The sequence below is a fragment of the Onychostoma macrolepis genome, chromosome 08 (genome assembly GCF_012432095.1).
Source record: "Onychostoma macrolepis isolate SWU-2019 chromosome 08, ASM1243209v1, whole genome shotgun sequence".
NCBI lineage: Eukaryota > Metazoa > Chordata > Actinopteri > Cypriniformes > Cyprinidae > Onychostoma > Onychostoma macrolepis.
Window position 1 is genome coordinate 4,002,892 of NC_081162.1, and position 72,089 is coordinate 4,074,980.

Genomic DNA, 72,089 nt, shown 5'->3' on the forward strand with positions numbered 1-72,089 from the left:
ACAGCTGTTTTTAAAGCATTTTGCTGCATGGATTAAAAAATAGGCTAATAAATAATTCACACATCATGCAGACAAAATTACGTTGCAGAAAACCCTTTAAATGTAAAGGAATTAAGAGCAGAGCAACGTAAAAATCAGAAAAAATATAATCGGGCCTGTTTTAGGCTTTTCCTTATTTTTATATTTTAGACGGTGATGAAAAATGACTCGCCATCTCCTCATTGAACGTGCCTTTAGAGAGAAATGCATCTTTACGGATTACATAATGAAAGAGTTTTTGTTTTCGTTTTAAAGTAGTAATTTAAAGCTTTCTATAGATATATTTATCATATTTGTAACTCAATTCGTTGAGTTTCAGTTCATCATTGTGAAGCGCTCCTTTTCAAGACGACATCCTCTGTTTTCCTATTTATTTTAATAAAAGCACAACGTTTTTTTATATATTGTGAATGCACACAAATAAAAGTAGACCCTTTACAGTTCCGAATGATGTATTACTCTTACCTTTATGAGCAAACATTATTGCGTATTTTAAGTTGTTTCCACTATTTTAAGTTATTTTCACGTGTGTGTGTGTGTGTGTGTTTGAGTGTGTGCGTGAGAGAGAGAGAGAGGGAGAGAGAAATAAATTCAAATGAACAATCAAACTTGTTTCTTTATTAAAATATAAAATTCATTCATTTATCAATATGCCATAGCCTACCATACGTCTTTGTTAAAGAGCATAATACAAAGTCTTTTAGCATGAAAGCACGTATTTTTCAATGTGTGACAGCGTCCTGTATCATAACTAAATCTCTGCAGATTGTAACAAACCAAACCGTGTGAAAATCCGGTAAAAATTCGGGGAGTTATGATTATTGTAGTTGGTGATACACATTCCTCAGTAGAAATTAATGCAGGATGGGTGCATTGGAGACCCATCCAAGATGGCGGCCGCGCTGTTCGTCAGCTCCAATAGGCAGCGCCAGTCTATGAGGCGTCTACGTATATTATGTCTATGCGCACTCCTCTGTTTTTATGGTACCAGCAATTATTTCTGTGGACGGTCGCTGCGTCATCAGTGCGCGACTGCAAAACAGCACTCACGAACCCACGTGTTCAACTGAACCGTACAGTTTATATTTTCATTTCTGAAAACTGTACATAGATACATAAAATTATAACAATTTATGATTGCGAGATTGAAATAAAGGTCTACGTGGCGCTGACACGAGCCAGGAGTCACTATAATGGCACTGTTTACGATAAACCGGTATGTATTCTTTACATCGAAAGTATATAGTGCTCGCTGCATATTTAGTTCATAGCTGTTCTTATAGTAAATTATTTTACCAGTTTAATCATAAGTAATGGCTCTCATTCTCATTGCAGACTACATCGCATTTCTGGTTGGTTTTCTAGTCTGGCATAGGACGCTTCATCTTAAATTAACTTTAATTTTCTAATTATTGTATAATTATTATACATGGGACTTGAAACTTGATGTATCATTATATTTCAAATTAATGTCACATTGCTGTAAACTGCAACAATATCATAAGAAGAATGACCAACATATACATTCAATTGAACCTATAATCTACAGGTTAAAATATGTGTGTTATTTCTTAACATGGTGTCCCATTTGACACCGTGTGTGTTGATGTGTTACATGTTGTGATCAGGTATTTAGGGGAGGAGGAGGACAGTGAATCCAGCAGAGAGTCTCGCTCCAGAGCTTTACTGGCTAAACTTCAGGAGCAGGTCAAAGCCAGAGAACAGCAGAGCGTCTCAAACAGAGCTGATGCAGATGAGGACCACCAGGGTGATAAAGAACAGAAGAAAAGAAAATGTGAAGAACCAGAGATGGAGGGAGTGCAGCGTAAAACAAAGAAGAGTGAAAATGAGAGAAAAACTGACCTCACTGATGAAGTTGCCAGTTCGGCTAAAAAGAAGAAAAAACAGAAAACATTGTCCACTGAAAAGGAGAGCGTGAATACAGGTGATGCTGCCTTACTACTGTGTTTGTTTGTTTTTAAATTAATCTAGACAAGCATGGTGATTTTGGTGGGCTTAAAACATTTTGGCATGTTTTAGAACAAATAGGATGCAAGGTTGTATCCCATAACATTTCTTTAAATAATAAAGGCGTAAATCCCATATTCTTTGGAGAGAGAGAATGATTGGATAAGTGAGAGAAACTATTATCTAGCATAAAATTTACATAAAAGTTAAACTATGAAAATGACATTTAAAAATCCGGCATATAACATTATGGCAAAAGTAGAATATTTAAAATGTTTGTGGTGCCCTGTTACGGCATTAACTTTCCTCAGTTGAAATGTAACATTTAAAAAAACAAAATTATAATATTGAAATGATCAAGAAGTGAAATCTTTTTTCTTTATTTGGCGGTATAACAATAAGACAAATATAATATTATTACACTTTCTTAGTTTTTACATAACATTTTTGTCTTTGCTGCATTTATCAAGCTCAAGCATTCAACCCTGTTACCAGAGTTATTAAAAAAATAAATTCATATAATGCATAATAACTACAAATCAGCATTTACAAAATTAGTTAGCAAGTAAAGTTGCAACCCTGTCACCAATCCTATTGTGGGTTTATTTTGATATTTATTGAACATTTATTTTTAACAATCAAAATAAGATCAAGGTCAAATAACCCTTTTTGAAAGTTAATCACCTTCTTTAACTGAGCATTTTTTGAAGGAAAAACAGAAGACTTTATCTCCCTTTACTGTTTTTGTGGAAGGTGCTTTTTCTTTTTTTTCTTTTTTACAGAAATGTATTATTTATTTTAGGAGATAAAGAAACTGATAATGAGAAGTCTGTAGAAATCACAGAAACAAGTGAAAGTGGCCTAGAGGAAAGTAAGAAGACTGAAGAGTCTGTGGACCCTCAGATCAGTCAGGAGCCAAAGGCAGAAAACGGCTCCTCCCAGACCTCCTTCCACATCCTGGGGGGCTTCCAAGAGAAGACCGTGCAAAAGGTAGCTGGGAAAATATCTCTAAGTTCTGAATTAAACTGTATCGAGTGTTGTGTCTCGTAAAAAAATGTTTTTTGCACAATTACAGGTTAAAAGAGTTTTGCCTCAATGGTTGGCACAGCCTGACGTCATTCAAAGAGACATTAAGAACAACCTCATTCCCATGAGTGAGGTGCCAGGCATCTGCCCCACACTGCTGAAGAAATTAGAAACCAACGGGATACAGAACTTCTTTCCAGGTAAAAGAGAGCGATAATTCATTGGCATTGTATTAAACACAGAGCAGTAATATGTGACCCTGGACCACAAAACCAGTCTTAAGTCGCTGGGGTATATTTGTAGCAATAGCCAAAAATACATTGCATGGGTCAAAATTATCCATTTTTCTTTTATGCCAAAAATCATTAGGATATTAAGTAACAGGGTTCCCGCGGGTCCTTAAAAAGTCTTAAATTGTACAAGAAAGTCTTAATTATGATTTAAAGAGGTCTTAAATTTACAGACCAGAATCGCGATACAGCTTAATGAGACAATTAAACTTCAAAAGGCTATAAATAAATATGAGCACTGCACGTTTCAAAGTCCAGTGCTGCGATGCTTTGTGTTCTGCTGTTACCACGGAAACAGGTCCGAAAGCACCTCCTAGCAGAGAATGAATGTGCATGTTTAATAAGGCTGTTGTTGTGAGTAGGGTGTTCCTGCAATACCGGAGGCTGTAGTTTCAGAACATGATTTCTAGAGCCCTATATTTTTTGTTTGTTGTTTTTTAATTATTTTATTTTATTTATCTATTTTTTGTATGTATTATGTCAGGTCTTCCAGCCAGTCCTATCAAACCTTTACAATTAATCCAGAACGCGGCAGCAAGATTAATTTTTAATGAGCCAAAAAGAATGTAAGAGAGAATGAAGAACGTCACACCTCTCTCTATTCTAATTCTATTCTTTAAAAAAAAAAAAAAAAAACTTGTCCCTTTTAGACTTGCACACTAGCTTTTCTAATCTTTTTTTTATTCTATCTGTTTTCTTTTTATTTATTATACAATTAACAAAAGCAAAAAAGGCCTCTAACACTAGCTTGCTCTATTCTTTTTCTATTCTATGTTTTCTTTTTCTTTTTTTATATAATTAAAAATATATATATATCTTGCTAGGTGTACTGCGTTAGGCTAAATGAGACTTGTTATAGCACTTGCATATCGTTGCTCTTTTGTTGATTTTGATTGCTTCCATTGTCCTCATTTATAAGTCGCTTTGGATAAAAGCGTCTGCTAAATGACTAAATATTAGTGGCTCATACTATTTTATAGCACTTTCTGTTCAATTCTGTATATTATTATTTTTAAGGAATTATGCAGTTATTTAATTTTATACACTTAATTATTGTCCTAACCAACTCCTAACCCTAAACATACCCGTTGGTAACCCTCTTGAAATATTTAACCTAATTTATTTCAATATATTTAATATATTCTGGTTTAAAATTCAGTTTTCTTGGAAAGAAGACTTGTGTCTGTGTGAGACTTCAGTTAATTAGCTGCAGCGCTTCAAGTCTGATGTGCTGTTTGTTTGCATCTGTTTGTTTGATGTTTGAATCAGGTCTCCTCTGTTGGAATAGATATAGCACTGTCCCAAAAAATAGGGCCCTATGCAGTCCTAGAACTGCAGCCTCCAGTATTGCAGGAACATTGGGTTGTTTTTGTTCAGACCAATGCAAAACTCGACCCATGTTTTTACCCTGCAAACACGCAGAGCTGTAAATGTGAACTGGTGGATCGATAAGGAGATAATCCATTATAAAAATCTGAACAGGAAAATGTGTTTGTATGTTATTTAATTAATATAATAATTTATTGAGAATTGTTTAAATTAATATAATACTTTTGAAAAAATGGTTTAAAGGCTGAAATGTGAAGTGTATAATTTTATACAACTTTTTGTTTTGTGAAAACGTCTATCTGAACTGTAAATCATGCTTTTTACATTCATTTTACAGTTTACCATAGACATTGCCCTACCCTGCTCATATGGTATTAATTTTATTTGTGCAGGTCTTAAAAAAGGTCTTAAAAAGTCTTAAATTTGAGCTTAAAAATCCTGCAGCAACCCTGAAGATCATGTTCCATGAAGATATTTTTGGAAATTTCCTACCACAAATATATCAAAACCTACATTTTGATTAGTAATATGCATTGCTAAGAACTTCATTTGGACAACTTTAAAGGTGATTTTCTCAATATTTAGATTTTTTTGCACCCTCAGATTCCAGATTTTCAGTTGTATCTCGGCCAAACATTGTCTTATCCGAACAAACCATGCATCAGCTTTCAGATGATGTATAAATCTCAGTTTCACAAAATTGACCCTTATGACTGGTTTTGTGGTCCAGGGTCACACATGATTATACGGCAACTTACAATGGGGCCTAAAGGACCAAATCTTGACCCCTATTAGTGGAGAGTCTGGTGTACATCAGCACTGTCAAGAAGTCAGTTTTAACTTAGTTTTTCTTTTTTCTGTCAATTTACATGTCTGTATTTGACTTTTATTTCCAAAGTATGTTAGATTGCATTTGCATTTTACCAAGAACCCATGGCTTTGTCGTTGCTAGTGTCATGCTCTTCTGTTTGAGCTGCAGGAAGGTATATGAAGGTTGCAAAGCATCATTTGTGTTTGTGTTTTCAGTTCAAGCTGAGGTCATCCCTGCCATCCTAGAGAGCGTGAGCTCAGGGCTGCTGCTCGGTCCAGGTGGCTACAGACCCAGAGACATCTGTGTTTCTGCACCTACAGGAAGTGGAAAAACATTGGCATTTGTCATACCTGTTGTACAGGTATATGCACAAACAGTGAATTGCATTCATGCTTATATTTGCATTGGAACTTTCCAGTGCTTATGTGCTCTGACAAATTGAGCTATGGAATTAATTTGGATGATGTAAATTTAAATCCAGCTCATGGCATTTCCTAGTTTTTTTAATGAAATCTGTTATGCTCATCAAGGCAAAATACAGTAAAACGTTAATTATTAACGCAGGCGTTGTCCAAGCGTGTGGTGCGTGAGGTCCGTGCGCTCGCTGTACTTCCCACCAAGGAGTTAGCGCAACAGGTAATGATTATTATTAATCACTGATTATTTGTCAGTTAGTTGTCTACATGTCCAATTATGTACATATCCATCAGCATTCAACATTCATCCTTGATTTCAAACCCACAGGTGTCAAAGGTGTTTAGCACATACACTGAGGGCACCAGTCTTAAGGTGGTGATGATCACAGGCCAAAAATCATTTGATGCAGAGCAAACAGCACTCTCTGAAATCAGGTGAGTATTTTGCAGACTCATGGGACAAATAGGATAACATTGTATGTGTGCTTGATGGACTATAGTAGGAACTTAAATATTCTTCATTTACACGTTGTGTCTTTATGTAGAGGAGGTGTTAGCCACAGTTTGGCTGATATTGTCGTGGCCACACCAGGCCGACTGGTGGATCACATCAACAAAAACAGCAACTTCAGTCTACAACATCTACGATTCCTGGTGAGCATCAGTACAAATCAAATGGACACCTGTAACAAAGTCTTCGGTGAACTACTGTGAACCAACAAAGAACAAAAATGACAGTTATATTTATGCCTAATATTTTGACCCTAGTAAATCAAAATGGGGGTTTTGTGGCCTTAGGTCTTCAGACATTCCTCTTTAAAAGAAAAGTAGTATCATATTTTTGCAAAGTGAAAAATATCTCTGGAACTGAACAATATAGGGCCTTAAAAATTTAGCTAAGACCCAATATCTCAAAGGGCATTTAGATATCTTCAGTGCTTCTTGAGTTATAGGCCTGCAAACTTTGGAGAAAAAACTTGAAAATTGCTGTTTCCCCATTTTTGAATAGTCACCATTGGCACATAATGCAAAAAGGTTTGCTAAAGTCAACAGATTTTACTAACAGACCTACCAATCTATGTGTAAAAGTAACATTACGATGCTGCCCTCTTTCTGAAATCATTTTTACTTCCCTGTAATTTGGCTCTGAATCTCAGGTGAAGGTTGCCATTTTGCTCCCTCTACAAAATAGTGGATTACTCAGTAAATATTCATCCATGACATCTAATATTTTGGCTTTCATCTCTATACATGTTTATCTTTCGTCATAAAAAAATATTAGCAAAATCAAAAATTTGAGCCGGGAAGTTTCTGAAATTTGGTTGATTTGACACGGAATGACCCAATTGCAGTTTACACAAAATTCAGCAAATTAGAATGATTTCTGAAGGATCATGTGATACTGAAGAATCTAATGGCTGCAAATTCAGTTTTGCATCACAGGATTGAATTCCATTTTAAAATATATTAAAATAGAAATTCATTATTACTGTTTTGAATGCATTTCTGATTAAATAAACGCAGCCTTGGTCAGCAGAAGAGACTTCATTTAAATACATTTGAAAAATTGCACTGACCACAGTGCGATGGTAGTCTACACTTAAAGGAATAATTCACCCAAAAATGAAAATTTGCTACAAATGTATCCACCCTCAAACCATCCAAGTTGTAGATAAGTTTGTTTCTTCACAGGAACAGATTTGGAGAAATTTGGTGCCATCAGGATGAGAGTCCAAACAATTGACCTTTTGCTTTGTGAAGCAAAAAGTGTGTTTGTAAGAAACAAATTCATCATTAAGATAAGATTCTATCCATAAAATCGGTTCCTCCAGTAAAAAAAAGTCATCTGGTCTGAATCAGGAGAGAAATATGCAAATATCAAGCACCATTTACAAGCGGAACATTTTTCATTGGAGGAAGCATTATTATGCATTATGGACTCATATTTTGGCCAGAAGCAACGGTTTAAAGTTAAACGCCTTAATGATGGATTAATTTATTTATTTTTGAGTGAACTATTCCTTTAGGATTGAAATGACATTTAACACAAAGGAATTAAATGGCAGAAAAGTCAGATGTACATGTCTCTATTATGGTATCTTTTGTATTTTCTGTATAGAAAATGGGAAGACAGCTTTACGATACCATGTGTATGTTGTAGATTATTGACGAGGCAGACAGGATGATTGACGGCATGCATCAGTCGTGGCTCACTCAGGTGACTAAAGCAGTGTACAGAAGTCCAGGTGACACACAGACATCTGTCTTCAGGAGAGTCCTGCCTGGACCGATCACAGTGGCAAGGTAGGATGTCATCTTTATCCATTATTTAGCACAAGGGTTTTCAACTCCACCCAGAATATCAGCCGACCCAATGACCCTCAGTTTGACGGTGTTTATGCCCACCTTTAAACTTTAGAGTAACCTTGGATAAAGTGTCTTGCTCGCCTCCCAAAACAAGAACCTGTGACTGCATTACTAGTCTAAAACAAGCAGCTCAGTGTTTATGTCTGTTTGTTTGTGTGCCAGTTTGTCCCCGCCTCAGATTCCTCTGCAGAAGTTGCTGTTTTCCGCCACTCTCACCCAAAACCCTGAGAAACTGCAGCTGCTGGATCTGCACCAGCCTCGACTCTTCAGTTCCACACACAGAAGTACAGAGACCAGCACGCAAAGCCAGGACACTTTTAACTTCCCTCAGGGTCTCGCTGTGAGTTTAACATTTCTTGTTAAACTCGTTGTAATCAGACACCATATGATCTAAACTAGGAACAGATCTTCTTTGCACATCTTTAACATATGGGAATGTCTTACGCAGGAGTATTATGTCCCCTGCACCTTAAGCAAGAAACCGCTCATCATCCTTCACTTCCTGCTTCGGCTCAAGTTCAGTCCTGCTTTGTGCTTCACAAACTCCAGAGAAGCAGCACACCGGTAATGATGGATTTTTAAGCTTCAGCATGATGCAGATGAAGAGCTACTGTTTTTATATTTACATCCAGGGCTCCAGGCCATGACTAAATTAGTCAAATTGAAAAAATAAGCTACTGCAACAATTAATTAAACTGTAGTGACCACAGTTCTTTATTATTATAATATTAATTTTCACAAATCAGTTCTTTCAAACCATCCATTTGAACCGATTTTGCAATTTGTTTGTCATTAGTTAAAAGTGTTAATGGATGTCTCTGCATGGCATATATTATATTACATTACATTAATTTAATTATTTTAGTTTAATACGTTGATAGGTATTGACATTGTTGCTTATTCTGAAATATGCCATACAGTGCAGTATATGCCATTTTTTATACGATTTACATATTTAGACTACCATTCAAAAAGATTTTTGTAATGTTTTTGAAATGTTTATATTTTCACCGTGGCTGCATTTATGTGAAAAATACTGTATAAACAATAATATTGTGAAATATTAGTGCAATTTAAATGTTAAATATGTATTTTAAGTGACTGTTTTAAGTATTCTTTACATATTTAAAATATACATAAATTTCTAAAATGTAATTTATTCCTGTGACGTAAAGCTGGATTTTCAGCATCATTATTCCAGTCTTCAGTGTCACATGATCATTCAGATCTGGCGCTTAAGAAGAGAAATATTCTTCTATGAACTAATTTAGAAAAAAAAATTGTAAGTGCAAGAAATGTCTTTAAATATGTATTTTTGCAGACTTAAGTTTGATGATTAGTAAACAAATCTCAAGATATGTTTTGAGATTTGAAATGTGAATCTGGTGCATTATGGATATCAAGTATTCATTTTATTTATCCAGGTTCATTACATTTGATTTTAAAAACTTTGTGGCATGAAAGAAAGTGCTTTTGAATGCGAATCTGCAATTTGGTGACTTAATATGGCTCCAATATGTTTCATTATTTTTTGGCTTATTTGTCATTTTTATAGTGTGGAGCCCTAGATATAGAATTTTAATATAATCATGAATAATTCACAAGGATGCAAAGTGAAGTCATCCACACATAAGAAAAATAAGCGTACAGACAGAGCAAGGCGGTGGGTGTACAGAAGGAAAATTCACACAGCAAGTAACAAATATGTGCATATACTCTGGTTTTAGCTTTGATCTTTTGCCTAAAATTTATTTATTACTGTATTTTTGTTTTCATCTGTCTGTTTTTTTTCTGTCTCTCAGACTGTATTTGCTCGTGAAGCTGTTCGGCGGTGTGGAAGTGGCTGAGTTTTCTTCTAAACTTAGCCCGAGTGAACGACAAAAAACACTGAAGGACTTTGAACAAGGGAAGATCCAACTGTACGTATGCCTTCAGTATCCACTCTGAGAGTTCAGGAACAACCAAACCCAACAAGATTTATACTAATCTACACCATGCAAGGCTATATATGGTGTATGTAATGGTGAAATATTGTTGATCTTTTTTTTCATGTCAGGTTGATAAGCACAGATGCTGCTGCCAGAGGCATTGATATCAACGGCGTGAAATGTGTCATTAATTATGATGCTCCTCAATACATCCGAGCATATATTCACAGGCAAGTCGGCATAATACAATAGAAGCCCAATATATGTGGGTATTATGTTATTTGTATCCATCATCAGTGTGTTTGATGAGTGTTTTCATTCGCAGGGTGGGCAGAACAGCGAGAGCAGGGAAGGCTGGGTCGGCATTCACCTTCCTTTTAGAAGTTCAGGTCAGATTTTCTTCATAACTGGAATTGCAAATTCAGCATTTGTGGTTTAGTTGTGTGTGCGAGCATTTAGTCCATTTTATTCAGTAGACATTTATTATGGGCAAAAACCAATTTGTGAAATCATTTTGAGTGACTGATTGGTTGAGATGCACCATGTGTTCTAATGGCTGATTGTGACCAGAATTGTGCTTGAATACCTTTAGTCTTTGTTTATCTTTCAGGAGAAGAGTTTCTTGCAGATGGTGAGAGATTCAGGCAGTCCTGGCATACAGAGGCACTTTGTGAAACCAGAAGCTCTTAGAAGCATGGAGACCCGCTATGAGCAAACTCTGGCTGAGCTCAGCAAAGTTGTGAAGGTAAAAGCAAAGCTGCAGATCTGCCTGAGACATTATTGCCAGGTTCTCCAGACAAGGACTAAGCCTATTCCTCAATTACATGAGAGATTCTCCTGTAGGACAAGGCTTAATGTTTGTCTGGGGAACCTGAATTATGTACGTTTTTACAGCAGGGTTGTGCAGAATTCAGATTTTAAGAATGCCTTGTAATTCATGATGTGATTTTGAATTGCAGTGACAGGAATATGAATTCACAGAATTGCAGTTCAATAAAAATCACAGCACAATCCCACATAGGGAATCTCATTAGTCCATCACAAGATTTGCTACTTAAATCTTTGAAAGTTCATTTGATTCTAAATATTATTATTAATTTTGAATGACTTTGCTACTTCATTCACTTACATGTTTTATATAGACTTTGATTTAGACATATTTATAATTAAAAATAAACTAAAACCAACAGCACCCCAGAATTTCCATCACATTATTTTCAAATACCCTTATAAAGTTAAATGTTGAAATCAAATAAAAAATAGAATCTTTTGATATATTAATATAGAAAAATATATAAGTATAGGTATGTGGCTCAAGGCTTTGGGGTAAATTAGAGCATTCTGTGGAATGATTGTCCATAAAATGAAAGTTATTTCATTTAATTCAACACAATTTTGTAGTTGGCATTTTAAATGCATTTTAAAATTCTACATCCTTAAATTCAAAATTGAATTAAAATTAAGCAGATTTGTGTTACCTTAAATTCAGGAACTGAATAGGAATTTAAGAAGCATTCTCTGTTCAATTCTGAATTGTGCACTGTAAAAAAAAAAAAAAAATCTTTTTTTTTTTTTTACAGGAAAAGACTGTAAAAATGCTTTAGGAAAACCTGTTAATTGGTTAACTGTAAAGTTACCTTACTCTATATGGTTAAAAAAAACTGTAAATGGGTTAATTGTATGTAATTTTACTGTACAATTAATTATAATGTCACATAAGTGGTTTCTGGAAGTAAAAACTAAGTGTTGTGCAACCTATGGTGGAAAAACAGTAAAATGACATTCCTAGGCAAATTAAAAACACATAACATGATTTTATGTTTATATTTAAATAATTTAGTTTCTTCTTATTTTTATCAGAAATGTACATCTGGGTGTTTTGTTACATTTTCTGTCATTTAATGTTTATTGCATTATTTTTGTGTCGTGAGTTACGCTGTTTTGCCATCTGTTTATGACCATGTGAATTGTCAGTATACAAGTTTTTGCCACATTTATGGATACCTTTGATTCATGTGGTTTTCTGTAATATACCATCTGTATTATCGTGGTGATATCTGTACATTTTAGGTTGAAAAGCAGATTTTGGTAGTAGCTTTGCAGTAGCAGTATATTAAGATTATATCAAATAATTAACATGTGATGATAATTAACAACAATAATAATAAACACTTGCTACGTGTACTGCGTTAGGCTAACCGAGGCTTCTCATAGCGCTTGCATATTGTTGCTCTTTTGTTGGTTTTGATTGCTTCTATTGTCCTCAATTTGTAAGTCGCTTTGGATAAAAGCGTCTGCTAAATAACTAAATCTAAATGTAAATAGTTAAATTAATGGTTATAAGTGGAAACATATATACAGGTACCAATATGCCATCTCCTAATATTAGAAATATTGTCACCATATTTTTTTACAGTGAATTTATGGCAACCACAGCTGCTGTGTGTTTACCTTAAATTTACACAGCCACTGTTGACTCAACTGTATCTTATACATAACTGAGTTTTCTGCTTTTTTGTACTTTAAGCTGTAATGCTAATATTGATATTTCTTTATTTTTAAGGAGGAAAATGCGAGGAAGCGATTCTGAGGTGGAACTGACCTGAGCTGTACATCTGTTTGTTTTAAATGTTTCTCAAAAAGTAATGTCTGGAACGAAATAAGCTGCAAATGTTTTTTTTTGTTTTGTTTTTTTTAATAAAATGTAAAAATCCTTTAATCCTTTCTAATTAAAATGTTACGTTATATAACCCTGTAAACCCTTAGTAATGCCATTTCAAGTATAAAAAAACAACAACATATAGTCAGAACTAGTAAAAGAAATGAAGCATATGAATGGCTAGAGACCATAACTTAACATTGCGAGCAGCTACATGATTGAGAAGTGTTTCCACACCAAACACACTTTCACCAGTCCCAAGGATGAAAATCAGGGTGTTTTTTTTAAAATCTCTTTTCAGTATGGTTTGTTCACACATCCTGTGCGCTCCTTATTTGGGAGTCACACTCATGGTCTTCACGGTCAAAAGTGACCGGACACCTGAAATTATTATTTTTTTTTCTTCAGTAAAATCAATCTAATATATTTTTGTTCAATAATATTTTTTCTTTTGTATTTTGAGAGAATTTTATGGTACTAATTAATATTTATGCAATAATTATGATAAATGTTTCCCATTGAAAATAGTACAAAAATGTATGCAGTATTTATGCAGTATTTCAGATGAAAAGAGACACTAGACCTTTAAAATCCAATTTCTGAATGCAGATTAGCACCTCCTGGTGTGAGCAAAGAAAGAAAAAACATGTAATTTCATGGTGTAACCACTAGTTGCCTGTATAGGACTCTATAGAGAGTCTTGTGAATTCCCTAGTTGTTTTTAGACATAATTGTTAACTTTTATTAGGTTGTGGATATAAATGTATATTTAGGCATTCTCAAAGACTACTTTTTGTCAAGGTTTATATATATATATTTTTTGCATTATTATTATTATTATATAGGTTTTTGCATTATTATTACTACAGTCAACCCTGAACACAGAAATGAAGAGGAATGCTTTATCAGAGCCTAATCCTTCAGGGTCTGATCTGATTTCAACCTCTTATTTCACTCAACTCATTTTGGCTATATGGTTATAGCCATACCAATTCATTTGAGTGTGTATAATTGTGTATGTGTGTGTGTCTGTGAGTGTGTGTGAGTGGATGTATCTGTTTTACACTCTTGATGTTTTAGAGTATAACCCATTCCTTGTTGTCCACTTTTTAACTGCATTGTAGTTGAATTATTGATTTTATTTTACATAGTTGCTGTGTTCATTGGGGTGTGTGTGTGTGTGTGTGCGTGTGTGTATGAGTGGATGTGTTGATTTTGCACTCTAGATGTTTTAGAGTTTCACCCCTTCATGGCTGTGCAATGTTTTTCTGCATTGTTGGGGATTTGTAGATTGTTCACAAAAATGTTCTGTATTTTTTAATTTTTTTCCCGTTTCCCATTCATTTCCTATGGTCGGTGATTTTTGACCGAAGACCATGAGTATGACTATTTTTTTTTTACGACCACTTAACTTTTTTGAATCATGCCCTCAATTTTTTTGTGTTCACATACCAAGTACCATAAAAGTCACAGAGTTTCGTACCATTCTGGTGAAGCTACAATTTTTTAAAATTCAAAATGTAAAATTCTCCGGTCAGAAATGACCGAAGACCGCACAAGGGTTTAATAAGTCTAGGTTTGCAGGGCCAGACTGTCTTTCATATTACACATTATGTGCTGGACACGGAAGGAACTGGTTTACTGGGTCACTAAGTTTGGAGTCAAAAGTCCCAATACACAAATTCCTGTTTTCTGTCTTCAACACAAATATGTAGTCGTTTTAACTGAAAGGATGAACTTCATAAATGTCAGTTTGGAGCTGTTGTGACATTTCAAATATTTACCTATTTTACAAATGAATGCAGTTTGAGTAATACCATATTTGTTGCCTGAAACATAATTTGATATTTTGATTTTAACGTTGTAAAAACCCATTACATGGACATGTTAAATTAAGGAACCATGGCTGACAGAAATTTCAATTTTTATTATTATTATTATTATTTTTTTTTGTAAGCCCCTACATAAATTGACAGTTTAACAAAATGTTATAAGATGTCTATGTCACCACTTGCATATTTAAAATGCGAATGGTAAAAAGTCGCAATACTATTTAGTTTAATTTCACCTGTAGTACCTCAAAAACAACTTCAGGCGATGAAGCCAGCGTTTCCTGAACAATAGTTAATCCCAACGAAGTGCGCATGCGCGTTGCAGTTCAATGCAAAAACTGCAGTTTATTGCGACTTGATCCCGGAAAGACTGTCTAATATCGCTATGTTCGAGCTTCATCTCTGTTCCTGACGAGACCTGCTACATTTAACGCCAGTAAGAACAATTTGACACTAATATATAACATGTACCTGCTGTAAAAAAGAAAGTGTGATGATAATAGTATAACAGTAGCTGTATTAGCAAGCATGCTACCAAAACAAAAGCAGTTTCATAAATGATTTAGATTTTAAGTGGGTTTACACCATGTGTGGCTTGGTTGTATTATAATAATAATATTTTCTCATACTCCTTCTTTTGGTCGTTCGTACAGTATATTTTTCCATTTGAAAGGCACAGTAGCAGTACAGTAACGTGTTGCCTCCTGTTAAAGTCTCTAGTGAACATGATTAATAACACAGTCACTGTTACTATATCACACAATCATATGATATGATTTACACAAAATCCTGCGTCTGGTCCTGCATTACATCCTGTGCACAAGCACTCTATGTTCTCGGGAGTGTTTGTTTAGTGGAGATGTCAATAAAAAGTGCAGACAGTAAATTAAGGTGGTTTGGAAAGTCGAACTGCAGGTTTTAATGGCACACCCAGAAAGCAACAATAGATAACACATTTATTTCCGTTTCTTTCTTTGAAGAAATTATATATGTGTATATATATAAACATATAGAGAAACACACAGAGAGAGAGAGAGCAGTATGTGTTTTTCTTTGTTACTTTTTATTTTTTGTTCATTGGTAAATTGTATATATATATATATATATACAGGTGCTGGTCATATAATTAGAATATCATGAAAAAGTTGATTTATTTCACTAATTCCATTCAAAAAGTGAAACTTGTATATTATATTCATTCATTACACACAGACTGATATATTTCAAATGTTTATTTCTTTTAATTTTGATGATTAGAGTTTACAGCTCATGAAAGTCAAAAATCAGTATCTCAAAATATTAGAATATTTACATTTGAGTTTGAATAAATGACCATCCCTACAGTATAAATTCTGGGTATCTCTTGTTCTTTGAAACCACAATAATGGGGAAGACTGCTGACTTGGCAATGATCCAGAAGACGAACATTGACACCCTCCACAAAGAGGGTAAGTCACAGAAGGTCATTACTGAAAGGTGTGGCTGTTTACAGAGTGCTGTATCAAAGCATATTAAATGCAAAGTTGACTGGAAGGATGAATTTGGGTAGGAAAAGGTGCACAAGCAACATGGATGACTGCAAGCTTGAGAATACAGTCAAGCAAAGCCGATTCAAACACTTGGGAGAGCTTCACAAGGAGAGAACTGAAGCTGGAGTCAGTGCATCAAGAGTCACCACGCACAGACGTCTTCAGGAAAAGGGCTACCAAGCCACTTCTGAACCAGAGACAACGCCAGAAGCATCTTAACTGGGCTGTGGAGAAAAGAACTGGACTGTTGCTCAGTGGTCCAAAGTCCTCTTTTCAGATGAAAGTAAATTTTACATTTCATTTGGAAATCAAGGTCCCAGAGTCTGAAGGAAGAGTGGAGAGGCACAGAATCCATGTTGCTTGAAGTCCAGTGTGAAGTTTCCACAGTCAGTGATGATTTGGGCTGCCATGTCATCTGCTGGTGTTGGTCCACTGTGTTTTCTGATGTCCACAGTCAACGCAGCCATCTACCAGGAAATTTTAGAGCACTTCATGCTTCCTTCTGTTGACAAGCTTTATGGAGATGCTGATTTCATTTTCCAGCAGGACTTGGCGCCTGCCCACACTGCCAAAGGTACCAAAAGCTGGTTCAATGACCATAGTGTTACTGTGCTTGATTGGCCAGCAAACTCGCTGACCTGAACCCCATAGAGAATCTGTGGGGTATTGTCAAGAGGAAGATGAGAGACACCAGACCCAACAATGCAGATGAGCTGAAGGCCACTATCAGAGCAACCTGGGCTCTCATAACACCTGAGCAGTGCCACAGACTGATCGACTCCATGCCACGCCGCATTGCTGCAGTAATTCAGGCAAAGGAGCCCCAACTAAGTATTGAGTGCTGTACATGCTCATACTTTTCATTTTCATGCTTTTCAGTTGGCCAAGATTTCTAAAAATCCTTTCTTTGTATTGGTCTTAAGTAATATTCTAATATTTTGAGATACTGATTTTTGACTTTCATGAGCTGTAAGCTCTAATCATCAAAATTAAAAGAAATAAACATTTGAAATATATCAGTCTGTGTGTAATGAATGAATATAATATACAAGTTTCACTTTTTGAATGGAATTAGTGAAATAAATCAACTTTTGATGATATTCTAATTATATGACCAGCACCTGTATATATATATATATATATATATATATATATATATAGTATGCAGCTCATATTCAAAGATGAAAGAAGACTTTATTCAGAGGCTCAAACTGAGCAAAATATGCAATTTGGTGCAGTTGTTAATTAATGGGCAAAAAGTAAGAAAATGAAACGTTAATTGTAATGTAAGTCAATGAGATCTTTATAGCAGTATGGTAGACTACATAATATGTCTTAGTAAGATGATATTTAAATACTTAATTTCATGATCAAAGCTATATAGTTTCTATTGTGGAGGCAAACCATAAAATGCAATGCAATACAACAGATTTGTACAACGGGTTTTACAACAAAGTTTTAAAATGATAAAGAAATTATCGTGTTGATAATTTGGAGGCTGTATAAATGTAATACAGTAGGCTTTATAGGGTTAACAAATGCAGCATTTTTGTTGTCAGTCTATACAAAACAGTTTAGATGTTCATTAATGGTTAAAATGCATTGTCATCATTCTGCTGTAGCAGAACGCTTCTGCTTCAGTCATTTACACCTGGGGAATATTTGTTTGGGAGAAATCACCTTTGCCCACTTCCGTAATGGTGTAAAAGTTTATATATAAAAAGAGAGAGATAATTAATTTCAGCAACAAACTCCTATAAACCAGTGCTGTGATCAACAATACATTTGCAACAACAAAAACTTATGTTGATGTTGAATTGAAGCATTCTCTGAAACAAACTTATGCTTGTCTTTGAAATATGCATGAAAACAATGCTTTGTCATGAGCAGTTTCACTGCTGCTCCATCCTGACATGATGCTGATGAAAACTGCATTGAGTTTTATTTGCTTAATACTGTGCTGTCTATATTAGACACTAGGCTACGATGACTAACAGTGCAATCTAGATGGGCAGCTCACTAGATTTTAATGCCCAAAAATGCTATACTTATAGACAGGTATGTTATGAAAATGCAGTTTGAAGACTATAATGCCTCATGCACTTGGTTTTGAGACACAGCTGTCTGTTCTCCTCTCTTCATTTTTACATTTATGTTTCTTTGTTGTTATTTTCTGTATTATGTGGCTATTAATGTGCCTGTAAGATACGCTATATAAAGTTTGCTCTTTCTTTTTCAGAAACCCATTTTTTAAGGTGTTTGTGGGACTGTGACTGAGCATGATGGGTGCGCTCGGGAACGGTCGACGTGGCGGTCGCTCTCCGTCTTTGCTGGTGGCGGCTCTCATCGCCTGCATCCTCCTGCTCGGCTTCAACTACTGGGTCTCGAGCTCAAGAAACATCGAGCTGCAGGTTTGACACTCTGTGATTAGATGAAGTCTGTGGCAAGTGGTGAAGTGAGTGACTGTTAACTATAATTTTCTTTTTGTGGTCCTCCAGGGTAGGATATTGGAGATGGAGAGCCGCATGAGGCAGCTGGCTGCAGACAGAGACCGAGAGATGCAGAGCAAGCTGAAGCTCGATGAGGAGATGCGCAGACAGAACGAGCAGCTGGAGTTATTGGCGGAAACACACCAGAGACATCAGGAAAATGCTCTCAACACCTGGAAACAAGAAAAAGTATGAAAACACTCATCTTACACTCACTCACAGCAGTTCAGGTGAAAATGCGGTTCTTGGTCATTATTTAAAAAATGAATTATTTTTATTATAATAAATAATTATTTTATTATAATAAATAAAAGTCAAAAGTTTGGACTAATTGAAATGTTTTAATTAGGGCTGTCAGTTTAACGCGTTAACTTAAAGGGGTCATATGATGTTGCTAAAAAGAACATTATTTTGTGTATTTGGTGTAATGCAACGTGTTTATGCGGTTTAAGGTTCAAAAAACACATTATCTTCCACATACTGTACATTATTGTTGCTCCTCTATGCCCCGCCTTTCTGAAATTTTCAATCACACAATTTCTACCTGAGCATAACTACTAAAATGTATGTTCATTATAAAAATGCCTATGGTGTTATGAGTTTGTTTGTTTTTTTTCATGACATTTCCAGTTCTAGAAATTTAAAATGAATGGCCTATTGCACAAAGCCAGTTTCAGTGCTTACCCAGGTAAGTTTAGTTTGAGCGGTGTTCATGACCATAGTAACTTAAGCTACAAAGCTAACCTGTTCTGGAGCTGGTTTTATTCTCATAAGAGATCACAAACCAAAACTGGACTAATCAACTGTGAGCAAAGGGGCATAGATCTGACGCAACAATGCGACACTCTCTGTGTTTCATGAACCGAATTAAAGCACTTCACAGTGAAAGGATTTTAGAGACAAAATCATCTAGCCTTTGGTGTTAATATTATAGCAAAACTCTTCATTTTGAAGAATTGTCAAATCACGCTAGATGGTGCTAAAGGGTTATGTAACAGAAATGTAATGTGAGCATCACTAGGTATTGATGCCAAAAAATGCCTAGGTTGACATATGCTCTAATATCTAAAAATGCTCTCTACATAGGCTACATAGAAACACTACTATATAGGCAGATATTCTGTTATGCTCAAAAATGCTCTCTACATAGGTATTGCTGTAGGGAATGCTGTCTATATAATCAGCTCTGATATTATACCCAAATTTGCTCCTTAGGTAGGCAGGTCACTAGGTTTTGATGGCCAAAAATGTCATATAGGATATGCTTAGTTCTAAAAGTCTTTTCTCTGTCGTAGGAGAATCTGAAGCTCAACATTTCCTCCAGTGCTAAAACAGTGCAAGACATGAAGAGTAAGCATCAACCTCATATTTGTCCTATTATGTGTGTTCTATGATGCATATCATCTTTCCTTCACATTGCTGTTGATTTTCTGTTTCTAGATCGAATGAAGTCATTAATGGAGGATGTTAATAAAATGCAGAGCGAGCTGAAATCCTGTCAAAATAACATGGACACAATCAGTAAGAAAGCCTCCAGTGAAATGTAGGTTTATTTTGAATGCTCAAATCTACAATACAAAAGACATTACATTTCTTCCATCAGTATGATAATAGCTGTGTATGATGGGACTTTGCAGGACTCGGTGTAACAATCAAATTGAGGCCATGAAAGAGGAATGCAATGCAAAAATCGCACCTGTCAAACTGGAAAAGCAAAAAACATCTGAAAAAGTTGCTCCACAGGTACAGCTATGCGAAAAAGTGGCCTAAAATGGCTCCTTTATAGTGATTCTTAGCTTTTTGGTGTCTCTTTCCCCCTTTCCACTGATACAATCTCTGGCCTTCACAGAATGCTGATGGTTTCATGCAGAAAGCCAAATCTGATGTTCCTGCTATAAATCATTCAGATAAGAATGTGGCAGAACCTCCAAAAGGCAAACCAGAAGTGGATTCACAGTCTAAAAAGGATGCTCACATCCAAACCAATCAGTTAGTTGTGGAAAAGGATGAGAAAGGTATGAGCTGCTTGTTTAAGTCCTCTTTGAGGTTTGAAGGTGATTGATTATTGGCTCGAGTTCCTTATTCAATGCAAGTCAGATCACTCAGAAGAGTAACAGCAAAGCTCTCCTCAACAAACCACATGATTTTAGGTTGTTATGCTTGTAGCACAAGTACTGCATGTTAAATGCATGTTATTAATCTTATCTCAATTTATACATGCATGTTTTATTTTTCCATTATTTTGTCTGCTTAAACAACATCTGCCATTTTTTCAGTGCAACCTCCACACCTCAAAAAAGTAATTTATTCCTGTGCTGCAAAGCTGAATAAGAACCATTATTTATAATTGAGCATCAGTAATAATAACCGAGCAGCAAATCGGCATATTAGAATGATTTCTGAAGGATCATGTGACACTGAAGACTGCAGTAATGATGCTAAAGATTTAGCTTTGATCACAGGAATAAATTAAATTTTAAAATAAAGTAAATGGTAAACATTTATTTTAAATTGTAATAATATTACACAGTATTACTGTTTTTCTTATATGCAGCCTTAGTTTCTTTCTTCTGCTGAACATCTTCAAAATATCTTCTTTTATGTTCAACAGAAGAAAGAAATCCAGTTTGGCACAACTGAGTAAATGATGACCGAATTGTCATTTTGGGTGAACTATTCATAGGATTAAGATTTTTTTAAATCACAATTTCTACGAGGGCATAACTAGAAAAAAATATTTATTATAAAAATGCCTATGGAGTTATTAGTTATTAGATTTTTTATTTACATTACTTTAGGCAAACCAGATGTGGATTCACAGCCTAAAAACGATGCTCACGTCCAGACCAATGAGTTATTTGTGGAAAAGAATGAGAAAGGTATGCGTTGCCTGTTTAAGTCTTCTTTGTGGTTTCTAGGTGGTTGATTACTGGCTCGAGTCCCTTATTCAGTGCAAGTCAGATCAGTCAGAAGAGTAATCCTCTCAAAGCTCTCCTCAAAAAAAAAAAAAATTTATAAATAAATAAATAAACACATGATTTTAGATTTTTCATGCTTGTAGCACATTTTCAAAATGCATGTTATTGATCTCATCTTGAACCAACCTTCATACCTCAAAATCCATTTATCATTTAATGCTTAAACCTTTCCATGTTTTCTGATAATCTCTTACACTTGGATGTAAATCATGACTTGCAACCTCTGGCTAAAATTCAACTCAAATTGTGAAACTCGTGTTTTAAATAAATTCAGTGCACACAGACTGAAGTAGTTTAAGTCTTTGGTTCTTTTAATTGTGATGATTTTGGCTCACATTTAACAAAAACCCACCAATTCACTATCTCAACAAATTAGAATATGGTGACATGCCAATCAGCTAATCAACTCAAAACACCTGCAAAGGTCTTCAAAAGGGTCTCTCAGTTTGGTTCACTAGGCTACACAATCATGGGGAAGACAACTGATCTGACAGTTGTCCAGAAGACAATCATTGACACCCTTCACATTCATTGCCAAAGAAGCTGGCTGTTCACAGAGTGCTGTATCCAAGCATGTTGGAGTGGAAGGAAAAAGTGTGGAAGAAAAAGATGCACAACCAACCAAGAGAACCGCAGCCTTATGAGGATTGTCAAGCAAAATCGATTCAAGAATTTGGGTGAACTTCACAAGGAATGGACTGAGACTGGGGTCAAGGCATCAAGAGCCACCACACACAGACGTGTCGAGGAATTTGGCTACAGTTGTCGTATTCCTCTTGTTAAGCCACTCCTGAACCACAGACAACGTCAGAGGCGTCTTACCTGGGCTAAGAAGAAGAAGAACGTCCCGGGTTACTTGACTGTAACCCTGTTCCCCGAAAAAGCGGGAACGAGATGCTGCGCTGAAAGCGCTATGGGAGAACATTCTTTGTTCGACCGGTTGTGAAGCACGTGTGTCAAACACGCCAAGAATTGGCCTAAATAACCTCGGTTGGTGACGTCATGATCACATGCACCTGCGAGGTTATAAATAGACGTGACACGGAAACATCCTCAGGTTATACCTTTGTCTGAAAGGACGTCCAGGCACGACTACAGTGCGGCATTGAGGCGCAGCATCTCGTTCCCGCTTTTTCGGGGAACAGGGTTACAGTCAAGTAACCCGGGACGTTCCCCTATCAAAAGCTACTCTCGATGCTGCGCTGAAAGCGCTATGGGAACGAGAATACCCACGCCGCCGCACTGGAAGTGTCTGGACCCCCAACGTTGTGTAGTGTGTGCGCACAAACATGAAAGAGGTCTCAGACACGACTCTGGGATGTCGACTCAAGGACATGCGAGCCCGGAGTAACATGAACATCCAAACTATAGAATCTAACAAATGTGTGCGGAGAGGACCAACCTGCCGCATCACAAACTTGCTGCAAGGGGACACCTCTTGCCAAAGCCATGGAAGATGCAATCCCCTGGTTGAATGGGCCCTTACACCCAGAGGCGAAGCTTGACCACGCCGCCTCATAGGCTAGGCAATAGCATCCTCACCCAATGTGACATAGTCTGTCGAGTGGCAGCCGCCCGGTTGCGCCTCCAAAACATACGAAAGCTGCTCCGACTTACGCCACTAGCTAGTGCGGTGGACGAAATCTGGAGAGCACGTACTGGACACAGTAAGTGAAGTTTCTCCTGCTCCGTGTCGTGAACGGCGGAGGGCAGAAGGCTCGAGAACGACCGGATTTATGGTCGAGAATGGAACCTTCGGAAGATAACTAGGGTGAGGATGCAAAATAGCTTTGACCAGCCCAGGGCAAAATCTAGGCAGGATGACGAGACTGACAGAGCCTGCAAATCCCCAATTCTCTTCAGAGAAGTAATAGCTGTTAGAAAAACCATCTTTAGGGTCAGAAGCCTGACAGGCGCTGACTCTAGTGGTTCGAAAGGGTGTCCACTAAGCCCTCAAGCACTATAGCTAGGTCCCATGAAGGAACTGTTGCTCTAGCGGGCGGCCTCAACCGCTTAGCTCCTCGAATGAAGCGGGCAACTAGAGGGTGTTTCCCAACGAAACCCCATCAATCAGAGCATGGCAAGCCGAGATGGCGGCCACGTAAGTTCTGAGAGTATTAGGACATGTTCCTGAGGACAGTTTCTCTTGCAGAAACTCCAGTACTGAAACAATCTGGCAGTGAGCTGGGTCTGCATGGTGTGTCGACACCAACTTTCGAAAACGCGCCATTTACTGGCATAAGTTCTTCTAGTGGAGGGAGCCCTAGCGCTCAGAATAGTCTCTATTACATCGGCTGGAAGGCCAGCATGTCTCAGTTGGTCCCCTCAGGGGCCAGACATGAAGGTTCCAGAGCTCGGGCCGGGATGAAATATTGTCCCCTGTGCCTGAGAGAGAAGGTCCCTCCTCACCGGAATCGCCAACGGCGAGCCATCGAGGAGAGATATTAGATCTGAGAACCATATTCTGGTCGGCCAACGGGCGCTATCAGTAAGAGGCGAGACCCTCTTGACGGACCTTGGCCAGGACTCCTGGGAGCAGAGCGATCGGGGAAATGCGTGAAGACGCAGTCTGGGCCACACGTAGGCCATCGGGTCCAGACCCAGGGAGCTGGATGAGTCAGAGAGAAGTAGAGGGACATTGTGCTGTCTCCTGTGAAGCAAAGAGGTCCACCTCTGCTTCAGAAACCTTTCCCAGATTTGACTGACTACTGGGTGGAGTTTCCATTCCCGTGTATCACAGCTTGTCTGGACAGCAAGTCTGCTCCCACATTCATATGTCCGGGATGTAATCGCCTGAGGGACAGGAACTTGTCCTGTGCCCAAAGCAGAACCTGGTGCGCTAGCTCGTTCAAGCGGCGCGACCGCAGTCCACCCTGACGATTTATGTAAGAGACTACCGCCGTGTTGTCCACCCGCACTAGGACATGGTAGCCTCTTAACTGCTGGAGGAAGTATTTCAGGGCCAGAAATACAGCCTTCATTTCGAGGCAATTGATGTGCCATTCGAGAAGATGACCTCTCCAGATCCCTTGGGCTGGACGGCCATCTAAGACCGCTCCCAGCCCGTGAGGGATGCGTCTGTCGTTAGCATCTTGCGGCGACAGCACGGACCTAGAGTGGGACCCAAAGTCAGAAACCGGGTCTGAACCACAGAAAGGGTACGGCCCCTGGCGCGTAACCCTTATTTGCCTCTGGGGATTGGCCCTTGGATGAAATCCCCTGGCTCTGAGCCACAACTGAAACGATCTCATGTGCAGGAGACCCAAGGGTATCACCGTGGATGCAGCTGCCATGAGACCTAGAACCCTCTGAAGGTAATGAACAGTAATCTTTGGCCTAGCTTGATGTTCTTTAGGGCGTTTAGAATGGATTCGACGCGTGCAGGAGACAGCTGTGCCCGCATCGTGATCGAATCCCATACGACCCCCAAATACGTTGTCCTCTGAGCAGGAGAGAGAACGCTTTTCTTGGCGTTGAGTCTCAACCCCAGAGATTCGAGATGAGCTGGGGCGACATCCCGATGTCGGCGCTAGCTCCTGAGACTGAGCCAGAATCAGCCAGTCGTCTATGTAGTTTAAAATGCGGATGCCCTGGAGTCGTAGAGGAGCCAGAGCTGCATCCATGCATTTGGTGTAAGTGCGGGGTGACAAGGCTAGGCCGAACGGAAGAACCCGATACTGGTAGGCTTCGCCCCCGAAAGCGAACCTCAGGAACTTCCTGTGTTGTGGCAATATTTCTATATGAAAATAAGCGTCCTTTAGATCGATAGTCACAAACCAATCCTCTGATTGGATGTGAGAAACAATCATCTTGATTGTCAGCATTTTGAACTTGTATGTTCTGAGGTAGCGGTTCAACCCGCGAAGATCTAAAATCGGACGCAGCCCCCCATCTTTCTTGGGAACAAGAAAATACCGGCTGTAATAGCCTGAGTGTCTGTCTGGCAGGGGAACACGTTCTATGGCCCCTTTGTCCAGCAGAGTTTGCAACTCCTGTGTCAACAATGTGCTCGTTCGGTTTCACGGAAGTGGAGACCACGCCGTTGAAACGCGGAGGACGATATGTAAACTGAACCCTGTAGCCTCTCTCTACAGTCCTTTCTACCCACGGAGAGATATTTGGCAGTAGCTTCCACGCTGCCAGCTTCTCTGAAAGGGGCACTAGTTTTGACACTTCGCTTTGATGGGGGGATGTTAGATGTCTGGCATCCTGAAACGTGGCAGGAGGAAACCGAACACCTAACATTTCGCTGGAGACCGCTGGTCCCCGAAACGCCAGTGGCGGCGGAGATTGTACAGCGGCCCCCTGAGGGTGCCAGGAAGGAGCCTCTATTCTCTGTTGGAATTGTACGCGCCCCTCCCTGGGGGGACACACCCCCACGGTCCTGGGCGCACCAGCCTCAGGACTTCTTTTTGGCGGAGATGATGCTCTGCAGGTCCGGTCTCTTCGAGGCAGATTGAGAAGTGCGGCGAGCCGCTCCCCAGTCTCTACGAGGGGGCGCACGACTCGCCACACTCTCCTTCTGGGCTTCTCGCCTCAGAAGAACCGGACCTGGTCGGGACTGGGTGGCCGACAGTCCCGACGCTTGAGCACGGCGGGGGAGGAACCTCACAAACGCTTCTTCGTAGCGCTTCGCCTCCCGAAACCTAGTGGCGACCGTGTTGACAGCCTCGCCAAATAGGCCGGAAGGCGAGACGGGGGCATCAAGAAGGAAAGATCGATCCCTCTCCTTGATGCCCGTGAGGTTAAGCCACAGATGTCTCTCCGTGGAAACCATGGCAGCCATAGAACGGCCGATGGCACGGGCCGTCTGCTTGGTCGCACGGAGAGACAGATCTGTGGCCCGGCGAAGCTCTGAAAACGCCTCATCGATGGTGCCGCCTGTGCTCAAGTCTTTGAGCAGGTCAGCCTGGTACGCCTGCAGAACCGCCATGGTGTGCAGGGCAGCACCAGCCTGACCCGCTGCCTGAAAAGCTTTCCCCACCAGCGAGGATGTCATTCTACAAGGCTTGGTGGGGAGCATAGGCTTTTTCAGGAGGATGAAGTCCCAGGAGAGATAGCCATAGCGTCTCTTCCACCTGGGGCATCATGCTGTAGCCCGTGCCTTTGCATCCACGATAGTCGAATAAATCGGCGTCGATGGCACGAAGACACGGGACGAATAGGGCTTACTCCATGACCGAACTAGCTCATCATGGAGATCGCCAAAGAAGGGGAGAGACCGTCGCTGAGGCCCCTCCCCCCGACCACCTGACAGAAACCTGTCATCTAATTTTGAGCGCTTGGGGGTCTCGTGCTCCTGTGGCCAGTCTAGTTGTAAACGATCGACTGCTCGAGTTACCACCTCGAGTAACTCCTCATACGCTTTATCATCGCGAGAGGAGCGCTCTGAGATGGCACTCTCCATCTCCACAGAAGCATGAGATGAAGAATCCTCGGCCCGTTCAGAAGAAGCGCCGAAGCGCGCTTCAGAAGCGGACGCGAGGACCTCGTGATCCGGCGAGAGCGCGAGAGAAAGGGGCGGACCCGTCTCACGCGCCTCAGCCAGATCAACACGCGACCCCCAGGATTTTCCCGAGGGAGCGGCGGCTCGCTCGTCTTTGAAAAAGCGAGCTGCCAAGCACTTTGATAGGCAGAACATCGCAGTGCTCGCATTCTCCCTCGAGCCCGAGGGCAGCGTGCTCTTCCCCCAAACACTCAAAACAGAATCTGTGAGGATCGTCCTCTGAGATGAGCCTCTGACACGGAGGCACGCATCTCTTAACAGACTCTGCCATCTTACTAATATATATATCTTATATATTATATAACCTTTTTTTTTTTTTTTTTCCTCTCTCACAACACACGCACACACACAATGCGGTCCTTGAAGACAAAGAAACCTGAGGATGTTTCCGTGTCACGTCTATTTATAACCTCGCAGGTGCATGTGATCATGACGTCACCAACCGAGGTTATTTAGGCCAATTCTTGGCGTGTTTGACACACGTGCTTCACAACCGGTCGAATAAAGAATGTTCTCCCATAGCGCTTTCAGCGCAGCATCGAGAGTAGCTTTTGATAGGGGAACTGGACTGTTGCCCAGTGGTCCAAAGTCCTCTTTTCAGATGAGAGCAAGTTTTGTATTTCATTTGGAAACCAAGGTCCTAGAGTCTGGAGGAAGGGTGGAGAAGCTCATAGCCCAAGTTGCTTGAAGTCCAGTGTTAAGTTTCCACAGTCTGTGATGATTTGGGGTGCAATGTCATCTGCTGGTGTTGGTCCATTGTGTTTTTTGAAAACCAAAGTCACTGCATCCGTTTACCAAGAAATTTTGGAGCACTTCATGCTTCCTTCTGCTGACCAGCTTTTTAAAGATGCTGATTTCATTTTCCAGCAGGATTTGGCACCTGCCCACACTGCCAAAAGCACCAAAAGTTGGTTAAATGACCATGGTGTTGGTGTGCTTGACTGGCCAGCAAACTCACCAGACCTGAGCCCCATAGAGAATCTATGGGGTATTGTCAAGAGAAAAATGAGAAACAAGAGACCAAAAAATGCAGTTGAGCTGAAGGCCACTATCAAAGAAACCTGGGCTTCCATACCACCTCAGCAGTGCCACAAACTGATCACCTCCATGCCACGCCGAATTGAGGCAGTAATTAAAGCAAAAGGAGCCCCTACCAAATATTGAGTACATATACAGTAAATTAATATACTTTCCAGAAGGCCCACAGGTCACTAAAAATGTGTTTTTTTTTTTTTTATTGGTCTTATGAAGTATTCTAATTTGTTGAGGTTTTTGTTGGGTTTTTGTTAAATATAAGCCAAAATCATCACAATTAAAAGAACCAAAAACTTAAACTACTTCAGTCTGTGTGCATTGAATTTATTTAATTCACGAGTTTCACAATTTGAGTTGAATTACTGAAATAAATGAACTTTTCCACGACATTCTAATTTATTGAGATGCACCTGTATATAGTCTGTCATTGTAAGCAAAGCCTTGAAAATGTGGTTTTAGGTTTCCATAATATCAGTCACTCTTATTAAATGTGCCCGTTAAAGCTGTTCACACCAGCGACAGTAACTATAAAGTTTTAATGATCAAGAGAATAGCAAGACAAATAGCAAAGTCCACAACTACTACAGTAAAAACACAAAGGAACAATATTGTTGGAATTACTTTCAGAACAAAATTTTCCAGCTAAAAACAATGACAGTCAAGCAGAATCCACCTGACTTCATAGAGCTCAGGCTTTAAAAGCAGCAGGCAAGATAACTTAGAGTGATAACTATGATAGCATCCATACTTTTTGTTTGAACAGGCCTTCAGTCTTGTAACTTTCTTACAAAAAAATGAAAACAATTCTCCATGTACCTTCAGCATGTGTATTAACAACATTGTCTGCTCCTCTAAGATGCTGTAATTTTACAAAACTTGCCCATCCCCACCTCCAAACCAACCAATAAGAATGAGACCCTTAACAAACCAGCCAAGGAAGAAGTTCCAGAAGCAGAGGTGGATGTTAAAGCACCGGCTTCAGAGGATGCAGGTGGAGTAATGGAGAAAATCCAGCCATCAAAGAAGCACACACGCACACACACATAACTAATTTTCTCTGTCTTCATACAGATACTGTAATGGATGAAGCAGGGATTTTAGACCCAAAGGAAGATGACATGGGGATTGGAGACGAGAAAGATACCAAAATTGAGGACAGGAAAGAGGAAGACGCAGCAATTGGGAAAGATGATGCCATTATGTACGACAATGAGGGCGAGATAGAAAAACAGCTCTCCAGGATTAAAGGTGCTCTTCAGTATCATGCAGAAATATTCATGACTACTACTATTTATTTATTTTACAAACAGAGGGCTGACTTTCTTATTTATTTTATGAGATACTTGACAGCATGTCACAGAAAGCAATTTGTCCTATTTAATAAAGCTTTTGTCCTAGGCAATAAAATTACAAAGGATTTTCTGTTTTTACAGATGAAAATCAAGGTGTTGGTCAAGATCTAGAGGATGATGTGGCAAATTATAACGGTGATGATGACAACCAACCGGAGTCTGAGAATGAGAAGCAAGCAGAGCTTGCTGAGATGTAGTTCCTGATCACATGATGTGCCTGCTGACAGCTAAAGACTGAAAGCTAGAATCCCTCAAGCTAAAGACTGTCACAGACTCTCATTAGTGGCCGTTCTGAACCTCCCAGTGGTGGGAAAGGACACCTGCTGTAAAGACTGATTGGTGCTGGGTGAATACTGCACTACTGTGTGAAGTTCAAATCTCATACGTCTTACCAGGACAGGCATGGTGAAAACGTTCTTTTTCTAGTACTGATTTTAGGTTAAACTTGAATGTAACTACTGCTCTTCTGACGTTGAGCCTTTAAATGAATGCATCATGGTGAATTTTCTCTCTTAAATGAAAGATTGTTTTTGAACAAAAGCAACAGCCGCTCTGCTACAAAAGCTACTTTCCCGTGTCTTCATGGTTTATGTTCTGTTTTGATGTCTAAACGTTTTAGCTGCTGAAAAATGCACAGGAATATTGGATGTTTAGACTGAAAAACACTTATCACTCATTTAACAGTGCAATCCTGTCTTTTATTTGCTGTAAAAAGTTACTTTTGTTTATGTAAGAATTGCATTTTAATTTCTTTTTAACATTTAATGTTGGGAACTGGATTTTTTTTTTTTTTTTTAAGAAAATATGGGTTTCTTACTGAATTTCTGATCTCAATAAATATTTCAGTTGCACTTATATTGTGCATTTAATGGGTTAATAGATTAATATAATATAATAGCCTACCTCCATAAATTCCATTTAAAGTTGAATTTTGTCTTGATTCCGTTGGAGCGTTATTTTTCAATAGTTAAGTTGTTTGAAACCATAAACACGCAATCTTTGAACATATTCTAAATTGGAGCCAAAAGATATTCTATATGACCGATTTGATAACCGACTGAAACATGTCCGATAAGTTCACCACCTGAGTGACACATCAATAGGCTACTTTACAGCATACACCCAGGAAAAGATGCAGGTAATAGAAAACATTTCATTTTAGTCATGTTTACGGGAGAAATTATATTAATCTATCCAGTTGTTCCATGTTATTTATTATAGCTACATTTATTTTTAATAAAGATTTCATACTAAACATATGAAACAATAATGGCAAACTTTGCAAAGGGTCCACTACCAGAGAACAAATGTATTAGGCTACAACATTATGTGAAAACTGGCTTAGATTTGCTTTTATACAGTTGGGATTGATTATAATAATTAGGGGCTTTCACACCGCGTAGTTCTAGGAACTAGCCAGATATATATTTTTACATAGCTTTTTTTTTTAAGAAATGCTGTGTAGCCAGTGTTTCGTATGCGTTTGGCCAACCAGTCACTGATAGTTCCTATAGAACTGTTTTAGACCCTACTCTAAAGTAGGAGCTAAATTAGTTCCTCCAAATGGAGTTCCTGGAAATAAAACCTGCGGTGCAAACACGCCAAAAAGCGAGTACTTCCATCAATATTTCTAGGAATTTTGAAAACGTTCCTCGGTATAAATCCCCTATCAACAGGGTGATCCTTTTTTGGAAGTATTAAAAAATTCTTGTCAATCTCTTCCTACAGTTCTGTATAGCAGTTTTGAACTCTCTCAAATACTGCTAGCAAACCTTGTCACTATTGGTTTGGTGTATCGTCCTCCCAAACAAGATATGGTGGTACTTAACAGATTTGCTGCGTTTGTGGGTGATCTTGTTACTGTTCATGATAAAATACTGCTTTTGGGGGATATTAATATTCATGTCTGTTGTGCATCCAAAACCTTATCCATGAAGTTTTTAAACTTTATTGAGTCATTTGACATTGTTCAGTGGGTTGGCTATCTGGCTTAACGTACCTACAGGGCCATACTCTGGACTTGATTTTAACTCATGGACTATCTGAATTGGATATTACAATTAGTAATGCAGCCTTCTGTAATCACATGCCTGTAATTTTTTAGAAATTAGCCCATGGCGCGCATGTCTTTTAGTTTCACCACACACTTCAGAAAATGTTGACTGCAGCATATCATAAAGTATGGGATTCCTGGGAAATTAAATCTATACTACACAACTTGGATACCGATAAACATCTCAGTTATTTCATTTATATTCCAAGGTTTAATAATTGAGGTAATGTGGGTGTACCTTCAGCGCGTCATGCTGGTATACATTAATAACATCCTGGTGTACTTCTGGAGCATGGTTGAACATCACCAGCACATTTCAGTGGTCCTCAATAAAATACGTAACAGCTTTTCCTCTAGAGAGAAAAATGCTCCTTCAGTCAGTATTCATTGCAGTTCTTTGACTATTACATTAGTGGAGACTGTATCAAGATGGAAAAGGAGAAATTCGAAGCTGTATCATCCGGGCCCACTCTCACAACCCCAACCATTATGGAGTTACTGCAATTCCTGGGCTTTGCAAACTTTTGCTGGCGCTTCATCAAGAATTTCATTCTTGATGAATGAAAGAATGAATCCATTACAATCCATTAACCTTCTTCTCAAAGGTAGGCCCAATTCTGTTCTGGAACTCTGATGCCACCACTTCCATGCAGGCTTCATGGAACCCAGATCCAGACAAACCCTAAGTTATTGAATTTAACGCTTTCTTAACAGCAGGGAAAACTCCATCCATGTGCCTTTTTCTCAAAGAAACTCAAACAGCAGAGCACAACTATGACATTGTAAATTGTGTTGCTGGCTATCAATCTCACCCTGGAGGAATGGGGGTATTATCCTAAACCCCAGACAAGCCAGGTGGGCCTTATTCTTTACTAGATTTGATTAAACTATTTTCTATCACCAGAAACCAAGAATTTGAAGGTTAATTATCAGTGCAATCCAGTGATCCCTGGATGTATGCACCAGACCACACCTATGTACCCAGACTTCCAACTTCAACTTTATCTCTGATAAAGTAAGTGCATGCATCCGTGGGCACTGGCCACCTAGGGACAAATCAGAGCCTCTCGCTGTTGCAAGATGATTCTGGTTGCCCGGCATAGCTTGTGACATCAGAAGATTCATCCAGGGATTCTAGGAATTTTCTGCTTCCAAAACACCATGTCATTTGCCATCTGGCAAACTCTTACCACTGCCTGTTCCACATCGACTCTGCTCACTCTTATTAATGGGCTTTATCACTGACTTACCATAGTCTGATGGGTCCGTTGTCTTCCACCTGCGTTCCTGTAATTGTTGACAGATTCTCTAAGGATTGCCGTTTAATTCCCCTCAAAGGACAATGCAATGGAAACCGCCGAGTTAACGAGTCATTCATAATAATAATAATAATAATATGACCGAACCTTCTGCCATGGCCACCAGAACTCATGGAACTTGGCTGGGTCAAGTACACCAAAATTTCCTCCATCATACAATTCCAGTGCATACTTGACTTCTAGGCCCCTATCTTCTTGTGGTCAGGGGAACCATCTAAAGTAGCATCCATTATTCATTGGCTCCAGGAGAGGGAGAGGGTCTGGGATGCAGCACACCACCATCTGCAGTGAGTAGTGCTCAATCATCAGAGCCACGCTGAGACCGGAGAGTCCCAAAAACATTGGACCTTTCCCCATAGTCAAGCAAGTGAACCCAGAGAATAAGAAGAATAATGGCGCTTTTCCACTGCATGGTACGGCACGGTACGGTTCAGTATGGCTCACTTTTGGGGGGTTTTCCACTGGGTATAGTACCTGGTACCTGGTACTTTTTTTAGTACCACCTCGGCCGAAGTTCCAAGCTTCCAACCAGGAAGTATGACCACATTAGCCCGGTTCTGTCAACACTGCACTGGCTCCCTATTAAACATCGTATAGATTTTAAAATCTTGTTAATTACTTATAAAGCCCTGAATGGTTTAGCTCCTCAGTACTTGAGCGAGCCCCTATCACATTATAGTTCTCCACGTCCACTGCGTTCTCAAAACTGTGGCCATTTGATAATACCTAGAATATCAAAATCAACTGGGGGCGGCAGATCCTTTTCCTATTTAGCGCCCAAACTCTAATCTACCTATCACTGTTCGGGAGGCAGAGACACTCTGTCAGTTTAAATCTAGATTAAAGACCCATCTCTTTAACCTGGCGTATACATAACACACTAATACGCTTCTAATATTCAAATCCATTAAAGGATTGTTAGGCTGCATTAATTTGGTCAACCAGAACCGGGAACACTTCCCATAACACCCGATGTCTTTGTTACATCGTAAGAAGAATGGCATCTACGCTAATATTAGTCTGTTTCTTTCTTATTCAGAGATCACCGTAGCCATCCGATCCAGTCCGTATCCAGATCAGATGGTTACTGCAGTCACCTGGATCCAGTCCGTATCCAGATCAAATGGTGGATCAGCACCAAGAGATGACCTCTACAGCCCTGAACGTCAGCAGAGATCAGGACACCTAGATGAGCCCCAGAGACAGATCCCCAGTGAAGACCTTGTCACCTAGACGGCCATCGGGTCAAGTCCTCGGGAACCAGATGAGTCCTTTACACAATCTGACTTTGCTGCAGTTGGAATTGAACTGCTGGTTCGTCTGGTTAGAGGAGAACTGGCCCCGACTGAGCCTGGTTTCTCCCAAGGTTTTTCTCCATTCTGTCACGATGGAGTTTTGGTTCCTTGCCGCTGTTGCCTCTGGCTTGCTTAGTTGAGGACACTTAATTTCCAGCGATATCGTCGACTTGATTGCACAGATACTATTTAAACTGAACTGAGCTGGACGATGACATCATTGAATTCAATAATGAAATGCCTTTAACTGAAAATTGAGTGTTTAATCTTGTCATTTTACATTATTGACAAACTATTTTCCTATTTTAATATTTGAAAGTTGCTTTGACACAATCTGTATTGTTAAAAGCGCTATATAAATAAAGGTGACTTGACTTGACATACTGTACCAGTATAAGAGCACACCTCACATGCTCTCTTTGTCAGGCCTTGAGTATCTAGACCAGTGTTCTCAAACTTTTTGGTTGCGCCTTTAAGCCTATAAATAAATCTGGCGATGTTATTGTTTACACGGTCAAAAGGATACGCAGAGCGAATGTGGGAAGCCACGCCATCGTAAAAATCTCCGTTTTGGTCCGTTTACACTGAAATGCAAGTTTTCAAACTAAAGCGGGATCTGCAACGTTTTCAAAAGTCTCCGTTTTCGACCTAGACAACGCTGGAGTAGTGTAAACAATAAACGTAACCGTAGAAAAAGTTGTGTGTTTCAAAACAAAACGCACTAGTGTAAACGGGCCTACCAAATAATTTCACTAAACATTATGAAAAATGAATTTTAATTAAAAACCTTCTGGGGAAAAACACCTGCATCACTTGAAATATTGAAAAATACCAAAATTGGAAAAATACCAATCTGTCCCCCCCAATAATAGGCCTATTATATTGTAATATGTGACATATGGTATGCCCTCCTTTAATGAACCCTGGTTGTAGCCTAGTGGATCTGTTATTTCCGATTTACTTTCAATTTAGGAAAACAAGGAAACAAAACTGTGTGGAAGTGGGGTGCTAAGGGTGCTGCAGCACCCTGTTTTTTCTGTGGGCAACTGTTTAATTGTTGGGAATAAAAATTTAAAAAATCGGAGTGTCTAAGTGCCAATATCCATGTTGTTGACAGAGGCTATTTACACTAATTGCACCCACAAACGTATTATTGGGATAGTCAAATTAGCAAAAGACGGTTATCATTCGTTAGATTCAGTGGCGCAGATGGTAAAGCGTGTGTTACGCTTCTTTTGACACGCCGACCGGGTTCGAATCTGCCTTTTGGCGAACTTTTTTCTCCCTTTTAAATTTCAAATCACATCAGAAAAGCATTTATTTTCCAATAAAATGAAGTAAATAATCAAAAAGTTGAACATAAAGTATCGGGTAGGGTTAGGGTAGGTGTAGGGAGGGCTTTTGTCCTAATAATTTTAAATAAAATGTAAAAATTAAAATTTATTCAATTAAGTGGCTAAATTAACAAAAAATAAAGCATCAGCAGGTGTTGACATTTCCCAACAGCACAGCAGTAATGACTTTATGAACTATTTTACTTCCAAGACTGATACTATTAGAGATAAAATTGTATCCATGCAGCCGTCAGCTACAGTATCGCATCAGATAGTGCACAATAGATCCTGAGGAACAATTCCACTCATTCTCTACTGTAGGAGAGGAAGAATTGTATAAACTTGTTAAATCATCTAAACCAACAACATGTATGTTAGACCCTATTCCATCTAAACTACTAAAAGAGGTGCTTACAGAAGTCATAGATCCTCTTTTGGCTATTATTAATTCGTCATTGTCATTAGGATATGTCCCCAAAACCTTCAAATTGGCTGTTATTAAACCCCTCATTAGTGCTACTGGATCTTAGCGCTGCGTTCGACACTATCGACCTCTTTCCGTCTTTTGGATGAGACGTTAAACCGAGGTCCTGACTCTCTGTGGTCATTAAAAATCCCATGACACTCATCATAAAGAGTAGGGGTGTAACCCCGGTGTCCTGGCCAAATTCCCTCCACTGGCCCTTGTCAATCATGGCTTCCCAATAATCCCCATCCACTTGATTGGCTCTATGACACTCTCTCCTCTCCACCTGTAGCTGGTGTGTGGTGAGCGCACTGGCGCCGTTGTCCTGTGGCTGCCGTCGCATCATCCAAGTGGATGCTGCACACTGGTGGTGGTTGAGGAGAGACCCCCACATGATTGTAAAGCGCTTTGGGTTTATTGCAATACACAATAAAAAGCGCTATATAAATGCCTCATTCATTAAAAAAACCACAACTTGACCCCAAAGATCTAGTTAATTACAGACCGATCTCGAATCTCCCTTTTCTGTCAAAGATACTAGAAAAGGTAGTATCCTCACAATTATATTTCTTCTTAGAGAAAAATGGTATCTGTGAGGATTTCCAGTCAGGATTTAGACCGTTTCATAATACTGAGACTGCTCTCATTAGAGTTACAAATGACCTGCTCTTATCTGATCGTGGTTGTATCTCTCTATTAGTGCTACTGGATCTTAGCGCTGCGTTCAACACTATCGACCTCAACATTCTTTTGAATAGACTAGAAAACTTTGTTGGCATTAGTGGAAGTGCATTAGCATGGTTCAAATCGTACTTATCTGACCGCCATCAATTTGTAGCAGTGAATGAAGAGGTATCATATCGCTCACAAGTGCAGTATGGAATACCTCAAGGCTCAGTTCTAGGGCCGTTACTTTTCACGCTTTACATGTTACCCTTAGGAAATATCATCAGGAAACACGGTGTTAGCTTTCACTGTTATGCTGATGATACTCAGCTCTATATTTCTTTGCGGCCCTGCAAAACACACCAAGTTGAGAAACTAACGGAATGTATAGTCGATATAAAAAAAAATGGATGACGAGTAATTTCTTACTGCCAAATTCTGAAAAAACAGAGGTGTTAATTATTGGACCTAAAACCCCCACATGTAATAACTTAGAACACTGTCTAACACTTGATGGCTGCGCTGTAAATTCTTCGTCATCAGTTAGGAACCTAGGTGTGCTATTTGATAGCAATCTTTCCTTTGACAGCCACGTTTCTAGTAGCTTGGTAATATCAAACTCTGCTACTTCGCTTTGCTTCGTAGACAGAGTCTGAAAGGGCATAATTGACAAGCGTTTACTTTCTCGTGGGTGGGTGCTTGTCTGAAGTTTAAAATCATTGGTGTACCTGTAAGCCAATCACATAACGGTTGTTTATGACGTATGTTATTCGCCGGCTCAGCCGCCTCGAACTTCCGCTGTAAACACAGGTGAAAACAAAACCATCAAGGGAAATACTGGAGTGAAGATGGCTGTGAACGACTTTTGCAGATTATGTGAAGTAAACCTACGCGTCCACAATTATCGCCTTGCCGAACTTTGGCTTCCCCAGTTTCTCGCTGACGATCGGTAACAGTTGATAAATTAAACTTTTCCCAAAACCTGTTGGGAGTAGGGCCACAACATCACCTCCATTGAAAATGTGAACCAAACACTCTTCTTGTTCGGGCTTCAGTTGGCAAATGCCGGGAATATTCTCCACAACAGAGCGAACAGCATCCCGTGTCTCCATGTCCGCTGTCGCTTTAGATTTCCCTCACCTAAACTACAATCTTAAATTCGCCGCTTAGCGTCTACGTCACGGCTCTCAGTCCGCCCTCTGTTCGTTGGTTGGCCCGGCTGCTGCGGAGCCGGATATAAACTGGGAGATGGTTTGCTATATCGTAGTCAGGCTACGTTTCTAGCAATTGTAAAACTGCATTTTTTCATCTTAAAAATATATCTAAATTGAGACCTATGCTCTCAAAGACAAATGTAGAAATGTTAATTCATGCATTTATGACCTCAACAAAGTTTGATTTATTGTAATGCTTTATTGAGTGGTTGTTCTGCACGCTTAATAAACAAAGTCCAGATGGTCCAAAATGCAGCAGCTAAAGTTCTTACTAGAACCAGGAAGTATGACCACATTAGCCCGGTTCTGTCAACACTGCACTGGCTCCCTATTAAACATCGTATAGATTTTAAAATCTTGTTAATTACTTATAAAGCCCTGAATGGTTTAGCTCCTCAGTACTTGAGCGAGCCCCTATCACATTATAGTTCTCCACGTCCACTGCGTTCTCAAAACTGTGGCCATTTGATAATACCTAGAATATCAAAATCAACTGGGGGCGGCAGATCCTTTTCCTATTTAGCGCCCAAACTCTAATCTACCTATCACTGTTCGGGAGGCAGAGACACTCTGTCAGTTTAAATCTAGATTAAAGACCCATCTCTTTAACCTGGCGTATACATAACACACTAATACGCTTCTAATATTGTTAGGCTGCATTAATTTGGTCAACCAGAACCGGGAACACTTCCCATAACACCCGATGTCTTTGTTACATCGTAAGAAGAATGGCATCTACGCTAATATTAGTCTGTTTCTTTCTTATTCAGAGATCACCGTAGCCATCCGATCCAGTCCGTATCCAGATCAGATGGTTACTGCAGTCACCTGGATCCAGTCCGTATCCAGATCAAATGGTGGATCAGCACCAAGAGATGACCTCTACAGCCCTGAACGTCAGCAGAGATCAGGACACCTAGATGAGCCCCAGAGACAGATCCCCAGTGAAGACCTTGTCACCTAGACGGCCATCGGGTCAAGTCCTCGGGAACCAGATGAGTCCTTTACACAATCTTACTTTGCTGCAGTTGGAATTTAACTGCTGGTTCGTCTGGTTAGAGGAGAACTGGCCCCCGACTGAGCCTGGTTTCTCCCAAGGTTTTTTTTCTCCATTCTGTCACGATGGAGTTTTGGTTCCTTGCCGCTGTCGCCTCTGGCTTGCTTAGTTGAGGACACTTAATTTCCAGCGATATCGTCGACTTGATTGCACAGATACTATTTAAACTGAACTGAGCTGGACGATGACATCATTGAATTCAATAATGAAATGCCTTTAACTGAAAATTGAGTGTTTAATCTTGTCATTTTACATTATTGACAAACTATTTTCCTATTTTAATATTTGAAAGTTGCTTTGACACAATCTGTATTGTTAAAAGCGCTATATAAATAAAGGTGACTTGACTTGACATACTGTACCAGTATAAGAGCACACACCTCACATGCTCTCTTTGTCAGGCCTTGAGTATCTAGACCAGTGTTCTCAAACTTTTTTGGTTGCGCCCCCCTTTAAGCCTATAAATAAATCTGGCGATGTTATTGTTTACACGGTCAAAAAGGATACGCAGAGCGAATGTGGGAAGCCACGCCATCGTAAAAAATCTCCGTTTTGGTCCGTTTACACTGAAATGCAAGTTTTCAAACTAAAACGGGATCTGCAACGTTTTCAAAAGTCTCCGTTTTCGACCTAGACAACGCTGGAGTAGTGTAAACAATAAACGTAACCGTAGCAAAAGTTGTGTGTTTCAAAACAAAAACGCACTAGTGTAAACGGGCCTACCAAATAATTTCACTAAACATTATGAAAAATGAATTTTAATTAAAAAAACCTTCTGGGGGAAAAACACCTGCATCACTTGAAATATTGAAAAATAGCATAAGAGAGAATAACTGTTATTATTATTATTATTATTATTATTATTATTATTCTCTTTGTTATTTTATTCATTTATTTTTTATTATTGTGGCTTTGCTGTCCACTAAAGCATAGGACACACACAGGCCTTTCCTCCTCACCAATGAAATTAACACCATGTCTACACCAGGCACAAGTGGCAAAATACAGTAGAACCACTGATCTATACTATATTATATATAAATCAGTGAGTTAATCAGTGATGCTGTCTACACTGGATACGGCGCAACGCGACACAACAAATCCCCGACATTAAACTGATGTCTTTGTTCTGTTTATGACGTACTGACACAAAGTTAAAATGATTTTTAAAATGATCGCTTTGTCGCGTCCAGTGTAGAGCTGTCACGGCGCTACACGACTAACTGTAGAGTCTGGTGTAGACAAGGTGAGTGAAGCCGAGAGCATGATATGTCTTGTCATATTTTCTGCATTTAGCTTTTGCACCTGACCAGAGCCATTTTAGTCCTAAGGTAGAACTCGTCCTAATTGGGTGCGCCACAGTTCAGCATTGTTTGAGGAAGCGTCTTGAGGCAGATGGCTGAGGATGTCGGGGGCATTGCTGGCCCACTGGCGGATCTCAAAGCCACCTGATGCCAACAGGGACCGTAATTCGTCAATTAAGTGTTTGGCTTCAGCTTTCGATGGTAAGCTTTGTAGACAGTTGTCTACGTAGAAACACCTGTCAATTGACATCCTGACGTCATCTCCTTTGCTGTGATCATGGACATGCCGCTGGAGTGCATATGTAGTGTAACAAGGAGAACATGCGGTACCAAATGGCAGAACCTGCCACTCATAAACCACAGGATGCACATCACAGCAGAGATTTTGCCCCACAAAACGAAGAAAGGGCTTGTCCTCAGGCAGAAGGCATGGCCTTTATATCTCCACTTATTGCAATAGCATGCTCGCGAAACCGAAGCAGAACCCCCAGAATTGATGGACCAAAGGTAGGACCAGTAAGAAGGGATTTGTTGAGATTGCGGCCCTGGAATTGGTAGGAACAATTAAATACTACGCGGTTCTTCCCATTATGTTCCACCAGATGATGGGGAATGAACCTTGACTCTTCACTCTGTGCAGCTTCCTCTGAGGTCAGCTTGCGTACAGAGCCTGCCAGTTCAAGCTTGCTCATTTCTGGAGAGTATGCTGAGGCTTTATCCTTATCTTTAGAGAGCCGCTTCTCTATACCTCGGAGGCTTGGCATGACGGCGTCTTTGATTGCATGGTAAGGGGAGGTACCTCTCTTCCGTAACAGAGGTGTTGCATAATGCTGGACGTTGTTATGCTCAACACGGATGGTTTTACTTTTCAGCAGCTGAAGTGCCTCTTGATCCTCTCGTGATTGTGTTGCCTGTTTCTCTGATTTGAATGGTAGAGTATCCACCTGCCATAACTTCTCCACATTTCTCAGAATTTCAACTGTTTCAGGGTTTACTGAGGTCAGGTAACAGTTCTGAGATCTAGAGCGCTGTGGTAGATCTCTAGCAGGGCCCTGTAGTGTCCACCCTAATCTCGTCCATATGGCAGCTGGTCCTCCTGGTGGTCCCAGACGCACTGGTTCTACTAGAGTGATCAAATGAGGCTGATCAGCTTCAATGAGAAGAAGAGGGCAAACTCAATCAAAGGGTTCAAGTGGCAAGCCTCTGAGACACTTGTACCTTTTCCGTAAGATGGCAAGTGGGTAGGAATGATCAGCTAAACCCAGATTCTGAGCAGTGAATGCCCCTCTAATATGGTAATTCTGTTTTGGCTGTGAGGCAGGGGAAACACTGAAAGTGACAGATTGAAGTCCTTGAAGAACTTTGGTTTCTTGCCTTATTGTTCTCAATGCCAGTTCCTCAGGAATGCCACACAGGCCAAGCTTATTTGCAGCCTCACAAAGATGTATGGTCCTCTCTGAACCGTCATCGAAGACAGCATAAGTCTCCAGAGCTCGTTCTCGATACTACAGATGAACCTTGACCACTTTCAGCAATACCCGGCTGCAGTCTGTGGGTCGATTCAGGTAAGCAGTGCCAACAGCGGAATATATGCATATTCCCTATTTACCTGCCTTGGCATTGACTTCATGCAGGAATTGGAGGTGTTTATTTTGACAAATGCTGCATGGTTTCTCGAGAGTGCAGTCAGTAACAGCATGAAATCGAACACATTTCATATACCTCTTGTTCTCTGTGATCCAATTATGGATCTGCTCAGTGGTGAAAGTTTGGAAAGTTGCACACTGACTTAAGAATGAATGAATGAATGAGGCATTTATATAGCGCTTTATTGTGTATTGCAATACACCCAAAGCGCTTTACAATCATGTGGGGGGTCTCTCCTCAACCACTACCAGTGTACAGCATCCACTTGGATGATGCGACGGCAGCCACAGGACAACGGCGCCAGTGCGCTCACCACACACCAGCTACAGGTGGAGAGGAGAGAGAGATAGAGCCAATCAAGTGGATGGGGATTATTAGGAGGCCATGATAGACAAGGGCCAGTGGAGGGAATTTGGCCAGGACACCGGGGTTACACCCCTACTCTTTACAATGAGTGTCATGGGATTTTTAATGACCACAGAGAGTCAGGACCTCGGTTTAACGTCTCATCCGAAAGATGGTGCTTTTTTACAGTATAGTGTCCCCATCACTATACTGGGGCGTTAGGACCCACACAGACTGCAGGGTGAGCACCCCCTGCTGGCCTCACTAACACCTCTACCAACAGCTACCTAGTTTTCCCAGGAGGTCTCCCATCCAGGTACTGACCAGGCTCAGCCCTGCTTAGCTTCCATGGGCAACCGGTCTTGGGCTGCAGGGTGATATGGCTGTGGCTAAGAAGTGTTCAGGGCTTTCACAATAGGGACAAAAAGGTTGCACTTTACCTTATCTTTACTTTATCTTTTCCTGCCTGTGGTGGATGCTTTGGGTCCTGGTTCTGGGCTCTTCATCTAGGAGACAGCTTTGGCACCATGGAGGACAGTGGCTGGTCTGGTTAGTCGGACTGGCTTCACTCGGCTCTCAGGATTTCTTTTATTGAGCGGTTCAGTATGACTCTGACACCATGCTTCGTACTGGAGCCACTTGGAGAATTCAGGTAATGTGTACACTGAATCAGACTGAAAATACAGCTCCATTTGTCCCTCAACATCAAGGGTTTCCAGCATTCACACAAGAGCTCTGATCTGCAGTGCAAACCGTTGAAAGGCCTCATGATCCCCCCGCTTGATGTCATGAGCATCCATGACATGGGCAATTCTTTTGAGGGTCAACTGATGCGGCTGATAGAACCTCTCGTTTAAGGCTGCTATTGTGTCAGAGTATGGGGTGGCAGAGTTCAGGTAAGAGTCAGCAATAAGGGAGGCTTCCTCTAATTTAGATGGTCCACCAATAATTGGTATCGTAACGTTATGAAGCTACGAGAATACTTTTTGTACGCAAAAAAAAAAATAATTCAACAATTCCTCTCCTCTGCGTCAGCGAAGCGCCATTTCTTAACGTTACGGTTGAACCACTGATGGCAGATGGACTATTCTGGCGACGTCTTTCATAATTTTCTGGGCCAAGACAGTGAAAATTGTTTGGCAGTCAATGGGACAGTCACAAGCCTCCTGGTTTTCATCCAAAATATCTTAAATTGTGTTCCGAAGACGAACAAGATTTTACGGGTGGAGTAACCCTTTAACAGTTACATCACTCTCTGTACTCACTCCGGTCTCAACCTCATGGCCCTAACTGAGACTTGGATCAAACCTCAGGACACTGCCTCTCCTGCAGCTCTCAACACTAATTTCACTTTTTCCCACACCCCACGCACAATTGGGAGGGGTGGAGGTACGGGTCTCCTTATTTCAAATGATTGGAAATTTGATCTTCTACCATCTCTTACAGGCAACAGTTCATTTGAATCTCATGCTATTACTATTACCCACCCTGTTAAAATCCACTTTGTAGTTGTGTATCGTCCCCCAGGTCAACTGGGTAACTTATTGGAGGAGTTGGATGTATTGCTCTCAAACTTTCCTGAGGATGGTACTCCTCTGGTACTGCTTGGTGACTTCAACATCGCTCTAAACTAAGAGCTGCAGAGAGGAAGTGGCACAAATCTTAAAACTCTACTGACCTTAGTGTGTATCAGTCACTCCTCTCTTCCTTCTCTGCAAATATCTCCATTGCTAAAACGACATACTACCACAACAAAATCAACAACTGTTCAGACTCTCGCACTCTTTTCAAAACTTTCTCTTCTCTTCTCTGTTCTCCTCCCCCTCCTCCTTCATCAACTCTTACAGCTGATGACTTTGCAATTTTCTTTACAATAAAACAAGAACCATCAGTGACCAATTCCTCTCACCACAAACTGATAACTTCTTACCAACAAATACACACTCTCTCACCTCCTTCTCTCCTCTCTCGGAGGTGGAGGTCTCCAAACTCATCCTTTCCAATCATCCCACTACCTGTCTGCTAGATCCTATCCCCACTCACCTCCTTCAGGCCATTTCAGTCATACCTGCGCTTACTCACATTATCAACACCTCTCTTCACACTGGTACATTTCCCACAGCATTTAAGCAGGCTCGGGTAACCCCACTGCTTAAAAAACCCTCTCTAAATCCAGCACTTTTAGAACACTACAAACCGGTATCCCTTCTTCCATTCATTGCAAAGACACTTGAGCGAGTTGTGTTCAACCAACTCTCTTTGTTTCTTGCACAGAACAATCTTCTGGACAACACCCAATCTAGCTTCAGAAGCGGCCACTCTACTGAGACTGCCCTACTCTTGGTTACAGAAGCCCTGAGACTGGCAAGAGCGGCTTCCAAATCCTCTGTACTCATCTTACTGAACCTGTCTGCTGCTTTTGACACAGTTAACCATCAGATCTTCCTGTCCACTCTCAGAAAGATGGGCATCTCAGGAACCACGCTCCTGTGGTTCGAGTCTTACCTCTCAGATAGGTCCTTCAGGGTGTCTTGGAGGGGTGAGGTTTCAAAGTCACAACTTCTGGCTACTGGGGTTCCTCAAGGCTCAGTGCTTGAACCACTTCTCTTCTCCATCTACATGTCGTCATTACGATTGGTCATTCAGAAGCATGGCTTTTCTTATCACTGCTATGCTGATGACACTCAACTCTACCTCTCATTCCTACCAGATGATCCGATGTGCCCATCTGGTGGAATGACCTCCCGATCTCAATTCGAACAGCTGAGTCTTTAGCCATTTTCAAAAATCATCTAAAGACACATCTTTTTCGCCAGCACCTGACCAACTAATACTAACACTAATACTAACACTTACCTATTATGTCTATCTATAAAAAAAAAAAATAGCTACGTCTACTGTGCTGGACTAACTGAGACTTGTCATGGCACTTGTATACTGCTGCACTCTTGATGGTCTGATTGCTTCTATTGTTCTCATTTGTACGTCGCTTTGGATAAAAGCCTCTGCTAAATGATTAAATGTAAATGTAAATGTACTGCCCTCCTCTTTGGGTCTAAATGTAGTCTGTGCTGCCATATTTCCTACATGAGAGGAAGTCAGTTCTCTGTGGCCAGTTACATTCACTTGGAAGTCTGACAAATGGTTGGCAGTCGGATTTGCCGTTTTGGCTGCACAGATTCTGAAAGGTCTTCACTCTTGTCTTTAGAAGTATCCATCCTTAACCAAGGTAAGCACTGAGATCTGGCTCGAAGGACCAGAAATGTTTCAGAGAAAGGAACGCAGGCACGTGGGAGGCTATAGTTCTTGCCCTGGAACGTCGATCAGAACGTAGCACAGGAGGCAGGAATCAATTTGAACAGTTTACTGAATTTTCTTCAGCAGCATAGACATACATTAGACGGTATAGTAGTTGCAGCATGGGGGTTACAATCTTGGTATATTTTGGTATATTCTTTACATATGATTAGGTACAGAGCAAATAATGAATTTATCAGTCTCAATGATACAGGAACAACACTCAAATCACCTACAAACATCGTGCATAATCATTCTTTAATGACGTTCATCATTTGCTAATGACAAGGCATGACTCTTCATTTCTCTCGAATGGATTTATGGACAAATTACTAGATTATTTCTAAATCAATACATAATCAATCTCAATCAAGTAAGGAATAATATAAAACTCACTTTTCTCCCATGGATGCACACAGTTATTAATAATCACCACCAACACTGCATCACGATTTCTGGAACCGTCTTCTTATGGCCGCTGCCATCATGAGTAAATGATGTTATTTTGAGCCAGAGTCTGTGCAGTAGTGCCGTGAGGTGGAGCCGCAGTATCAAACTCCCGCCCAAATGGCAGACTCAATCAACCATAATGACACGCCCTGTTTTTATCAACTTTATCATCAGATTACTAGCTAAAATCCAATTTATCACAAAAACGAACAATTGAATATATATCAGCGTGATGACAACTACCTTAAATGACCAAAACCTTATTTCGGAAACCTGTATTGGAAGTGTAATTTATTTTTACAATTTTGACTCAATTCCCATTCGTTTACATGGAGAGGGCGGGGTTTATGACCCGTACTGCAGCCAGCCACCAGGGGGCGATCAAAGAGAAATGTCCCAATTGACCTATTGCCTAATCCTGGTTTAACCTATCCCTCTCTATGAAACCAGGCCTAGCTTTTCTAATCTTTTTGTATTCTTTTTATTTAATATACAATTAACAAAAGCAAAAAAAGCCTCAAACCAGAGATGTTCACAAGTCTTTAACTTGGAGTCCGAGTCAAGTCTGAAGTCTTTGGTCACGAGTCCGCGTCGAGTCTCAATTCATTTAATGGCTCGCTAAAAAAAAATCCCATTCAGAAATCTCATGTATTGAAATCTTCATATTTACGAAGTTTTTCATAGGCTATAGACAAAATATATGATCTATGTTATGCTTCTTTTTTTTTTTTTTTTAAAGAGGTGTTAAGATGTAAGATTTATGTACATCCAGCCTGTTACTTATGTGTTTTAATCCATTACCATGTTCAAAACAGTTTTTCTGTAATCAAATTCTACAATAAGAGTCCTATCTACCATGACACATAAGGAAATATGTGACAAATATTACAAAACCATACAAATAAAGCATTTCTTTTTGATATAAGTCAGGGGTATTCAATTAAAGTTCCAAGAGGCTCTATATTTTCTTCCAAGCAGAGGTCCGGACAAAATAACAAAAACAAAACAAACAAAAAAAAACATTTTTACATATATTGTATTTTTACATTTAGATACATGCGAGGCCATCTGACAAAAAAATATAGATTCTGTTCAGGCTTTTCCTCCTGAAATCTATAGCCTACTATTTTAAGCTTACTATTTTAATATTTTACTTGTTTACTTGCTTGTTTTGATTGGACAAACTGGGACATTATTGAGGAAGGCTCACTCGATGAAAGAACTACAGTGTTAAATGATTATATTAACTTTTGTGTGGAGCTGGTCATACCTACAAAAGAGATTAAAGTTTATCCAAATAATATACCATATGTGACTAAGGATATTAAAGAAGTTATAAATTTGAGGAAGGTAGCATTTAGGAATAAGGATATTAGGTTACTTAGAGAGAGAGTTAAAAATTATACTAAAGGAAACAAAAGAAGTTCATAAGAGGCGTTTGGAGCAAACCTTTAAGACTAATAACACTAAAAGGTCTGGAACATCATGAAAACAATGACTGGATTGTCATCTTCAAACAAATCTATTGTAACTGATAATGAATTTTGTTTTGGGAATTAACTAAATACCTTTTTTACCAGATTTGAATCAATAGGTACACATGTCAAATGCAATGAAATAATAGACATTGGGGCTCTATCATCATCAGACAGAATTGTAATTGAAGTCGAGGATATTAGAAAAATGTTTCAGTCAATAAATACGAAAAAATCTGTTGGTCCAGATGGATGTAGTGCAGGACTTTTAAAGAATTTTGCACATGAATTGGCCCCAGTGTGGCAATCAGTATTTCAAGCATCAGTTGATACACATACTGTCCCCGTGTTATGGAAGACAGCATATATAAAACCATTACCTAAAATTTCATGTCCAAGAGAATATGAAGATTTTAGACCAATAGCCCTTACCTCAGTAATTGTGAAATGTCTTGAATGATTGTTACTTCAGCACTTGGTTAGGATGGTTGAAAATAGACTTGATCTTTGGCAGTTTGCTTATAAGAAAGGTTGTAGTACTGAAGATGCAGTTGCTGCTTTGGTGCATATTATCTCTAAACAGTTAGAAAAATCCAATACAACTATAAGAACTGTGTTTTTAGACTTTTCGTCCGCGTTCAATACCATAAAGGTTGACATATTGATGTCAAAACTTGTACAGCTGGGTGTAAATCCCTATTTGATTCGTTGGTATATCTCATTCCTTACTAATAGAGTTCAGAGAGTCAAAGTGAAGAAAACGTTGTCATCCGCTATCATAAAAAATGTCGGAGTACCGCAAGGTTGCGTCAGTTCTGCCATACTTTTCACCTTGTATACAGATGACTGTCGAACTAAGTATTAAGTAAAGTATTAAAGTATAAAGTATGTTAAAGTATTCTGATGACACTGTTTTAATATCTGTGTTGAATGACGGGGACAGTCCTGGGTTTCACCAACAGGGTGTGACTCAATTGGTATAATGGAGCGAGAACAATAATCTTGTCATTAATATAAGTAAAACAGAAGAGATTATATTTGGGTCTATATCTGACACTAATATAACGCCTGTTTCTATCCATAATAGAAAAATCAGACAGGTACAAGTACAACATACAAGTATTTAGGAGTAAAGATTGACAATATGTTATCATGGAAAGATCATACTGATGCTCTCTGTAACAGAACAAAGCAGAGAATATACTTTCTTCGTCGTCTTAGGTCATTCGGAGTAAGAAAGCAGATTCTTTTGTTGTTCTTTATGTCTGTGATAATGAGTGTACTGCAATACTGCAACTCCATTTGGTATAGGAGTTTGTCTGTTATGCTAAAAACAAAGTTGTTTAATCAATTAAAAATTTGCTCAAGGATTGTAGGTCAGCCCCTTGAGAAGCTATATGACTCAGCTTATTATAATAATTTGTTAAGACTGGCTAATAATATAGTTTCTGACCCTAATCATGTCCTGCACAATGAGTTTGAATTGTTACCATCAAACCGGAGGTACAGAGTTCCAAGATTTAACAAAGTTAGGCTGAAACACTCCTTTGTGCACCAGGCAATCCTGGAGTTGAATAAGAAACTTAATCAAGAATCAAGAGTATTGTGAACATGGTGTAGATGTATAAGTGCAGTGAAAGGGTAGATGTAATGTTTAAGGGTGTGTAATGTATAATGTGTTTTGTTTCTGTATGGAGGAAATGTATGTTTTGTTTAAAGGATGTTGATTGTTGTAAACATAGATCTGTTATGCAAGAAAAATTTCAGACCTGTCTGACAATAAAGTGCTATATCATATCATATCATCATACTTAAACGCATTATCTAGTTCTAAGTTCTATCCTAGCCATAACAACAATTTTCCCAATTATAATTACATGATTCTTTTGAAATGTTCTTAGCTTACAGATTAATAATGCTAAATGTAGATCAGAAACGTCTCCACACATCTTGTTTGAGCAGTCAGAGTCATAGGTTATAGATAGATAAATATAGTAAGAAAATAACTATATTTGCAGCACTGTTGTTTTCTGCTGTGTTTTAGTGAAAGTAATCTATAATTTTGCTGCTCACCGTGTTTCTGTTGTTGTTACAATAACCGCGTCATCCGCGCCGCCGCGCGCCCGGAGAGAGAGAAAGCGCACGGAGCCGAAAGGGCTTGAATAAAGCGCGTTTGGCTTTAGATAAAAAATATTAGAGTATAGCGCTAGAAAGATATTTGCCATAAACGACCCTGAGCGCTTGTTATGTGATTCGCTCCGCTGTTTTGACGCGCTGCTCACTTAAACTAGTGCTGCAGTTACGGGTGGATGCCGGGGTGCGGAATCGGATGCGGTCCGCCTTTTGAATATATCAGTTATATAAGTGTTTAAGGATTAAGACTCGAGTTGCTTTTCAAATATTCACGAGTCCTTTCCCTCGAGTCGAGTCAAGTCTGGAGTCATTTCAGGTCGAGTCTGAAGTCTATAAAAATGCGACTCGAGTGCCCATCTCGGCCTCTAACACTAGCTTGCTCTATTCTTTTGCTATTCTATCTGTTTTCTTTTTTTATTATATAAAAAAACAACAACAGCCTTGCTGTACTGCATTAAGCTAACGGAAACTTATAGCATTTGCATAACATTGCTCTTTTGTTGATTTTGATTGCTTCCATTGTCCTCATTTCTAAGTCCCTTTGGATAAAAGCGTCTGCTAAATGACTAAATGTAATGCAAATGTAATATATACATATCATGCTAATTAAGTTGATCGACTAGATGAGCTCCACCTATGCTGAATTGACTGATCACCTGATCGTGCTCCTACCAAACCTTGCAAATAAAACATCATTTAGGCCTATATATATATATATATATATATATATTTTTTTTTATTATTATTATTTTTTCACCATCTCTAAACTGGGAAACCTTGCTGAGAGCTCAGAAGGTTACAGCTTGTTTCACAAAAGTGTGATTTGTAGATTCAAAAAATGTGTAGAATTTGCTATGTATGAGGAGGCCTTTGTGGTGTAATGCTCTATTTAATAACTGATTAACATATACTTTGTGTGTTAGACATGGAAATGGACATTTGTATCATGTTTGAAAATAGTGGTTTAAGCAAATTGAAATGTGTTTTAAGAAAATTAAGCTGAAAATATGAGCCTGACTGCTCTCAAACAGCTAGCCACTATACATCCCTGCTTCATGACCAGCAGTCCATCTTTAACCATGCTTCTCAGTAGCATTTACGTTTTTCTTTTGTGCTTTACTAATTGTTTCTTTTTCAAAGTTTCTTGTTCAACATCTGAATTCAGATTGGAGGGCGATTACTTATTGGGTGGCCTTTTTGCTTTACATGAAATTGACCGTGTGACACCTGTTTTCACCCCGGAGACCACTGAATGTTTCTGGTAAGCAATGATCTTTTACCAGTCTAGGGTTATCAGTAATTTAAATCAAAGCAGCATTTCCTCAAAGTCACATTTCAATTACATGCTACTAACTTCCACACTTATGTTTTTTTAAGGCACAGTTCCTCAAAATCTGGCTATAAAATATTGCAAGTAATGAGGTTTGCTGTTGAGGAGATTAATAATTCCACAACTCTTTTGCCCAATGTTTCTCTGGGCTATGAAATTTTTGACCATTGTTCTAACACAAGGAATTTCCATTCAGTCTTAAGCTTTATCTCAAAAAATGGCTCAATAAGACCAAAAGAAAAACTCAACAACTATCAGCCTAAAGTGATTGCTTTAACAGGACCATTTGGAAGCACAAGAACTATAACCGTTGCACCACTGTTCACAATGGACCTAATACCAGTGGTAAATGATGTTACTTTTTACACAGTTTACATAAAATGCTTACCCACTTAATTCCTATATTTTGTTCAGGACTACCAAGTTATAATGCTGAGTTGGAGTGTTTTCTTCTCTTTCAAAGGTGAATTATGGAGCTGCTAGCTATGTATTAAGCGATAAACTTCAGTATCCTTCTTTTGTGAGAACAATTCCTAGCAACAAAGACCTGGTAGAGATGATTATTCACATCATACAGTGGTTTGGATGGAACTGGGTTGCCTTTCTTGGTAGTCAAGACGATTATAGTTCAGATGGACTAAAGCTGTTTAACAAGTACATAAGCAATACTGGCATTTGTTTGGCCTATCAAGAGGGTCTAAGTCTAAATGCAAACTACAGTCTAGCACTTAAAAAGATTGATAAGCTCAACATCAATGTCATTGTAGTTTTTGCTTTGACACAATATGCAAATAAAATTATCAAAGCAGCCATAGCGAACAACATCCAAGACAAAGTATGGATTGCAAGTCCAGCATGGGCTATGAATAAACAGCTTCCAAGAGAGCCAGGAATCAGGAAAATTGGCACAATCATTGGTGTTACAGAGAGACTGTTGTCATTGCCCGGATTTAATGAATTTGTCTACAATAAAGCCAAAGGAACAACCGATGTTAACCATAATGATAGAGCTGAGAGTGAAGTCCAGAGGAAGAGTAAGACATATAATCAAGATTGTGATTACTGCTCATTGATGACTGCAGAGGAGATTATAAATGAAAATCCCACACACTCCTTTGCCGTCTATTCTGCAGTGTATACCATAGCTCATGCACTACATAAAGTTCTGCAGTGCGACACGAATGAATGCCCCAAAAACACAATAGCCAAACCATACATGGTTAGTGAATACATTTTAATCCATGAAGTTGAATTATTTTATACATTATTAAAGCAACGTTTTATGAAATTACATATTAAACATGGTGCTATTGGTAATATTATTTCATTTTACAATAATTTCATGGATAAAACAAAAGTTTTATTGATGTTATTGTAAAATTATTATTACAAATTATTTGTCACTTTTTTTTTTTTTAACACAAAACAGCTTCTGGAAGAAATAAAGAAGTTGAATTTTCCACTCAGTGGCCGTCAGGTGAAATACGATGATAATTATGATCCAACTATCAGTTATGCAGTTGTGCTCTGGCGCACTGATGTGAATCCTCCACAGTTTAAGGTGGTGGGCTCATATGATAAACTTCCAGAAATTAATTTTACCATCAACAACACTCGCATGCCCTGGCATAACAATGGTTCAGTAAGTCAATGTTTGTTGAACCTTCATCTAAACATTTAGCTTTACATTTGTATACATTTCTCCAAACGAAGGTCAATTAAGTTTTTTTCTTCTAATTAAGTTACAGATATCTAAACGGCTTTATTTTAGCTGTCTATTAACAGTTGCAGGATCTAAGAATTTTTTTTTTGTGTTTTTAAGTTAATTATGTAATTGCTATTTTGTAATTCACAATCAGTTTATGGCAATTATATTGTGTTCAGTTTTCAGGCTGTATTAATTGTTTGAGAGCACTGATCTTATTTTACAGAAATGTGTAAAATATGTTTTTAAAAACAGTGTAAAAAGTGAACTTTTTTCCTGTTCCTTAAAGGTTCCTTTCTCAAACTGCTCTGTTGAGTGCAAGGCAGGATATTCAAGGCAACCTGAAGGTTTTCATAGTTGCTGTTTTACGTGTAAAAAATGCCCACGTAACAGCTATGTGAATTTTTCTAGTAAGTACCATAGGAGGTGGTCGTCATCTTGATATTTAAAAAGATGAAGAAAAAAAAAATCTATCTGATTTACTGGCACCTCATGTGATTTCAAACCTTTATGTATGTATGTATGTATGTATCTATCTATCTATCTATCTATCTATCTATCTGCAGAACACAAAAGAAGATATTTTGAAAAATGATGGTAACCATTCTATTGACTTCCATTTTTTTTGTCCAGTGGAGGTCAATTGAAAGGACTATCACTTTAAGCTTCTTCAATCCATTCCATTCTCATCAATTAATTTTTATTATGGCTTTTAGCAAAATACAATATATAAATAAATATAAATATAAATATATTATTTTACTGTTTTCCAGGGGACCCCTACACCTGTCTTCCGTGTGCAGAGAGTGAATGGTCTGATGAGGGCAGCACGACATGTAAGACACGTTCTGTTGTCTATCCTCAGTTCACAGAAATCCCCTCCATCATTGTCATGATTTCTGCCGCATGCCTAATTATTCTCCTTTTTGCCGTATTTTGCCTTTTTGTATACAATTACGATACACCAGTGGTGAAGTCTGCTGGTGGCAGCATGTGTTTCCTCATGTTGATCAGTTTGATGTTGTCTAGCATAAGTGTGTTCTTTTTCTTTGGAAAACCTACTTCTGTATTTTGCCTCCTGAGAAATGGCATATTTGCTTTTTTCTTCACTGTGTGTTCTTCCTGTTTGACTGTCCGTTCCTTTCAAATTATTTGTGTTTTTAAAATGGCTACTCAGTTCCCTAAAGTGCACAGTCTTTGGGTAAAACACAATGGCCAGTGGCTCTTCATTGCATTTTCTTCTTTCATTCATTTAATTTCTTGTGTGATATGGATGACTGTCAATCCTGTCAAACCCACTGCTGACTCGTGGTCTTTTAAAGACCAACTTATGCTCATCTGTGAAAGGGGGAACAATATAACCTTTACCATAGTCGTGTTTATAAGTTGGTTTCTTGGTTTCCTGTGTCTCTTGTTTTCGTATATCGGAAGAGATTTGCCGAAAAATTACAATGAGGCCAAATCAATAACTTTTAGTCTCATTTTGTACTATCTGACCTGGATTGCATACTTCACAGTAGGCCTCACTCTCAAAAGCAAATACCTGATAACTTTAAATGCAGTGGCCCAGATATCCAGCATAAATGGAATTCTCTTTGGTTATTTCATACCAAAATCTTACATCATAATATTCCAACCGCAAAAAAACACTCCTGCATACTTTCAAGCATCTATTCAGAATTACACCCAAACCATTAGTAGGTCTTAGACATTAGTCTTTATGTATAGAGAATTACCTCTTCAACTCTGTGTTAGTGGTTTAGATTCTTCGCTATTATGTTACCACAATTTTAAAGAAGCTCATAGGCAAAGTAGAGAATGGAGATCTATTCTGGGATTCAGTCTGCCATAAGAAACTGTGATTTTTTAGAATAAAAGAGTGATTTAAATATATATAAAGGTTTAAATATTTACATGCTAATATTTACATTTGTACTAAAACTTGTAATAAAGAACATTTTCAAAATGACTTAGTGTCCAAGTAATTTATATAGATTTGGGAGGTGTGGATCAGCTATTTTGTATGTTTGATGTCATACTGACTGTCTATTCAAACTCACATTATATATTTTACTGAACAATTCAGTTCACTTCATAGTTTTACACTGTATTATTTTCTAATAAAACATTTAAAGTTAAAATATATTAAAAGTAAATTCTAACAACAAAACCGTGCTTTACTGAATTCTACAATATAGTTGAAACACATGCACTAATTACAAATCAGGGTTTTCATTAAGGAGTCATATTATAGTGTTATATACTTAATTTAAACAGTTTAAATAAAACAGTTTGCAGTTGTACAGCATGTAAATATGTACTGTACAACTTTACATAAAAGTTTATATTTACAATATATATATATATATATATATATATATATATATACAGTATATACACTGTAAAAAACCCAATTAACAATTATGTTGGAAGTGCAAAAATACTTAAGTTGAACTAATTTTATTGCTTGGGCTTAGTTGAGAAGACATATTAAGTCTGCACAAATATAATTTAAAAACATTAAATGAATGGTTATTTTCAAATCCAGTCAACAATCAGAATGCTAAATGCTGACTAAACTAATGAAAACAAATCCAGCCAACACTGAGATCATTCAGCACGTGCACGCGCCTGAGTGACGTCGCAGGAGAAACACATCAGTTCACGCATCAGATAAGTCCCACTAAATAAATGTTATTTTTTAAACGAGAAAATCATGCAACATATTCGATTTTTTTGAGTGGGCATTTAGAAAGTGTTTTATGAGTTATATATCCGAAGAAAAGTGGATATAAGACAGTGTATGTCAAGTTCAGGCGTCAGGTAAGTCAAGTGTAACTGAATAACTGTTTGTACGTTACTTAACGTTAAACTGAAGGAAAACGTACATTTAAAAGGTGTAAATGTTTTATTTAAAACGTATATATTTATACACAAACGTACAAAATATATAAAAACAATTAAAATAAGCATTGCATAGCATGTCTGAGGGAAATTTAAGTGAAGAGAATGTAGTCTCAAAATGTATTATACAGTTCTCTGTGCTATAGTCTTACCCCTCAAAACATCTAGCTATTAGTTCATCGTATAAGTCATTAAATGCAAAATGGTTGATCTAGTTGTCATTAACTGTCAAGCATATTTTCTATACATTTATTAGACTTTTTGTAAATTTGCCATGGATTGTGCAAGTGAATCTTGACTTTCACTAATGAGGAGAATATAGATCAACCAATTATAAACCAGTTCTCTGAAATAGCTCAAAGGTGCATCTCATGAATCTTCAATTGGAAAGCATATATAGACAGAGGACAACACAAGAGTTACACATTCTGACGATGGATGAACATCCAGAAAACGATCAGGGTCAACAGCCGAGAGGAAGAAGAGGAGTAAAGATGCTTCGTGGAAGGGTACAGAGGCAAAACAGGGAAAGAGGCAGAAGAGGCCAAGGACAGAGGCGCATATCAGACGAAATAAGGGCCACTGTTGTGGACCGTGTTGTCAATCATGGCCTTACAATGGCTGAAGGGTGCAGCTAAATATTGGGAGATCAACCATATTCTCAATTATTCAACCATTTTGAAACAGTCTCTTTCAATCTATATCCCACATACAGTAATGTGTAAATTTGTACATTTGAAGGGATATATGGAATAAGAAGCGCAGCCTTCTGCATTTTAATACAGAAACTGTCATCCAAACTGTTTCCATAGTTTACATCAGAACATCCCTCCAGAGTACACTGTTATATTGACAACATGACTAAGCAATTTGACTGTCTTATCCGTACACAATAACACAAGGACTTGTCATTCTGATGGCACTGACATGTTCATTGACACAGATATTTATTTTTGAGAGATGAACTAAGTATTTTGAGCAAGAGACTGGCTTTTGCAGGTAATCCATGGTGTTTTGCTATTTGTACGAGTTGTTCTGAGAAATGCACTTACTGTTATGCAAATATTAAGGATGATTCGAGAAATGCACCAAAGCGACTGAGAAAAACTGTAATGTGTATGTCTTTAAATGAGTCTGGGTCTGCCTGTCATGTGACTGATCACATGACAGGAAATAGGAAGTGGGACAGCATAAAGGAGGCAGCAGGCAAAATAATTGTGGTCAGTGACCAAAGGACTGCACCAGCTGGATTGAAGAGTTGTTTTAAGGACTTTCCATTCCAGCATCTCACCTGTTTTGGGATTATCACTTTCTTTGGATTGTATATACACCGGTGGACACTTTTACATTGGAACTTACAGCACACTGGATTTCTTAAGGACTGTTTTAACGGTATGGAATTGAAAGACTCTGTGCTTTTAACAGCCTAGGATTTCTAGTTTTATTGTGTTGTTTTAAGTTCTTTGTGAATTTTGTAAATACACTATTTATTCCTTCTACTTTTGTTGTTGTCTCATCTTTTAAAACACTTATTTTACCTCACACAGTTTAATCTGACCCCATTTTAAATTCATGTAATTCGGCCGATCGTTACAGTGTCATTCTCCTTTAAATGTTAATGAACTCTGCTGACTCCGCCCCTCTCTTCACTCACCTACAGGTTTTGATAAATCGCCGACAAATGCCCGACATCGGAGGCAAATCGGAGCTTGTTCACACGAGTGACAATCGCGCAGTGTGAATTACCAAAGACGCGATCTGAGGGAATCGCCAACACGTCGCCGACACCTGTGAAATATTTGGCATGCTAAATATCTGGAGCTGTCGGCGATTCACAATCCTGCTGTGTGCAATGATTTCTGACTGAAAACTACATCACGATGACCTTCAGCCAATGAGAGACAAAGATACAGGGCAGAGGGAAGTTCAGTGAGGAGTTATAGACCGTATTAGTATTTTAATATGTACAATTATATCAGAAATAAGACAGAATATACTCTGTATATAGAATATTTCTATATACAGAAACAAGCACAAACGCTTGACCAGCCGCAACATCAGCATAACAGTTACTGCAAATTATCATTTACCACTCTTTGCAGAACACAATCCCTGTTCCCTGCATCTCCCTCCTGCATAATCAGTTTTTCTTTTTGTAGCTGGAAATCAGCACACAAACCATTTGCGGGCTATATTTTTTTAATACTTCCAGTCTCGCTCGAGAACAACGGGCTGCCGCACGTGGGTTCTCGCGTTATTTCCTTATCACTTCTCGCGTGTGTTTTGTTGTGAAACGTAGTTTGCGGATCAGACAGAGTTGTCTGCGATTCTTCCTATCGTGCAGTGTGAAAGCCCCTGTCGCCGATCCATCGTGCAATGTGAACACAGCAGCGACTGAATGCTACCCCAGATAGTCACGCAGTGTGAAAACAACAGCGATCCGACGAGTTTGAAAATCGTGCAGTGTGAACTCGGCATTACTTTAGCCGCATTCATCTTGAAACTTGCTAATTAGCACATTATTAGGAAAGGCCATTTGCAAAGATTCATTTAAAAAACCTTGTACTCACTTTTTCTGGAGGTGAAGCTGGATCACGAATGATTCGCGCGAACATAGACGCATTTATGTAGATGGAGGGCGCATTCCCTTCAGAACCAAACCTAATCCTCTTCTTCAATCCTCAAATGACGGGAGTAAATGACTACTGCTATGTTCATTATTACATCCAACAACAAAACACCTCAATCGCTTAGGAGTCATTCTTGTCTACATCTGCTCCGGCGGTGAAACAACTGATGACAGCTCACTCAGGGCGGGTCTGAGGTAAGACACCAGTGCAGTCTGTGCTGAAACGCTGCTGTCAATCAACAATCGTGGGAGGGGCCTCCGTCCGTGTGAAGTCACACGGACAGACGGCTCGATTTGAGAAAGCCCTCCAAAAATTCATATATGACCAGACTTGTCTTTAAATTCAGATAGCTCTAAAAAGGAAACTCCCTGTTTCCACAGAACAGTATCAATTCAGATTAGTAGTTCACAACCCCAGGGTGTCACTTAGGTCTGATGTAGCACTACAAAATAAAAGCCCACCAAAACTCATATATGACCAGTTTAGATTTTAAATTCAGATAGCTCTAAATAGGAAACTCCCTGTTTCCACAGAACAGTTTGTAATTTCTCATCAGACAGTTTTTTTTCATATTAATTGGTTTATTTATTTATTTATAGCAGACCGTTTTAAATTTATAATTCATTCATTCATTCATTGACAGAGAAACTGGCTCAATAATTGAAAGCTATAGATCGCTTTTCCTCTGATCTGTTTTAACACGCTATTACTGTAACGCGTAGTATATGCGTGCACCACAAAATAACGTGGCGGCTAGAATGACTGTGTTTTTCAAAGTGGAGGTTGGCCTGACTGCAGTCAGCGAGCGGTGGAGAGGAGCAGCGCTTTCAATTAAACACAGATATTATGTTGCTTCTCACAGCACAGCTATTGCCATTTTCTTATGTGTATTTGATTTAATCAGACGGCGGTTCGATTAGCAGGATTTTTGTGCAGATTCACATCTTGGAAGGGAGAGCTGGTTATGTAGCCTAGTCTCAATGGGTCACGTTTCAGTCACTATTTCATATTCATTCCATTTTCTGACAACAGAAACAGTAAAATATACCAATACCAACAGTTTTATTGAGAATTTAGCTGCATCAAAACAGTGTGTGGGCACAGAGAGGCAAACAAATCTAATAATAAATGTACATTTTGCAATTTTAGAAGAAGTGAGCTGCCCTGTTGTGCAAAAATGTAAACAGGTTTGTGTAAGTAAATTGCTCAGTGCAAAGAAAGAGAAGTAATGGGAACCTGGAATTTCTTTTTTCATGTGTCTAATAGACATGAACAAGTTCTTTGAAAAATATCTATGACCTTTGAAACATGTCTAGTCTTCACTCTCTATGCTGACTATGGTTTCAATAATAATAAACATACATTTGCATAAAGCATCCATATTTGTCCATGCCCATGTTGATTAGAGTATTAAAAACTTGAAAAGTATTAATTTAAGGTACATTTAGAACAAATAAAAATTTACGATTAAGTTGATTAATCACAAGTTAACTCATGACAATCATGCGATTAATCACGACTAAAAAAATTAATCAATTGACAGCCCTAATATATATATATATATATTAGTGCTGTCAAATGATTAATTGGGATTAATCGCATCCAAAATAAATGTTTTTGTTTACATAATATATGTGTGTGTGTACTGTGTATATTTATTATGTTTATATAAATACACATGCATGAATGTATATATTTAAGAAAAATATGTCATGTTTATACATTTACAATATTTGTATATAATATAAATTATATGAATATAAATATATAAATATATATATATATATATATATATATATATACCTGTACATACATCCATGCTATACTTCATATTAAATACCCTTTTTCTGTATTTTAGAGAAGTATACCAATAAGTTCTTTCATTCTAAATACAATCCATCCATCAGTATTAATAAAAAAAAATAAAAAAATCCATGTTTCCACATTTCCCAACGTTACAAATGTCCACCTTTGCCACTGCAACTGCAGAACGAACAATGTGGTAGATTGTATTTTGGACAATAGTATGTGCAGTTCTAATATCTATTGGTTATATAATGTGTCAATTGTTGAGTGACAAATCTAAATTATTGTCACGTATGCAAAAGCATTTGAATTGATGCATATACGAGGTTGCAGGTTAAGCAAATTTAAAAATGGAAAGCATATGTCAATAAACTTCCTGACTGTGTCAAAGGCAGTGGGCTTTCTGAAATGGTATAAAAATGGCCCCTATCAATTTATAAATGTTTCAGGTCAACAATTATATTCTAGCAAATAAGAACATTTGCCCTTTGGTAAGAACATTTGTCACCAGTTTAATAATACGCAAAGATTGGCTAAAATTAGAAAGCCTTTCAAAATGATGAAAGTATATATTTTAACACAGTTTAATCTTAAATCAGTATGTCTTATTGCCACAATTATTTATGTGGTGAAATTTACATTTACATTTAGTCATTTTAGCAGACGCTTTTATCCAAAGCAACTTACATATGAGGACAATAGAATCAGTTAGCCTAACGCATTACACGTAGTAAGGTTTACATATAAGAAAAAGAGAACAAAACAAGTAGATAGAATAGAAAAAAGAATAGGGAATGCTAGTGTTAGAGGGTCTTTTTTTAAGTACGCAACAAGGTACGTGTCATGCCTCTGGACTGTTTGTGTGTGTTGTTCTCCCCATGACCCAGTTTCTTCCATGGTTGATTTGGTTCAGGTGTGTCGTGTTAATTACCCTCGGTACCCCATGTATTTAAGTCTCAGTCTGTGCTGTATGTCTTGGTCGGGTCTCAATCATGTTCATGTGTCACCAGCCATTCCTTGTGTGGATTTACCCTGTGTTTGGATTATATTAAAGACTGTTCCTTGATCCATGTCTCTGTCTTTCCTTCCGACACAGAGTCCCACATAGCAAATGTTTTCTGGCCTAGCTCCGGGCCACACAATCACTCTTCCCTTGGCCCAAGTACCGCAAAGAAAGACGGCCCTGAAGTGGCCCAGAATTGGATTAAAGACAAGGGCCACACATGGGCCATAACCGGCCCGAATCTCAGCCAGTTAATCACCCTTAACCGGCCCTGAACTGGGCCAAAACAGGTTTTATTATTGGTACCAATTCTCAGCCTTAAGTAAACCAGAATCCCTAAATCTGAGCCACACCTGAGCCTTATATAGCCCAGACCCAAAACAGAATCTTAATATTTGAAGTTATTGCATTGTGTATTACTATAATTGCGATTATTCATTTTGTGAAATGTTTTGGTAATGTACAAACAAACTATGCCAATAAAGTACATTAAACTGAATAGAAAATCAGCCTTAAAATCCACAAATCATGTAACTGTGCAATAAAAAATGTATTGCATTGAAAATGTTTTATTTTTATAAAGAACATATCAGCCGATAAAGAGTGAGAGTATAAAGTAGTCTATAAGAGAAACATGACAGACAGACAGACACATGTAATCACAAGAATTTATTGCAGAAATGTCAAAGAGCAGTACCACAGTAGTCCAAATGAAGAGACACTGGAGTCGTGGTCGTCTCTGGCCTAATATAATAGTTTAGTGTGAGGAGCAGGGCATAATTTAAGTTGTTTGTGGCTGGGCCAGTGCCCCCTTTGGCTCCCCTAAATTTGGAATCATATCACACCAAACAATTTTGGGTGAAATGCGCAGTTTGTCCTGTAAACTATATATAAAAAGAAAAACCGCTGTTAAATTCAAATCATTCAAGCGTTCAGATGAGTCATTGCTGAAGTGCCCCTATTTTGTCACTGCGTGCGCTCGCTGACTGAATTCTCTCCTCAGAAATAACAAAGTGAAGATGTACGAATGTAAGTAAGATATTAATTTCACAGTGTAAACAGCTTTAGATATTATTGTGGGAGTTTTTGAGAGTGCTTGAATTTGCTGGACTGAAGTGAAAATGTTCTTTGATAATGTAAACGTTCTTTGCTCTTCTTGTACAATGAAAGTGTTATGGGCTAATTAGTAACTTACAATGTTTTTATTAAATCCACATAAAATACAAAGATTTTTGTGCAAAGTTAATATTACACTACTAGGCTACTTTGCCTATCGCCCATTATAGATCAACTAACATAATCTATAAAGGTACAAAATGCATTTACTTACACATATTTGAGAATCGAGATATTTCATGATATATTTTGGGAATATTTAAAATAAAATAATAATAATACATAAGCCTATATCAGGTATATAGTGGAATTGTGGCCGCTGTGTGTCATATGACAAGCATGATATACAACCCCCGACATACAAAATTATTTGTCAAATAAATGAAACATGATGAAATATTCATTTTAGTTGAAATTGTTATAGATTGCTTCTAGAGATTTCAATGATACATGACATGGTGAAAAATGACTGAATGAATAATACTTAAAGTAGGTTAGGATGAATTTTAAAATTGTGCCCCCTAAAAGCACAAGTGGCCCCTGTCAACCCAACCCTGGACCTATGTGGTGTAATGCTCTATTTAATAACTGATTAACATATACTTTGTGTGTTAGACATGGAAATGGACATTTGTATCATGTTTGAAAATAGTGGTTTAAGCAAATTGAAATGTGTTTTAAGAAAATTAAGTTTAAAATATGAGCCTGACTGCTCTCAAACAGCTAGCCACTATACATCCCTGCTTCATGACCAGCAGTCCATCTTTAACCATGCTTCTCAGTAGCATTTACGTTTTTCTTTTGTGCTTTACTAATTGTTTCTTTTTCAAAGTTTCTTGTTCAACATCTGAATTCAGATTGGAGGGAGATTACTTATTGGGTGGCCTTTTTGCTTTACATGAAATCGACCGTGTGACACCTGTTTTCACCCCGGAGACCACTGAATGTTTCTGGTAAGCAATGATCTTTTAGCAGTCTAGGGTTATCAGTAATTTAAATCAAAGCAGCATTTCCTCAAAGTCACATTTCAATTACATGCTACTAACTTCCACACTTACGTTTTTAAGGCACAGTTCCTCAAAATCTGGCTATAAAATATTGCAAGTAATGAGGTTTGCTGTTGAGGAGATTAATAATTCCACAACTCTTTTGCCCAATGTTTCTCTGGGCTATGAAATTTTTGACCATTGTTCTAACACAAGGAATTTCCATTCAGTCTTAAGTTTTATCTCAAAAAATGGCTCAATAAGACCAAAAGAAAAACTCAACAACTATCAGCCTAAAGTGATTGCTTTAACAGGACCATTTGGAAGCACAAGAACTATAACCGTTGCACCACTGTTCACAATGGACCTAATACCAGTGGTAAATGATGTTACTTTTTACACAGTTTACATAACAAAATACTTACACACTTAATTCCTACCTTTTGTTAAGGACTATCAAGTCCTAATGGTAATGAGTTGGAGTGTTTTCTTCTCTTTCAAAGGTGAATTATGGAGCTGCTAGCTATGCATTAAGCGATAAACTTCAGTATCCTTCTTTTGTGAGAACAATTCCTAGCAACAAAGACCTGGTAGAGATGATTATTCACATCATACAGTGGTTTGGATGGAACTGGGTTGCCTTTCTTGGTAGTCAAGACGATTATAGTTCAGATGGACTAAAGCTGTTTAACAAGTACATAAGCAATACTGGCATTTGTTTGGCCTATCAAGAGGGTCTGAGTCTAAATGCAAACTACAGTCTAGCACTTAAAAAGATTGATAAGCTCAACATCAATGTCATTGTAGTTTTTGCTTTGACACAATATGCAAATAAAATTATCAAAGCAGCCATAGCGAACAACATCCAAGACAAAGTATGGATTGCAAGTCCAGCATGGGCTATGAATAAACAGCTTCCAAGAGAGCCAGGAATCAGGAAAATTGGCACAATAATTGGCATTGCAGAGAGACTGTTGTCATTGCCCGGATTTAATGAATTTGTCTACAATAAAGCCAAAGGAACAGGTGAAGCAGGCCATAATGATAGAGCTGAGAGTGAAGTCCAGAGTAAGAATGAGACATGCAATCAAGATTGTGATTACTGCTCATTGATGACTGCAGAGGAGATTATAAACGAGAGTCCCACACACTCCTTTGCCGTCTATTCTTCCATATACACCATAGCTCATGCGTTACATAAGGTTCTTCAGTGTGACATGAATGAATGCCACAAAAACATAACAGTTAAGCCATACATGGTAAGTGAATTCATTTGAATCCATGACAAGTTGAATTATTATTGTAATTACATTATTGAAATAACAATGTTTTAATTAATTGAATAATTAATAATTACTCAATAATAATTATGTTTAATGCATATTAAACATTGTGTTATTGCTTTTATTATTTTTTACAGTAGGTCAATAAATAAAATAAAAGTAAGATTAATTTTTATTAATGTTATTGTACAATTATTATAATTATTTGTCTTTTCTTATTTGAACACAAAACAGCTTCTGGAAAAAATAAAGTTGTTGAATTTTCCACTCAACGGCCGTCAGGTGAAATACGATGATAATTATGATCCAACTATCAGTTATGCAGTTGTGCTCTGGCGCACTGATGTGAATCCTCCACAGTTTAAGGTGGTGGGCTCATATGATAAACTTCCAGAAATTAATTTTACCATCGACAACACTCGCATGCCCTGGCATGACAATGGTCCTGTAAGTCTTCTTTTTTTTTTTTTTGAACCTTCATCTAAACATTTACAATTTTATACATTTCTACAAGTACAAGTTTTATCTACTTATGCAGCAGATATAAATTTGATTCCATTTGAATAAAGACTACAGGGCTATATTTTATCTGTCTGTTGACAGTTTTGAAAGCAGGATCTAAGAATGTTTTGTGTGTTTAAAGTAATTATGTAATTGGTAGGCTATTTTGTAATTCACAATCAGTTTATGGCAATTATATTGTGTTCAGTTTTCAGGCTGTATTAATTGTTTGAGAGCACTGATCTTATTTTACAGAAATGTGTAAAATATGTTTTTAAAAACAGTGTAAAAAGTGAACTTTTTTCCTGTTCCTTAAAGGTTCCTTTCTCAAACTGCTCTGTTGAGTGCAAGGCAGGATATTCAAGGCAACCTGAAGGTTTTCATAGTTGCTGTTTTACGTGTAAAAAATGCCCACGTAACAGCTATGTAGATTTTTCTAGTAAGTACCATAGGAGGTGGTCAACATCTTGATATTTAAAAAGATCTATCTATCTATCTATCTATCTGCAGAACACAACAGGATATATTTTGAAAAATTAAGGGTAACCATTCTATTGACTTAAATTGTTTTGTCCATACAGTGGAGGTCAATTGAAAGGACTATCCCTTTAAGCTTCTTCAGTCCATACGATCACCATAATACTTAATACTGGAGTTATTGGTGCTTTTTGAAGTGTGATTTGAAAGCAAAATATTTTCCCACATTCATTTATTTTTATTATGGCTTTTAGCAAAATACTACTACTAAACATTTAAATATTATTTTACTGTTTTCCAGGGGACCCCTACACCTGTCTTCCGTGTGCAGAGAGTGAATGGTCTGATGAGGGCAGCACGACATGTAAGACACGTTCTGTTGTCTATCCTCAGTTCACAGAAATCCCCTCCATCATTGTCATGATTTCTGCCGCATGCCTAATTATTCTCCTTTTTGCCGTATTTTGCCTTTTTGTATACAATTACGATACACCAGTGGTGAAGTCTGCTGGGGGCAGCATGTGTTTCCTCATGTTGATCAGTTTGATGTTGTCTAGCGTTAGTGTGTTCTTTTTCTTTGAAAAACCCACATCTGTATTTTGCCTCCTGAGAAATGGCATGTTTACATTTTTCTTTACTGTCTGTATTTCCTGTTTGACTGTCCGTTCCTTTCAAATTATTTGTGTTTTTAAAATGGCTACTCAGTTCCCTAAAGTGCACAGTCTTTGGGTAAAACACAATGGCCAGTGGCTCTTCATTGCATTTTCTTCTTTCATTCATTTAATTTCTTGTGTGATATGGATGACTGTCAATCCTGTCAAACCCACTGCTGACTCGTGGACTTTTAAAGACCAAATTATGCTCACTTGTGAAATGGGGAACACTATAACATTTACTATAGTCCTGTTCATAGGTTGGTTTCTTGGTTTCCTGTGTCTCCTGTTTTCTTACATGGGAAGAGATCTGCCCAAAAATTACAATGAGGCCAAATCAATAACTTTTAGTCTCATTTTGTTCTATCTGACCTGGATTGCATATTTCACAGTATACCTCACTATCAAAAGCAAATACATTGTCATTTTAAATGCAGTGGCCCAGATATCCAGCATAAATGGAATTCTCTTCAGTTATTTCATACCAAAATCTTACATCATAATATTTCAACCACAGAAAAATACTCCCACATTCTTTCAAACATCCATTCAGAATTACACCCAAACCATTAGTAGGTCTTAGACATTAGTCTTTATGTATAGAGAATTACCTCTTCAACTCTGTGTTAGTGGTTTAGATTCTTTTCTATTATGTTACCACAATTTTAAAGAAGCAAATAGGCAAAGTAGAGAATGGAAATCTATTTTGGGGTTTAGTTTGCATTAAGAAACTGTGATTTTTGAGAATAAAAGAGTAATTTAAATTCTTATACATTTTTAAAGATTTACATGCTAGCATTTACAATTAAATGTGATATAAACATGCTTCATTTGTTCTAAAACTTGTAATAAAGAACATTTTCAAAATGACTTTGTGTCCAAGTAATTCATATAGATTTGGGAGGTGTGTATCAGCTATTTTATATGTTTGATGACATACTGACTGTCTATTTAAACTCTCATTACATATTTTGCTGAAAAATTCAGTTCACTTTATAGTTCTACTTATGCATTTAAAGTTAAAATACATTAAAATTACATACTAATAACAAAACCATTATTTACTATACCATTATTTATTTACATTATTCTACAATACAGTAGAAACATGCACTAATAACTACTCAGGTTCTTCATTGAGGAGTCATATAGTGTTATAGGCTATACTTTAGAATACTCAAAAAACTTTGCAGTTGTACAGTATATAAATATGTACTGTATAACTATGTAAAATTATATATTTTCCAAAAAAATTTTAAAATGCTGTACTTTATATTAAATAATTTTAAGCACCCTTTAGAAAAGTGTAAAAATAAGTTATTTCATTCTAAATACAATCCATCCAACAGTATTAAATGTTTCCACATTTCCAAATGTTACAAATGTCCACCTTTGCCACTGCAACTGCAGAACGGAGTGTATTAGATTGCATTTTAGAAAATAGTGTGTGCAGTTCTAACATCTATTGGTGATATAATGTGACAATTGTTGAGTGATAAATCTAAATTATAGTCACATATGCAAAAAACATTTGAACTGATGCATATACAAGGTTACAAGTTAAGCAAATTTAAAAATTTAAAGCATGTGAATAAACTTCCTGACTGTGTCAAAAGCAGTGGATTTTCTGAAACGGTATAAAAAATGGCCCCTATGAATTTATAATTGTTTCAGTTAAACAATTATATTCAGCAAATAAGAACATTTGCCTGTTGGTAAGAACATTTGCCAACAGTTTAAAAATACTCAAAGATTTAACTAAATCTTGGCTAAAAGTAGAAAGCCTTTTAAAATGATGAATATATATATATATTAAAACAGTTTAATCTTAAATCAGTGTCTTTTATTGTCATAATTATTTATTTGGTGAAATGCCATGTAATGTGGCTGTCACGAGTTCCCTGTCACCAGTCACCTGCCCTGGACTCCATTTCCCAGGATCCTCCCCTGCTTACACCTGGTTCCAGTCAGCCATCTCAGTCATCAGTCTAGATCACTATCACCTGGTTTCTATCACCCGCACCTGATGTCTCCAATCAAGCCCCTACAAGAACACTCTCAACCCAGTCACTCACCGTCTGGTCTACGGTTCACTACCCCGAACAGTTCCCAGAACCAGTGTGCACGTACCTGTATGTTCTTACCCTTTTTCAGACACCCCACGATCTCCTCAAGTTTCTCCATTGTTCCTGGTTCCCGCTCTCTGTTGATTCCGCCACGAAGGACTCTCATCTGTACACAGCTAAGACCCATTGAACTGTCCCATTCACCAAGACTCTCACCTGCCTTTTGCTCCTCACTATCTGTTTTCATTCAGTCATTAAATCTGCCTATGTTTCACTTACCTCTGTGTCTCCTCGCCTGTGTACTGTGACAGTGGCAAGTATCTTATTACACAAGCAAGTTGATGTACATCTTGATCACCATGTCAGGTTTATTCTATAATAACAATAACATCCAGCTGGATGCACATTATGCCTTACTAATCTATGCTGCTATATTTAAAATTTTCGACTTTCTCGATCTGGCGTGCCTTACACACTTCCCGGACCGCTCACTCTGTGTTTTTTACATCACCAGCCTGAGCGAGCAGTGTAAGGCACGCCTGCCAGCGAACGGTCCCAAAGAGGATTTAGCCGCTTGCGTGGAGTGGGTGCTGGAGAATAATGGACTGTTTTTCTTCGTCAGCCTCTCAGAGGAGGATATCTCCAGCCCCACTCCCGAACCAGAGACCAGCCTGCTCAAAGAATGGCCAGTCAATGTTAGTATTCTCCTAGTTGCATTACAGGGCAGCCAACACCAAACCTGCATGGGCCCAAAGGTACAAAAGTTGCTCTGGGCCCGAACGGGCTGGTCAAGATGTGGCCAACCTTAGACATTCCCTTCCGAAGGAACTTCAAACTGCATCCTCTAGCGAATGCTATGGGGAATGGTATACCCAAGCTGCCATGCTGAGGGGTGCAATGCAGTACCAACTCTACCAAAGCTATGGGAGTTGCCCCAGGACACCTTGACAGCTGTCAGTGACATTATCCCCTTTGGCCAAAGGCCTGATCTGCATACCCTAATAACTTACCTGCTAAGGGCTGGGCTTGGAACGCCTGAACCCAGGGAAGAGCGCGAAGGCTTGGAATCAGAAACAAAGTGATTCCTTTAAGGGGATACAGCCAAGCATCTAGGACGATAAGCTAGACCCTGGCCTGTCACCCAGGGGGCTACCGTGGCACACTCAAGGGAGCAGTTACTTAATTCAGCGGGAGTTCACGTGCTCAGAGGGCATGTGAATTGGAAATGGTGTACCTCAAAAAAAAAAACAAGCTTAGTCATAAGAGCAGCATATCAGGGAGGCACAAAAAGGGCCTAACAACCTGGTGTTGCTGACTCATGGAGCTCTGGGGGGCAGATAACTCAACTCTCAGGATGAGAGGGAAACTGCAAACATTCAGGAGGGAGCAGCATGCTCATAGGTGACCCTCTGGATTGAGGGGAGCACTGCTGAGCTCACCTTGAGAGCAGCCTAAGGGGGACGGCAGAGAAAAGGCCTGACCCCCTGACGTGGCTGCGCGGCGGATCAATTTACTCTCAGGATGAGAGGGAAACTCCACTTGCTCAGAAGGGAGCAGCGTGCTCATAGGTGACCCTCTATGGTGAGGGGAGCACTGCTAGCTCGACCAAAAACAGCCCACCAGGGAGGCAGAAGGTGGCCCAACAACCTGGCATGACTGCTAACTGGAGCGCTAGAGAGCGAAGGCTTATCTCTCAAAATATGAGAGGAACTCAGATGCTCAATTGGGAGCAGTGTACTCATAGGTGACCATCTAGGGTGAGGGGAGCACTGCTAAGCTCAACCAAAAAAGAGAGCAGCCTAACAGGGAGGCAGAGAGAGGCCTAACAACCCAAGGTTGCTACTCAATGGAGCTCCAAGAAGTGAAGGACCCAGTAAAAGGGCTCAGTTGGGAGTGGCATGCTCAAAGGTAACCATCTAAGGTGAGGGGAGCACTGCTAGGCTCAACCAAATAGGGGCAACTCATCTGGGAGGCAGCAAGCAGACGAGCTAGCTGATGTCGCTGTCACGGAGCTCAACGAGCAGATGGCTTGACCCTTAAGAAAGAGAGAAGAACTCAGCTCGACCGAAGTGTGCGGTCAAAAGCCCAGGGGCAAAGTTCCTAGCTCTCAAGTAGAGAGGAGGACTCACATGATCTGCCCAGGAGTGGCGAGCTCATAAAAGACCCTCCTGCAGTGAGGGGAGCACTGCCATGCCCGGGGAGCAGATTGACATCAGAAATGGGACATCAGAAATGGGATCCAGCTTAGAAGGGGATCACACATTCCAACAGGGAGCAACAGGTTCCCACCATAGAGGCAACTGACCAAGAAGGTGACAGGGACGGGCCTAGGTATGCTACAGCTAGGTATAGTTGCATATGGAGTTCTCGGAAGCGGCGCTCTCAGCTTTCAGGCTGAGGCGGGCCCACATAGCTTGAACTGGGAGCGATAGACTAGAAGGGGCAGTCTAGCAGGGTCCAATGAGAGACCGTCATCTCTAACAGCCGAACGTAGTCCTATGCTCTCTGTCTTGATAGACAGTGTGGGTCCCATTTAACCAGACTTGAAAGAACTTGTAGAAACAACGGGACCCAATAACCCATTCATGCATAAAGAGCTACTGTTCCTCAGAGCCGAAGCACTCAGGAAGGGTCTCCACAGAAACACATCTCACTCGTACCTAAGGGAAAGCAGTGTACTCAAGCCTACTCCACAGAGGGGCGATTCACTGGTTCGACCATAAGGGCAGTGTGAAAGGGAGGTCCAAGTGGGCCTAACCACCTATCGAAACTGCAGAGTGGAGTTAAGGAGTGAAGCCACTCAGCGTCTCAGCAAGAGGAGCTCTAACTCAGAGAATGCATGATGGTTGAGTGGATGACTCAAATCTCAGGAGGCGAGACATGAGTAGCACGTGATGGCCGGGGCAGCTTCTCGATGCAAACACCCAGCCAGGACGTCAAGGGAGCACGTCACAAAGCATTACACTCCGAAAAAGCTCAACCTGAAAGTAACCTCAATGGAGGTTGCAGTGCTATAATGGGGACCTGATGACCAAGGAGGCTCCAACAGAAGCCTAGCAACTTGGCTGCATGATCCAGCAAGCATGAGGCCGAAGATGAAGGCCTATTATATAGCCTGGATCCAGTACCGACAGGTGAGACCACCACCACAATCGGTCAACAGCAAGAGGTTCTGACTTCCAGCAGGGGAGGTGCTCGCAGAGGTTCTAACCCTGTAACAAAGTCAGAGTTACAAAGACATGTCCAAGTAAAGCTGAGGAGAAAAGCTAGTTAGTGAGTCCACGTAAAACTAGCAATAGAGAGATAAAATGGATTTTCTGAAGGTGAAGTCCGAAAAACACTAGGGTGTGGCCCATCAGTAGGTAGTTCTATGAGACATAGAGACTACCCAAAACATCATAGGTCCAGCATGAGAGGCTGCAATACAAGCGCAGGAGGCTCCGACCTAACCTCGGTCAGGTGGAGGGGATGGTGGCTTCAGGAGGATTAAGGAGAGGAAGATGAGAGCAGATGTTAATACCATCGGAGGGAGGTGAGAAGATGTTTCAGGTTTTACTCTGGTCCGGACGAAGGTGCTGAGAACGCCTCTTCTGGATCACCTCCGTCAAATCTTGCCTGCTACCCTTTGACTCACGCCTCCTTTGAGCCCTACCCGGAGGCAGGGGAGGGCCGTGAGTCACGACACTATTCTTCTGTGCTCGTCTCTGATCCTTAGACCACGACGGGCCAGGACCTCTTTGCTGTTCGGGCTCAGACCAAAGCCTTTGTGGAATGAAGGGCCTAAAGGCAGCTGAGCACGCCCTCCCCTCCATAAACTTCTAGACCATCATCTCGACGGAAGTGCTGAAAAGCTCAGAAGGCGAAACCGGCGCATTGAGGAGAAAGCCCTTCCCTTTCGTCCCCATATCTACCAGGTTCACCCACAGATGTCTCTGTAACCACCATGGCCGCCATGGATCTGCCAATGGCAGTCTGCTTAGTAGCATGAAGAGTGAGATCTGTGGTGCTTAGCCACCTCAT

At 39.1% G+C, this 72,089-nt stretch overlaps 4 protein-coding genes across 6 annotated transcripts; all 4 read left to right on the plus strand.

Moving 5' to 3' along the window:
- The first annotated feature begins 1,030 nt into the window (after positions 1-1,030).
- ddx51 (DEAD (Asp-Glu-Ala-Asp) box polypeptide 51) lies at positions 1,031-13,154 on the plus strand. Of its 2 annotated transcripts, none has more exons than XM_058783712.1 (16): positions 1,031-1,255; positions 1,668-1,984; positions 2,843-2,997; positions 3,083-3,233; positions 5,679-5,824; positions 6,028-6,099; positions 6,208-6,314; positions 6,425-6,533; positions 8,041-8,183; positions 8,409-8,586; positions 8,695-8,810; positions 10,049-10,165; positions 10,303-10,404; positions 10,500-10,563; positions 10,785-10,919; positions 12,738-13,154. In XM_058783712.1, exons 1-16 carry the CDS (start codon positions 1,233-1,235, stop codon positions 12,762-12,764), a joined length of 1,962 nt encoding a protein of 653 aa, XP_058639695.1. In that variant the 5' UTR covers positions 1,031-1,232; the 3' UTR covers positions 12,765-13,154. The 2 variants fall into 2 exon arrangements, with proteins under 2 accessions (XP_058639695.1, XP_058639694.1); XM_058783711.1 differs by having other exon boundaries at positions 2,810-2,997; positions 12,738-13,144.
- Positions 13,155-14,962: 1,808 nt separating this feature from the next.
- golm1 (golgi membrane protein 1) lies at positions 14,963-30,405 on the plus strand. 2 transcript variants are annotated; one of them, XM_058785902.1, is made up of 11 exons: positions 14,963-15,101; positions 18,434-18,605; positions 18,693-18,872; positions 19,979-20,033; positions 20,124-20,226; positions 20,321-20,426; positions 20,533-20,698; positions 21,482-21,562; positions 29,059-29,193; positions 29,274-29,450; positions 29,636-30,405. In XM_058785902.1, the coding sequence occupies exons 2-11, from the start codon at positions 18,474-18,476 to the stop codon at positions 29,749-29,751; spliced, it is 1,251 nt and encodes a 416-aa protein (XP_058641885.1). In that variant the 5' UTR covers positions 14,963-15,101; positions 18,434-18,473; the 3' UTR covers positions 29,752-30,405. The 2 variants fall into 2 exon arrangements, with proteins under 2 accessions (XP_058641885.1, XP_058641886.1); XM_058785903.1 differs by lacking the exon at positions 21,482-21,562.
- Positions 30,406-50,688: 20,283 nt separating this feature from the next.
- Positions 50,689-54,487, plus strand: LOC131546002 (taste receptor type 1 member 1-like). Its single transcript, XM_058785269.1, has 6 exons — positions 50,689-50,870; positions 50,987-51,284; positions 51,403-52,158; positions 52,369-52,581; positions 52,934-53,054; positions 53,418-54,487. The coding sequence occupies exons 1-6, from the start codon at positions 50,689-50,691 to the stop codon at positions 54,350-54,352; spliced, it is 2,505 nt and encodes an 834-aa protein (XP_058641252.1). The 3' UTR covers positions 54,353-54,487.
- Positions 54,488-62,874: 8,387 nt separating this feature from the next.
- LOC131546121 (taste receptor type 1 member 1-like) lies at positions 62,875-66,586 on the plus strand. The gene is made up of 6 exons (XM_058785455.1): positions 62,875-63,056; positions 63,171-63,468; positions 63,593-64,348; positions 64,607-64,819; positions 65,192-65,312; positions 65,652-66,586. Exons 1-6 carry the CDS (start codon positions 62,875-62,877, stop codon positions 66,584-66,586), a joined length of 2,505 nt encoding a protein of 834 aa, XP_058641438.1.
- Positions 66,587-72,089: the final 5,503 nt, after the last annotated feature.

Coding starts and splice junctions, on each gene's coding strand:
- ddx51 (XM_058783711.1), top strand. CDS start 1,233: ATGGCACTGTTTACGATAAACCG. Junction 5,825..6,027: donor TTGTCATACCTGTTGTACAG/GTATATGCACAA, acceptor TTATTAACGCAG/GCGTTGTCCAAGCGTGTGGT. Junction 8,184..8,408: donor GGACCGATCACAGTGGCAAG/GTAGGATGTCAT, acceptor TTTGTGTGCCAG/TTTGTCCCCGCCTCAGATTC.
- golm1 (XM_058785902.1), top strand. CDS start 18,474: ATGATGGGTGCGCTCGGGAACGGTCGACGTGGCGGTCGCTCTCCGTCT. Junction 18,606..18,692: donor CAAGAAACATCGAGCTGCAG/GTTTGACACTCT, acceptor GTGGTCCTCCAG/GGTAGGATATTGGAGATGGA. Junction 20,699..21,481: donor TGTGGAAAAGGATGAGAAAG/GTATGAGCTGCT, acceptor ACATTACTTTAG/GCAAACCAGATGTGGATTCA.
- LOC131546002 (XM_058785269.1), top strand. CDS start 50,689: ATGCTTCTCAGTAGCATTTACGTTTTTCTTTTGTGCTTTACTAATTGT. Junction 50,871..50,986: donor GAGACCACTGAATGTTTCTG/GTAAGCAATGAT, acceptor TGTTTTTTTAAG/GCACAGTTCCTCAAAATCTG. Junction 53,055..53,417: donor CAGCTATGTGAATTTTTCTA/GTAAGTACCATA, acceptor ACTGTTTTCCAG/GGGACCCCTACACCTGTCTT.
- LOC131546121 (XM_058785455.1), top strand. CDS start 62,875: ATGCTTCTCAGTAGCATTTACGTTTTTCTTTTGTGCTTTACTAATTGT. Junction 63,469..63,592: donor CAATGGACCTAATACCAGTG/GTAAATGATGTT, acceptor TCTCTTTCAAAG/GTGAATTATGGAGCTGCTAG. Junction 64,820..65,191: donor CCTGGCATGACAATGGTCCT/GTAAGTCTTCTT, acceptor TGTTCCTTAAAG/GTTCCTTTCTCAAACTGCTC.